Raw genomic sequence first — 72,089 nt, 5'->3', positions numbered from 1 at the left:
GAAGCAGATGATATATATTTAAAGATTTTGCTTTTATTATTTGTTACTGAAGATCCATTTTGCATTTAAACAGAAGCCCTAGAGCATGACATCATATCCTGTTCAATTCAATTCACCTTTATTTGTATAGCGCTTTTCACAATACACATCGTTGCAAAGCAGCTTCACAGAAAATGAAAGTTTCTACATTACACTTTGGAATAGTTTATCAGTGGTGACTGTCAAGGTGATGTTCATATGGCAGGGAATGTACAGTAAAAGTATGCAGTTAGTTAATGACATGTATTCAAACAGAAACGTTGAACACGATTAACAGCAATGATTATATGTTGTGACCAAACTTATTGTAATGTAAGGAAAATTTGGTAGTTTTGCATGTTGGTTCAGGGTTGGTGTCATCTCAGATCTTCATAAGAGGCTGGATCCAGACTGAAGCTTTAATCTTTAACACACTCTGTTAGCTTAGATAATTTAGAAGTTTCATCTGGTTTTGTTGAAATATATAGCTGAGTATCATCAGCATAACAATGGAAACAAATCCCATATTTTCTAATAATATTACCAAGGGGCAACATGCAAATTAAAAATAGCACAGGGCCTAAGACAGAGCCTTGGGGCACTCCATACTTTACGAGATGATTCCCCGTTTAAATAAACAAAGTGATAATGGTCGGACAGGTAGAATCTATACCATCTTAAAGCCTGCCCTTGAATAGTTTTGTAATCGATCTATGAGTATGTCATGATCTATAGTGTCAAACGCAGCGCTAAGATCAAGTAAAACTAGCAGTGAGATGCAGCCTTGGTCTGACGCAAGAAGCAAGTGATTTGCAATTTTAACAAGTGCAGTTTTTGTGCTGTGATGGGGCCTGAAACCTGACTGAAATTCTTCATAGATACCCGTTGTCTATTAAAAGGGACATCCGATTCTAAGTGGTCGCAGTCAGTGATTTTCTGTCTTGATGTGAGAGTGTATCCTCTCAGAAGTGTGAGTGAATGATCAGATGGGATTATTGGGATTGATGTTGTAGGTCAGTGGGTCATTGTGTCAGATTAACAGCTCATGTGTAGTTCATTTATCTCAGATGCTCTTCAGCTAAACGTCACAGATCGGCGATTGAGAATGTGAATTAATATACTTCTCTGAATCTGATTCAGGTGTGACACGTTTCATACGTTTTTAAAATACTTGTGAAATGTAGAGATTAAACGTTTTGTTAATGTGGAGAAGTGTGGGGAATGTGAAATGCATTGCTGTTATAGAGTGCTATTGGACGATTGCCAGGAAAACTACAGTCTGTCACTTTTCCTGCTTTCATCCTAGTCTCATTTTTCTCTTACGTCTGGCAGCGATGAAGCACAGACGCATGAGTGGAGGTTTCTCAGCACGATTGAGCATTCACAAGAGACCTGGGAAAGTGTGTCCACATCGCCACAGAGAGATGCTGAAGATCACGCCGTTTCTGTTCCTCTACAACACCAGCAATGAACTCACAAATATTTTTAGGGTGAGTTCATCACTCACTTGACCTTCTTTGCCTGTGGAACATGTTTATTTAAAATAAATTAATGAAAAAAATTCAAATAAATAATAATAATAATAAAAATAATAATAATAATATATATATATATATATATATTTTCCATGAAAAACCTTTGACATCCATGGAAAGTTTACATTGCACTAAAGGTTCTTTATCGTGAAAAAATAGTTCTTCAGCTTATTAAAATGTTCTTCACACTAAGAAAAAAATGATTCTTTTCACTGAAAGGTTGTTTTGGGAACCCAAAATGGTTCTTCTATGCCTGGCATAATAGTGAAAATCCACTTTTAGAACCTTTATTTGTCATTAAGAGTGTACAGTACCCTCAACATTTTAGATTCTCTCTTTTCGCTCATTATAGATGATTTTCTGTCCTGTGCTGATGTATTCTGGACTTACAGAACTGAGAAGCTCATCAATAGCCAATAGGCATTAGTTACGCCAGATACAAGAACACTGATTCACTTGTCATTTGAAGGTGGTTTGGGGGGAGGAACATACCATTACAGAGCATTTGATTGGACAAAAATAATCAATATTTTTAGTGTTTATTTCTTATGTGCTGCTATGTTAAAAGTTTGTTTCATATTTATATTTGCTTAATTTAGCCAAGCTTTAGGAGTGCATAAGCTTATGCATGACCTGAATGTTAACAGACATAGACTAAAAGCCACAACAACTCAATTAAAGACCTCATAAAATTAGTTTATGTAAGAAAACAGAGAGAAGTGTCCATGTGCACGTGTGCGTGGGGCCGGAGGTGATGGAAGAGAAATGAGTAATCAGAGAACTGCTGCTGTAGCAGAGCTGTGGTCGTGTGGACATTCAGAGCGAGATATATATCAAACGGGCAGTTCATTACCTCGAGTGCTTGGCTCCTATAGCAGAGACAGCAGCAAATACAGAGATATTGATTAAAGCCTGAGCAGGAAAATCCACTCGTACAGCACGTGATGGGATGAACACGCGACTGCAGCGGGGAATGCACTGTGTCTCTGTGTATTTATGAACTTAAAATAGATTATGTGATCAATAAAGACAATGTACATACTGTGTGTGTGATTACAGTAATGGATGTACAGCAGCAGTGATAATCATGCGAGGTGATGGCGACTCATTCAGCTGCAGATCAAGTAATGTATGGACTGATCGATATGTATTTGAGAAGTAAAGAGGTAATGCTTGCAAGCATGTTAATGATTTATTTCATTTATGAGCACAGATGAGCACCTTCTCCTTCCCAAACAGCCCTCAACATCTTTAACTGGCTTCCATTTATAGCTTAGATTTATAGCTGGATTGTTAAATTTACACTTTTTAAAGATGGAAATCATATTTGTTGGTTTTCTTTTATCACAATATCACATTTTCGTTTGAGTGGTTTAAAAAAAAATGTGTGAAAAAAATGACTAGTTTATTAAGAAACATGACATCATTTTTAAAAAGTATTTTTAATTTTTGGAGTAGGTTTTACAAGAAAATACTATTTCAGTCTTTTGACTTCAAAATTTCACATTCGGCTCAATGTTACTAGTTTCTGAGTGAAAATTGTTACAAGATGGTTAAAACGATCAATATTGACTTCAGTTAGATTTGAAAATGGCTAACTTTAGCTCTTTATCTCCATCTTGTTATGCATCCTGTTCATTTCTGTGTCATTGTGTAAAAAATGAAGAAAGTTAATGAAGTCTGGTGTTGCCTTTGATAGAAAAAAATGTCCTTAAATTACAACCCAACACTGTCAGAAAAAAGTGCAAAGATTGTGCTTTTAGACACCTTATTAACCCTTAAGGTGCATATAGGAAAGATTTTCACATGCATACTTTTATTTATTTATTTATTTAATGAGCCACAGAATTTGAAAAGTTCTACATAACCAGAAGATTCATATGGTGAAGATCCTAATTCTTGCTGTGATATTTTATAGTTTGTGTCTAGGGAACAGTCTTTGGAAACTGCATTTAAGGCGTAACCTGTTCCAGAGACACAAAGTAAATGAAGTGAGGTTGGTCTCTTAATAACTCTCTCTGAAAGTGAAAACACTGAAGTGCACTTCATATTTCTTAATGTCCAGCACTCTCTCCTCTATTATTGTGTTAATTTGCTCTCCCTTCTCACCTGTCTGATCGTGATTAAAGCTCTCATCTGCATCTGAGATGGATGGATCCATTAGGCCTTTAACAGGTTTTAAAGATTGCTGCTGAAACCCACTGATGGGCCGATCAGCGGCGCTCATGAAGAGCAGAGACTCCAAACGCTTCGTCAACCAAACCCTTAATGACGTATTCATTCACTTGCACCGCCTGCTGAAGTGCCTGCCTAGAAATACAATCAATTTCACAACATCTTTTCATTTGAAATAATTAAATCCTTTGCCTAAATGTAATCATGTTGCATATTCTCTTTTGATCAGTGTAATTGTAATTGCATTATCATTTTATTATTTGATATAATTGCACAATAAAACTGCATTTGTTTTATTATTTGTAATTTTCAGTAATATAATGTTTAATTAAAAATTATCAATTTTGTTTACTAATTTTTAAATTAATTATTTTTATATTTTAATGTCTTTTTATGTATTTGTGACATTCAAAAGAAACCATTTACCAGACCCATTTCATCCAGCATAATTGCAGGCACAGTCATGTTATGTGATATTTATGTTATGTGATACAGATCATTCATGAGAGTCTGTCTTACATTAACAGGCCTGTAAAGCAGATTCTGTTTGACATCAATTACTGACAGCTTTAGCTGTATCACACTGAGCCAGTCCCTCTCTCAGCCCTAAAATACGCACGCAAATACATTTACATGTGCAAATGCTGTTTGAAGATTAATGGAGTTCAACTAGCACTGAATTCCCACTGATTTTCATAATATGGACAAAAAATAAATAAAAAATACATTCTCCAAATATCTTAACTTGTAATTCCTTCACTGTAAAAAATGACCGTGATTTTACAAAAAACTGTGAAAAAGATACGGTAAAAACCTGTTAAATGGTTAACGGTAAGTTCACCTAATATATACGGTGAAAAACTGTAATAGACATTTCAGACAATTTTACAGTGAAATACCGCTTTTGGAAGTGAAAAAGAATGTGAAATTTACAGGGAAAAACCGTAAACTGACGTTCCCAGAATTCCCTGCATTGCATTTCAAATTTTGTTTGAATTTGATGTTTTTTCTTTGAAATAACTAGGTTTCTTAGTTTTTTTCTTATCAGTTATGTTTTTTAGGGTTGTGTGTTACATATAATGTTGTTAAATTAATGTTTATTGCATATTTCAGTTGAATGAGTCTCACCATGATGGTGTTTAGTGTTTGTGTGAATGACACTGTGCACCTTCTATATCTGTTATTATTTTAAAGCTGCTTGTGATGGGCTTTGGTTCATCATGTGACTTTCTCATCACCTTCTGCATTTGGTGGTTATCAGTGTATTTCAAAGGTACAAAACAGATTTCAGTACTTCGATAGGTTGATATATTAGCATTATATCAGTTAATGAAATTACGGTATTTGACTGTAAATTTAAGTTAAAACCGAAAAACCTAAAATTTTGCTACCGTATATTTTACACAGCTGCCAGTTTTTTACGGAATTTTTTACGGAAAGTCATATAGGCCTGAGAATGATATAAGTGTGAGAAAATGATTATTATTGAGTGAACTGTTCCTTTAACTGTTCCTGTTCCTTCCCTGTTTCTAGTTCCTTTTGTTCTAAATGAAGTTTTTATAGACCAAATCATATGTGGAAATGCCCCATAATGATAAAATCGTCCGTCATTAAGGATGTTCTGTAAGACTTCACAGAGTATTTTACAGCGTCTACTCTGAAGGCGAATGCAGCAGCGTTTTATATTCATACTGAACATGAGCGTCACACCAGGCTATTAGAAATTCTAATGCAACCAGTAAAAGTTTTACAAGTCCGCTGCATTGATGGAGAGCATTTATCTCTGTGGAAATGGTGACAGAATCACTATATGAGGCAGTTAGTGCTGTGAGTGCAGTTTTACTGCGGCACGAGGACAGAACAGAGCCTTCAGAACAACATCAGCGTGATCTGGAAGTGAGTTTAAGGGCAAATCACAAAACCACTGACACGAGGAATCCTTGTCCTTGAGTGAGTTGCGTTAAACAGAGACCGTCAATAATCACCTGGAATGTGAATAATGTTTATCTCAAAATATAAACCATATTTTTAAGTACTTTAAAATGTTCTCTCTGAAGCTCAAATGCTTTAATAGTGTTTGTTCCCACCTCAAGTCCAACAGAAGAGCAGCGGCTGATATTACAAAATGTTATATATGAGACTGAATTATACAATTGTAATTTAATCACATAACGCACAGTGCGTGCATAATTATTATGCAACTTGATATTCTGATCATATTTTTTTTCCCCCAAGCACATTTTACCAATTCCAGACCACAATTCCATAATAATTTTGAAGAATTGATCTTCCAGAATCTGGCAGTAAGTTTTGGGAGTTCATTTTAGTCAACCTCTGCAAGACAGACTTTTTTAAAATAGAAATGGACTAAAAACGAATCTTTCTGCCAGATTCTGGAAGATCAGTTCTTCAAACAGTGGTACAAGAGGATGTGATGCTGGTCCTTCAAGAGTCTTTCTCAACTTAAAAAGCCTATATGAATCAGTCTTTGTGTATTTCACAACACTTCAGCTTGTGATTCTTATTAAGTGAGGGTCATTTTTTAGGATTTTTATACCCAAGCAAAGTCTCTGAGAACCTGACACATTGCACAATTAGCATTTAATTGTCCAATGGTCTTAACTTTGCAAATTCTGGTACTGCATTAGTATTGCATCCTTCTCATGAGCATTTAATAATTTCTGACTTTCAGTCTGATTTAAATCTCTTTTTTTGGCTCATTTTATCTGTAAAAGAAAACCTGCCTAATAATTCTGCACACCTGAATATAAGGAGTTTTTCACTTCCAGCCTTCACGGACAATTATATATCACTTATAAATGATTAAATGCTAAATTAATAGTAGTTGATGTGGTGTGGAATTGGTAAAATGTGCTTGGAAAGAAATATGATCAGAATATCGACTTGCATAATAATTATGCACGCACTGTTCAACATTCACATGTGATTACAGGACAATATTTTAATCCAGATCTCAATCCCTGGGCTGGTTATGATCCTAGATGTGGATAAAGGAGCAAATAAAGGAAATAGGTTCAGGGATCAGTTTCTCCAGGCATTATTTCATGCACATATCACTGTCATCAGCTCTAAATCACTGATCTTAACCAGAAAACATTCACCCCAGAGGACACTAAAGCACTGCAAAAAAAAAAAAAAAAGATTTTCTTCCTTAGTATTTTTGCCTTGTTTTCTAATATAAATATCTAAAAATTCTTGACTCAAGATGCATTTACTTGACAAGTAAAATCACTTAAGATATTATGTCTTGTTTCCTGAAAAAAAAAATGCAAATTTTGTTAGTTTTTGCTTAAAACAAGCAAAAATATCTGCCAATGGGGGAAGAAAAAAAAGATCTTAATTCAAAGGCTAAACAAATTATTTTTTTCTTGCCCCATTGGCAGATATGTTTGCCTGTTTTAAGCAAAAACTAAGATTAGTTCACCTGAAAATCATCATTCTGTCCTCATTTAATCTCTCTCGTGTCACCCAAACCCGTATGACTTCATAATGTGGAACATTAAAGCAGATATTTTGAGAAATGTCTCTGTGTTTTACTCGTCTCTAGTTATGTCAAATTCAATTGCCATTTCAACCAATCAAAGCACAGAAATCACAGCATCAGTTATATATGCAACAACGCTATATTTCTCAAACTGCATGCAAACACAGAACTCAGTTGAAATCTTTCACTAGACTTTATGCACAAACTGAGATTCTTGGTGTCTTAATGATGGAACTGATGAGGTTCTTACAGTTTTTTTATGATCGCTATGACAATTTATTCAATACTTCTAACAATTTTCCTAAACTCTTAATGCAACAACACACCTACAACACACACTTGACAAAACAATTCATTTCATGCTCAAAATCACACATTGCAAACTAAACTCCAACACTAATTTTCAAACTACAATAATACACTAACACAATACACTATATCTACCAAAACACTGCAAACGTGTCACAAAGTCTAATTATTATTCCAAAACACTAACACATGTTCTCTTCCAACAGGAACATTTAGTCAACCATAGCACAACATCATAAAATACTAACATCAAATGGAATTACAGAAACTGCATTATTTTAGGTGTCAGGTCTGACCTTATACAATAGAGAGTATATTGCATTGATATATTACAGGTTCTTTTGAAGCCTCTCTACGTTTTTGTTTTGTTGGGTTTAGTAAATGCATGTATTTTGTCTTGCTGCAGAAAGGGGGGAAAGGCAGAGACAGAATTGCAATATAGCTGTCATTTATTACAGGTTTTGTTTTGGTTTTTTGCTAACAAGCATTGTTCAATACTGAAACCACATTTTCAAAACTGTTCACACATTCAGCGATACAGAAGTCTGTGTGGACCAAACTGTGAATCATTTTTCATTGCTTTCAGACAAAATGCATGCAATGACCACATTTTTCAAAATCCACAAACACTTGTCATATACTCCACAACCTGGCTTTTGTTTTTGGTATATAAAGAAATAGGGTGGAAATGCTGCTTTTCACATTAATTATTTGTGCTGTAATACAGTTAGTAAAATAAAAAGATGTTATTCTTATCCAAGAATGAAATACTTACAGTGAGGAAAATAAGTATTTGAACACCCTGCTATTTTGCAAGTTCTCCCACTTAGAAATCATGGAGGGGTCTGAAATTGTCATCGTAGGTGTCCACTGTGAGAGACATAATCTAAAAAAAAAAAAATCCAGAAATCACAATGTATGATTTTTTTACTATTTATTTGTATGATACAGCTGCAAATAAGTATTTGAACACCTGAGAAAATCAATGTTAATATTTGGTACAGTAGCCTTTGTTTGCAATTACAGAGGTCAAACGTTTCCTGTAGTTTTTCAGCAGGTTTGCACACACTGCAGGAGGGATTTTGGCCCACTCCTCCACACAGATCTTCTCTAGATCAGTCAGGTTTCTGGCCTGTCGCTGAGAAACACGGAGTTTGAGCTCCCTCCAAAGATTCTCTATTGGGTTTAGGTCTGGAGACTGGCTAGGCCACGCCAGAACCTTGATATGCTTCTTACAGAGCCACTCCTTGGTTATCCTGGCTGTGTGCTTGGTCATTGTCATGTTGGAAGACCCAGCCTCGACCCATCTTCAATGCTCTAACTGAGGGAAGGAGGTTGTTCCCCAAAATCTCGCAATACATGGCCCCGGTCATCCTCTCCTTAATACAGTGCAGTCGCCCTGTCCCATGTGCAGAAAAACACCCCCAAAGCATGATGCTACCACCCCCATGCTTCACAGTAGGGATGGTGTTCTTGGGATGGTACTCATCATTCTTCTTCCTCCAAACACGTTTAGTGGAATTATGACCAAAAAGTTCTATTTTGGTCTCATCTGACCACATGACTTTCTCCCATGACTCCTCTGGATCATCCAAATGGTCATTGGCAAACTTAAGTCGGGCTGGACATGTGCTGGTTTAAGCAGGGGAACCTTCCGTGCCATGCATGATTTCAAACCATGACGTCTTAGTGTATTACCAACAGTAACCTTGGAAACGGTGGTCCCAGCTCTTTTCAGGTCATTGACCAGCTCCTCCCGTGTAGTTCTGGGCTGATTTCTCACCTTTCTTAGGATCATTGAGACCCCACGAGGTGAGATCTTGCATGGAGCCCCAGTCCGAGGGAGATTGACAGTCATGTTTAGCTTCTTCCATTTTCTAATGATTGCTCCAACAGTGGACCTTTTTCACCAAGCTGCTTGGCAATTTCCCGTAGCCCTTTCCAGCCTTGTGGAGGTGTACAATTTTGTCTCTAGTGTCTTTGGACAGCTCTTTGGTCTTGGCCATGTTAGTAGTTGGATTCTTACTGATTGTATGGGGTGGACAGGTGTCTTTATGCAGCTAACGACCTCAAACAGGTGCATCTAATTTAGGATAATAAATGGAGTGGAGGTGGACATTTTAAAGGCAGACTAACAGGTCTTTGAGGGTCAGAATTCTAGCTGATAGACAGGTGTTCAAATACTTATTTGCAGCTGTATCATACAAATAAATAGTTAAAAAATCATACATTGTGATTTCTGGATTTTTTTTTTTAGATTATGTCTCTCACAGTGGACATGCACCTACGATGACAATTTCAGACCCCTCCATGATTTCTAAGTGGGAGAACTTGCAAAATAGCAGGGTGTTCAAATACTTATTTTCCTCACTGTGTGTGACAAAATCATTCAAACTTCAAAGATATAAGTTCATCGATTATGTAATGTTCCCTGTTTTTAGTGTTTTTTTTTAGATCAGTGTGTTATGAATGAAATGTATGTTTTCTGAATGAGAGTTGTTTGCGGTGTTATGATGAAACAAGCTTATTTTGAGACATATATGCAGTGTTTTATTGGTCTGAGTGAGTTTTGGAGGTTTGGTCAAGATTCGTGTTAGTAATGCAGACTGTGTGAACAGTTTTGAAAATCTGGTTTCAGTATTGAACAATGCTTGATAGCAATTGAAAAAAACAAAAACAAAAAACGGTATGTGAATATACAAGCAGAAAAACTCACAGAAGAATTCAAATGTAATCTAATTTGCCTGCTCTTTTGCGTTTGGCCACATGTTCTCATCCACATCACACCTGATATCTTCTCTGGCAAGGCATCTTGGGAAGAATCTTTTCTGACTTCAATCAGCTGTTTCTCATTAGCAATGGAATAAAATACAGAGGACATATTTGTGTTTCAATCCACAACATGAACAGCTGTTCACTTTGACTTTAGCCTATACGTTAGGTTTAGAACATGATGTTATCTGTTCTGACATACAGTGTGAAAGCATTTGTAAATTTGGCAGTAAAATAGTTTTGGTCTTGGTTGAGCTCGTGTGTAAAAGAAGTTCAAGCATTTTACATTTGTGTTAACTGTATGCATCGTATAGCCTACACAGACAGATGTTGTGCTAACTGTGTTAAGAGTTTAGGAAAATTATTAAAAGTTTTGAAAAAATTGTCATAGCGATCTTAAAAAAATGTAAGAAATAATGACTCAGACTGACATGAAGAAACAGGATTGTTAATGATTTTGTCTATCCTCGGAGATGTTAATGCGTGCTGCACGTTTCATGTCTTGCTCTTGACTTCGTTTTGAACTTATTGATCTCATTATGAGATGTAATAAAGCAGAGTCACTCAGGTCATGTCCTTCACTCCAGTCCGACTCGCTTTGACGCGTCTCGTCACTCGGACTGCTTTGTCTTGCCAATCTTGAGCTGAATTACCTGTTTGCTTGACTCCTGGACGCTGTCCAGTCTTAAAATGTGTCTGTCCTTATGCAGTCTGTCCATTAGTGCAGTGCTGAGTGAGGTCAGGTCTGTTAAACAGCAGCTCAAACTGCTGACTGATAGTCTGTGATTCACGTCCGTCTCATCAGTGTCTGTCTGCAATTTTTTTTATCATTTCAAAACTGACATTTCTGAAAGAAGTCTCTTCTGCTCATCAAAGCTGCATTCATTTGATCATATATATATATATTTTTTACTTGCTCCAAACTATGATTTCCACAAAGATATCAGCAGCACAACTGATAGTGATAATGAGCTGTCTGGCGGTCTGTGTGTGTTGTGTGTCTGTGTGTGTTGTGTGTGTTCTCCTGCGGTCTGTGTGTGTTGTGTGTGTTGTGTGTCTGTGTGTGTTGTGTGTTCTCCTGCGGTCTGTGTGTGTGTGTGTGTTGTGTGTGTGTGTGTTCTCCGCGGTCTGTGTGTGTGTTGTGTGTGTTCTCCTACGGTCTGTGTGTGTTGTGTGTGTTCTCCTGGTCTGTGTGTGTTGTGTGTCTGTGTGTGTTGTGTGTGTTCTCCTGCGGTCTGTGTGTGTTGTGTGTTGTCCTGCGGTCTGTGTGTGTTGTGTGTCTGTGTGTGTTGTGTGTGTTCTCCTGCGGTCTGTGTGTGTTGTGTGTGTTGTGTGTCTGTGTGTGTTGTGTGTGTTCTCCTGCGGTCTGTGTGTGTTGTGTGTGTTGTCCTGCGGTCTGTGTGTGTTGTGTGTGTTCTCCTGCGGTCTGTGTGTGTTGTGTGTGTTCTCCTGCGGTCTGTGTGTGTTGTGTGTGTTGTCCTCGGTCTGTGTGTGTTGTGTGTGTTCTCCTGCGGTCTGTGTGTGTTGTGTGTGTTCTCCTACGGTCTGTGTGTGTTGTGTGTTCTCCTGCGGTCTGTGTGTGTTGTGTGTGTTCTCCTGCGGTCTGTGTGTGTTGTGTGTGTTGTCCTGCGGTCTGTGTGTGTTGTGTGTGTTCTCCTGCGGTCTGTGTGTGTTGTGTGTGTTCTCCTGCGGTCTGTGTGTGTTGTGTGTGTTGTCCTGCGGTCTGTGTGTGTTGTGTGTGTTTTCCTGCGGTCTGTGTGTGTTGTGTGTGTTCTCCTGCGGTCTGTGTGTGTTGTGTGTGTTCTCCTGCGGTCTGTGTGTGTGTGTGTGTGTTGTCCTACGGTCTGTGTGTGTTGTGTGTGTTCTCCTGCGGTCTGTGTGTGTTGTGTGTGTTCTCCTGCGGTCTGTGTGTGTTGTGTGTGTTCTCCTGCGGTCTGTGTGTGTTGTGTGTGTTCTCCTGCGGTCTGTGTGTGTTGTGTGTGTTCTCCTGCGGTCTGTGTGTGTTGTGTGTGTTCTCCTGCGGTCTGTGTGTGTTGTGTGTGTTCTCCTGCGGTCTGTGTGTGTTGTCCTACGGTCTGTGTGTGTTGTGTGTGTTCTCCTGCGGTCTGTGTGTGTTGTGTGTGTTGTCCTGCGGTCTGTGTGTGTTGTGTGTGTTCTCCTGCGGTCTGTGTGTGTTGTGTGTGTTCTCCTGCGGTCTGTGTGTGTTGTCCTGCGGTCTGTGTGTGTTGTGTGTGTTCTCCTGCGGTCTGTGTGTGTTGTGTGTGTTCTCCTGCGGTCTGTGTGTGTTGTGTGTGTTGTCCTGCGGTCTGTGTGTGTTGTGTGTGTTCTCCTGCGGTCTGTGTGTGTTGTGTGTGTTCTCCTGCGGTCTGTGTGTGTTGTGTGTGTTCTCCTGCGGTCTGTGTGTGTTGTGTGTGTTGTCCTGGTCTGTGTGTGTTGTGTGTGTTCTCCTGCGGTCTGTGTGTGTTGTGTGTGTTCTCCTGCGGTCTGTGTGTGTTGTGTGTGTTCTCCTGCGGTCTGTGTGTGTTGTGTGTGTTGTGGACTGACTGCTGTCTGTGAGATTGGATCGGTCCGGCTCTCTCAGACTCTGATTACCAGCTGTGAAATGCTCTTTCTCTCCTCTCACCATATGTTCCTCCCGTTTCTCATTACTGCACCTGTGAAAACTCACAGAGAGAAACAGCTTTCATCTCAAAACTTCTTTACATTTATTTTCTTCCAGCTAGAAGCAAAAGGCACAGAGACGATGTCAGCAAAACAGAAAATAATTCATGAAACCACTGTAAAACATTTCCACCGATTTCAACTTTAACACCTCAACAGTTCAGTTCAGTTGCTGCTTTATTTTTTTTAAGTATAATCAACTTACTCATACAAGTTATTTCAACTTAAAATACATTTTACACACAAAATCTTTCCTTGTCACACAGTTTCTGAAAGCTGTCGCTCAAACAGCAGAACACACACCAGATCTGCAAAACATACACTGATTTTTGACTCAGATTTTGACAATTTCATAAAACACTTTTTGCAAAACACAACACACAATTCTCTATGTAACACACACAAATCTAACTAATTAATATTATGGCAAATGTTTGCTTTTGAGATGCGTTTGTGATATTTTGAATGCAGTGCTTCATTTAGCAAGAGATGCGAGGATTTTACATCGTGTGCGCAATTCTTGGATTTGTGTGTAAAGTAAAAAAAAAAAAAAAAAGAGGCAGAGTTTTGAAAATGTGTGCAACCAGTCGAATTTCATATTACTTATAAAAAGCTGAAATTGCTAAACTTATTTTGATGAGTTAAAGTAATGTGAAAACATGCTGTGAGTTACTGATTATATCATTTTTACAGTTAAGCAAATTTCTAGTTTCTTTATTATTTTCAAAGCTAGCCTCTGAAATCACATTAACATACAGAAGCAAGATTACTAACATTTATATTTTTGTAAATAAACAGCAAAAGCAATGATTTCACACACTTACGTTACATAAACTTCTAATTTCTCATCATTGACAGCAAATCTGCAGTAACTGCAGGCATATCAGTAAATCATTTCAGTCTTTTCATTGCTTTAATGGTGTTTTGTGTGTGTGTGTGTGTGTGTGTGTGTGTGTGTGTGTGTGTGTATCAGACATTTTTGGGGACTCTCACTCAGTCATGATGAACTGCAATTGTATGTCCAGAAACTGTTTGTGTTTCCCAAAAAAGCAATAAAAAAAGCATAGAGATTTGGACTGAATTTTCATCTTTCCATGAATTATTTCAGTAATACTTGTAGAGAAAACATTCAGCAGATGCTGTAAATACACTAGTGTGTAAGTGAGCCACGGAAACCTGTTTACCATCATTGGCCCCTATTTTAGAGTATAATGTGATTTAACGCAGACGCTTTGAGCGAGTCACGGGTCATTTGAAGGGAGCAGATGCTCTCAGCGTGAAGCTCCTGTTACTGAAAAACACACTTCTTCATCAGAGTCCAGCGTCTCTAGAGAGACTCACACCGACACACGGGTGTGTGTGTGTGCGTGTGTGTGTGTGTGTGTGTGTGCGTGTGTGTGTGTGTGTGTGTGTGTGTGTGTGTGTGTGTGTGTGTGCGTGTGTGTGTGTGTGTGTGTGTGTGTGCGTGTGTGTGTGTGGAGGATGAACGAGAACAAGAGCAAGAGCAAAAGAGACCAGAAAGAAGAGCCAGAGATCAAATGATCAAACTTTGCTGTTAATCTTATTTCACACAATCTCCTCCATCTCTTCTGTCTTCTGATAGTTTAGAGTTTATCCATCAAAAGCTGTTTTAGTGTATTTGTACAAACATCCAGTGTCTTTCTCATGTCAAATGTCACTGATTTTGATCAAGTAAGCGTCAGAATAACTGCAGTCATGTCTCCAGATGAACTCTTACTGGACTGAAGCAGCTCAGCTTTACTTGATTCTCCATCAATCACTTTTTAGTCTCAAATCTGATCTTCAGGATCTTCTGAGGAGCTTTACTCTCACTGTTCCTCAGCGCAGGAATGATCTTCATCTCACATCTTCTGAGGAGCGTTTATTTCTTCATCTCTCCATCAGCATTGCATTATATGTTTGAACCATTTACATCTCATCTTACTAAAACAGATTATTGGAGATATAGAGCGACGACTGCTATTTGTTACGGAAGGAGACTCAGACAGAGGATTAGAAGATACACAAGTAACTTTAGTTACAGTAATTGAGGCAGATGGTAATGGCAGGTGAGTATCAAGGGCAATGGAACAGTTCGTGGATTGATGGGGAGTATAACCTTGTTTCTTGTGTCGCAGGAGAATGGAGATAGCACAGACCTCTGACTGTGAGCAGTGACAAGATCCACAGGGAGAAGGCACCACACACACACACACACACACACACACACACACACACACACACACACACACACAGACACACAGACACACACACACACAGGTAAGTATTTCTGAATAGTGCTTGAAAGGCATATGAGCGAGTCCAAATGAGACCGGCCACTGCGTGACGTGAAGGAGTCCTGATGAGAGTGATGATTCCAAACAGGTGCGTGCAGGTAACGCTCAGGTGACGGTGAGCGCTGTGATTGGGTGATGGATGAGCCTGGCCGATCTGTGACGATATTTAGATCATTTTATGTCATTATCTGCTGCACTGTTATAAAGATCTCACTGATTTATATTCCAAACAGCAGAATTTCATCATATAAATATCAGCATCTCTGCCAAATTGCATAGTTTTACTCAATTTAAGTCTCTGAATAAAACTGAGCTGTTTTTCCTCCAATTCTCACTATATCAGGCTATATGAGTCATAAAAGCCTGACGCATCAAATATGATACAAAATATGAAACACAAAAGCAAACCTGTTTTTGTCTCTTCCATTTCACAAAAGTGGATGTTATTTTATATTTCAGGGTTGAAAGAGAGAATCAGTTTGTGGTGTTTTCTCTGACAGCAGATGAGGAGGTGTGTGTCGCTGGCACCGTCTCTGTTCTTTCCTTCATTGATGTCTCTGTCCTGTTCTCTCTGATCGCTCTGCTGTAAATCCTGACTAAGCTCTGATTTAAGCCAGGTCTGTGCTCTTAGCTAATTGGCTTAATCCAGGTCTGTGCAGCTCGTGGTGGTCTGACGGGCCGCTCCAGGCCTCATAAACTACATTAACTGTAGCGCTGATGGATTGCCAGAGCCGCTGATGTTCAGGACAGAACACACTTCTGTGCTGTGTTTAATGCACACGGCATGCTATTCTGAAGGAATGGTTAGTGAAACACTACAGTTATAAATTAAATTCAGAATTTTACAAAGAAATTTTAATTTAGTATTTTATTTTATAATAATATATACATTTGTTGTTTCTATATACTGTATACTGTGTGCTGTGTGTGTGTGTGTGTGTACACAAATACATATTCTTTTTCAGGGCATTATGATCATATCTTACAGTTTGATTATTTTATAATATTTTGAATTTATTATCAAATGCTCAAGGAATTAGGACAGTTTAATTGAGCAGTTTATTTTATAATCATTTTGTATACATTTGTATTGTTTGTTTAATTATTTATTTATTTTTTTGCATGCATACATTTTTATGTTTTGTTCCATTCATCATTGTCCCAGTCAGTTGATGGAGTCATTGTTTGTGTTCTGGACTGCGTTTCCCATCACCCTTTGCACTCATCATTGGTTTACTTCTGCCAGCTGTTTATCATTGACTCATTAGTCTCACCCTATATATACCTTGTTCACTTTGTCTTTAGTTGCGTCAGCATTGCTTTCTGTTCCTGTGTTGCAGTCTTTGTTCCTGTTTTTTTGCTCATGGATTGTTTTGGTCTCTGAGACTAAAACTGCAAATGGCTCTTTTGTGTGTGAGCATTCTGTGACGATCATCTAGAAATCATTATTCAAGGCATTATGATCATAGCTTCCAATTTAATATTTTTTTCATGCATTTATCCTTCAACTCATCACTTTATATATTATGATAGTATGCTGCTCCAAACAGATGAATCCCTGTCGTGGTTTACGCTCCGACTCTCATTACAGCAGCATGAGATTAGGTCTGACGGATGCAAACACGTGTCCATGTCATCCGTGAGCAAAGCAAACAGACTTTGGCACTGGATCTGATTATGGCTGTGTTTACTAGGTTAGAGAAGGACCCACTGGCCCACATTGATGCGCTGATAAACATTATTCAATCACAGCGTCCCAGTGCACTGCATTATTCCATTAGCCAGCTGCACTGCTCACATCCAGACGGAGAAGATCCACCGAGCCATCAGCGCTCCGCATCCTCACAACACAAGCATTACAGACTGGGTTTCGCATCACCTGAACGTTTGCAGAATAATCTGTGAGCCACATGAAGAGAGAGAGCTTCAGTCCAGCTGATGAGAAACTGTGGTCATCTGCGCAGCTCGTGTCTGATTTTGTTGTGGAGCAGCTGAACTTTTAGAAATTGCATTTACATATTAATGTCTCTCATGAGCGTCATAAAAGCACTTACATGTTGTTTTTCGTTAAACTAAATGATGGAGCACTTCCTGTCAACAAGCAATAACGTCTTTTAAAATCAAATGGGACTTTTGTGTCCAAGGGACTGATTTTTATTCAAATAAACAGATTTTTTTCTTGCAAACATTTTACAAGCGATTTTTTTTTTTTATTATTATTATTATCTCACTATTTATTATTTGTAAAAAGTAGAAAATGCATTTTTCATTGTCAAATGTTTTCAATTATTTTTGGGTTTTTTTATGCATGGATTTTACTGTTGTACTCTCATCCCAGACTCAAACTTTCAATCCTTAAATAAAAAAATAATTATTTAAAAAAAAATTAAGCTTATTACTTAAAACATGAAAAATAAAATTTCATAATTTTAAGCTGTGATTTTTTTTTTTTTTTTGGTGAAAATATTTTTCTATTTTGTGTGTTTAGGACATAATGTTTAGCACAACAAAAGCATGAGCCATTTTATTCCATTATTCCAAAAAATTATTTCCAATGTCATTTCCACCACAGAATGGTGAAAGGACTACATTTTCTTGTGATGTGTGTATATCCACCTTTGTACATGATATAACACAGTTATTATTAGACAAATTAGACTAGTGAGAGGTGCAAATGTGTTTATTTTAAAATGGCCATTATTGAAGAAACACTCAGAGATGTTCTGCAGCCCTTCTTTCTTCCTTCTTCTGTCTCAAGCTTTTCCCAGAATTGAGTAGAAAAACATGAACATTTATGCATCTGACAGACGCTTTTCTCCAAAGAGACTCTCACTGCATTGAAGACACATGTTTGATCAGTTCATGCCTTGCCTGGGAATCGAACCCTCGACCTGCGAGACTGAGCTGAAAAACACTCTGCTGCGATGCACATATTCACTGTGCAGCAAAGACACCTAAACTAAACCTGTTCAGAAGCAGCACATTTAATGCTCTCTATAACCTGTCTTCAATCAGGTAAGATGGATCTCCAGGGGTTGACAGAGAAAATTGGATCTCTCTTGTTGTGTTGTTGGGAACGGTTCTCTCCAGAATGACAAACGGCAATGAAAAATACTGAGTCAGCAAGAGAGGTTACTCAAAATATGACAAAGTACTGCACAATTCTACTTCCTCTCAGCTGCAAGATATTAGATGTTCATTGGACGGCAGAAACACTTCAATCACAGCGGAAAGCATTGAGATTTTGTGCGATTCAAGAGATTGTGTGTCTCAGCCGTAATTGAGCATTTGAATCGATTGCATTGATGGACTGAGATGTTAGCTGAGATACATGAAGACTGAAACACAAATACATCACGTCACTCGCTGATCAGTCTGTGATGGGGAACGATGAAAACACTGCATCAGGATGATCATTCAAAGATGATGATGATGGAAATACAACGAGAAAGAAATTGCAAAGCAAAATATTAAGAATATACTGTATACTGAGAAAAAAAAAACATAAATTTCACTAAGAAATTGCAAGTAAATAAAAAAAATAATTACAGAGAAATTGCAAATAACACATTGAATTGAAAGAGAAATTTTGCAGTAGACTGTATTTTACTGTAAAATGTACCTCAAAATCTGTTTTATTTACAAAAAATAAACTAAAACTAAAACAAACAAAAAAAAAATGGTGCAACAGAAATTGCTAGTAAATTTCACAAATAGTAATGCAATGAATGAAATTTTGAAGAAAAACCAATAAAACACATTCCAATAATCTCTCAAATTAAAAAAAAAAAAAAAAGAATATTTTGTTTCCAGTATCAGCGTGAGTTTGATCATCAAACGCCAGCACGTTCTGTTCTGGATGAATGAGGCTGTAAGGCCGTGTTTTAATTAACCCTGCTGTCTGAACGGTCAGAGGACGCCGTGCTCACATATAAATCACTGACGGCAATCCCAATCTGCCTCTTTATTAAAGCAGACGCCGTATATTCAGCTGACAAACTGCATGTCAGCGCTGACATCATAAAGAAGCGGCACGCACTCGTTCTGTACGCAGGCCGTGTCTCGTGAGGTGGATGGGATTTTCTCTCACACTGTCTGCGTTGCTTTAGTGCCTCGTTCACTTTGCTGCACTTCGGCCCAAATAACGAGAATAAATAAGCATGCAAAAGTGAACATTAATGTCATAATGACTGGGATCTTTTAACTGATGTGTGATTGTATTGTACAGTTGTCAGCTATGTGAAATGTCAAGTGTGTATGGAATTAAACTGCCTGTGTTCTTTTGAAGAGGTCATGACATCATTTCCTAAAGGTCACGGTCATACTGCTTTGAACATTTCACTCAAGAAGCCCATTTATGTATTTCTCTGCTAAATGATTTCTGTCAGTCTACTGACACACACACACACACACACACACACACACACACACACACACACACACACTCACTCACTCACACACACACACACACACACACACACACACACACACACACACTCTCACACACACACACACACACACACACACACACACACACACTCACACACACACTCACACACACACACACACACACACACACATGACAGCCGCGTCACTTATACTAAGGGCTAGTTTCACAGTTCATGTCAGTAGAAAAGACACTACGAGGGTGGAGTAAATTAGTTATAAATTAAGAATAAATCTACATTGCAATGCAAAAAAGATCAAATTGCAAAAAAGCTGCATTATGTGGTTTTCCACCAAAATATTATTTACAGTAATAAGGAAATTAAGATAAATAGTAATATTGTAATTTTACAGCTTTACTCTCAAATAAAATCATTATTATTATTATTATATAATTTTTCCCAAATACTTGCTTTTTCAAGTAATGGTAATATTTATTTATTTTTTTCTAGGAATAATCATTACATTAAAAAAATTATAATTATTAATATTTTATACTTTATATCAATAATATAATCTCAAAATGTTTGGCCACATTGCACAAACATGGAGTATAGATGAATGAATGAATGAATGAATGCATTTTAAATTGCAATTTTTATCTGAAAAATGTTTTGTTCAAAGTTGTGCATCCCTAGGGAAGATTTTTAAATAAATAAACAAATAAATAAATAAAGTAGAAGGCACTAATTTATTGCTGTTTTGTTAGATATCCACTTAACACAAGACACACAGATCTATATGTTCTTTAACACATTGATTGTGTAGCTACGAAGGATGAGCGAGGGAAAGCATCGAGTGTTTCTCTGAGCTGGGAGTTTGAGAGGATCCTCAGCATCTCTGCCGCTGCTCAGAACGGGAACCGAGACGTGTCGGTGGATCATGAACATAACATTAAAACGCACGGGGCTTGGTGTGAAAATCATTAGAAAACAGGTGAAAAAGAAACAGGTGACATTAGAACCACAACAGTCTATGAGTTTCTAGGAAGGTTATATAACTTATATACATACATAAAAGAGACGTGAGGTCAGTGAGAATGTTAATGCATTTGAAATGAACCTGCTGGAGAATAATATCAAAGAAGGTCAACCTTCATATTGTACTTCATTGAGCTCCGAAGAACCAATTTCATCACTGTCCCGCTCTCCGGCTGGTTTTGGCTCACTTAAATGTCACCTAAATGCACAACGTGTCAAAACCAAACACTAGAATATATGAATTAATATAGCAGCTCTTGTAGTCTGTGAAGTACAGCAATAATCTGTGTCTGATTTGCACTTATGCTCAAGAGTGAAGAGTTTCCACAAACATAAATGTGCAAATAATGCATATATGTATATATGTACATATTAATTAATTAATTAATTCCTTACATTTATATAGCATAGCTTTACATTGCAACCTAAATGCACCTAAATAACCTGCATGCATAAATACACTGAATAAAATTATAAACGCAACACTTTTGTTTTTGCCCCCAGTCTTCGTGAGCTGAACTCAAAGATCTAAGACTTTTTCTATGTACACAAAAGGCCTATTTCTCTCAAATATTGTTCACAAATCTGTCTAAATCTGTGTTAGTGAGCACTTCTCCTTTGCCGAGATACTCCATCCACCTCACAGGTGTGGCATATCAAGATGCTGATTAGACAGCATGATTATTGCACAGGTGTGCCTTAGGCTGGCCACAATAAAAGGCCACTCTAAAATGTGCAGTTTTACTGTATTGGGGGTCAGTATCTGGTGTGACCACCATTTGCCTCACGCAGTGCAACACATCTCCTTCACACAGAGTTGATCAGGTTGTTGATTGTGGACTGTGTAATGTTGGTCCACTCCTCTTCAATGGCTGTGCGGAGTTGCTGGATATTGGCAGGAACTGGACACGCTGTCGTATACGCCGATCCAGAGCATCCCAAACATGCTCAATGGGTGACATGTCCGGTGAGTATGCTGGCCATGCAAGAACTGGGATGTTTTCAGCTTCCAGGAATTGTGTACAGATCCTTGCAACATGGGGCCGTGCATTATCATGCTGCAACATGAGGTGATGGTCGTGGATGAACGGCACAACAATGGGCCTCAAGATCTCGTCACAGTATCTCTGTGCATTCAAAATGCCATCAATAAAATTCACCTGTGTTCGTTGTACCTAACATAAGCCTGCCCATACCATAACCCCACCGCCACCACAGGCCACTTGATCCACAACGCTGACATCAGCAAACCGCTCACCCACACAACGCCATACACGCTGTCTGCCATCTGCCCTGTACAGTGACAACCGGGATTCATCCATGAAGAGAACACCTGGTGTGAGCATTTTCCCACTCAAGTCGGTCACGACGACGAACTGCAGTCAGGTCGAGACCCCGATGAGGACGACGAGCATGCAGATGAGCTTCCCTGAGACAGTTTCTGACAGTTTGTGCAGAAATTGTTTGGTTATGCAAACCGATTGTTGCAGCAGCTGTCTGGGTGGCTGGTCTCAGACGATCTTGGAGGTGAAGATGCTGGATGTGGAGGTCCTGGGCTGGTGTGGTTACACGTGGTCTGCGGTTGTGAGGCCGGTTGGATGTACTGCCAAATTCTCTGAAACACCTTTGGAGACGGCTTATGATAGACAAATGAACATTCAATTCACGGGCAACAGCTCTGGTGGACATTCCTGCAGTCAGCATGCCAATTGCACACTCCCCCAAAACCTGCAACATCTGTGGCATTGTGCTGTGTGATGAAATTTTAGAGTGGCCTTTTATTGTGGCCAGCCTAAGGCACACCTGTGCAATAATCATGCTGTCTAATCAGCATCTTGATATGCCACACCTGTGAGGTGGATGGAGTATCTCGGCAAAGGAGAAGTGCTCACTAACACAGATTTAGACAGATTTGTGAACAATATTTGAGAGAAATAGGCCTTTTGTGTACATAGAAAAAGTCTTAGATCTTTGAGTTCAGCTCACGAAGACTGGGGGCAAAAACAAAAGTGTTGCGTTTATAATTTTGTTCAGTGTGTATATATATATATATATATATATACACCGGACGTCCTGCTGCATATGATGACAGCCCACGCTCTTCTCTCCTGTCTCTGATGGTTTCTTTAAGGAGTCTGTGAGGAAGAGTGTGTTTGCTCCTTCGTCCTCTCCACATGCAGCACAAATCACAGCCGTGGCCTTTACATCTGATTGCCTCTCGTCTCACATCTGTCACCAGCAGAGGCTCATAAAGGAGGTGAAAGGGTGTTTGCTCCACATGGAAGTGAATAGACGTTATTCTGTTTTACACAGCACACAGACAGACCTGCTATTGCTTTTCTGTTTATTATGTGAAATGAGCGTCACTCGCTGAAACCTTTTGCTGGACTACACTAATTCTACTTAAAAAGGTAAAAATGGATCAATTATCGATCTTCAGTTTGGTCCAAACCCACATCAGTTTCTGTCCTGTGTGGAACACAAAAGGAGAAGTTTAGCAGAAAGTTCAAGCTGTTCTTCCCATGAAATGAAAGCAGATGAGGACCAAAGACTGGTTTTCTCTGATATATTCTAGTTTTTGTTGCACATTCTGCTGATTTATCATTACTATAAAGTTATCTATCTGGCTAACATAGATAAGGTTTAGCCAGAACCGCCAAAAAAAAAAAAAAAAATCATGAAAGTGTTGGTAAAAATGTGTCACTAAAAGCTTCAAACCAATGATGATTTTTGCATCGTAAGCTAGCAATAATGTGTTTATGAGTTACATTATATCTTTATTATTTCCAGCTTAAGAAAAGATCATTTAAAAACTTTTAATACATTTGAAGTTAATATTTCTAGGAATTGGAAAAATAAAGATAAATAGTTATATATAGTTCAAAAGTAAGTCAAAATATGTTTTTAAAAAAGAAATGAATACATTTATTCATCAAACATGCATTAAATTAATCAAATATGACAGTAAAGACATTTATAATGTTACAAAGTTTTTCTATTATAAGTAAATGCTGTTCTTTCGAACTTGCATCATGTATCCAAAAATCTGCAAGAACGGTTTTCAACACTGATAATAAGAATGTTCCTTCAGATGCAAATCAGCATATTCAATTTATCTAAAATATATATTATATATTAAATATAATTAGTAATATTTTTACTGTTTTTTGATCAAATAAATGCAGGCTCTGTGAGCAGAAGAGACTTCTTTTAAACACATTATTACACCAATAAAAAAATCATACTGAGCCCAAACATTTGAAAAGTAGTGCATATAAATCTTTATTTTATTTAACATATGAAACGATATACGCACTTCAGTGCTGGTTTCTGTGAGCCGTCTCATTCCAGCATCGATCAGAGTGATGTGTGCTGTGTTTAATGCATGATGCATCCTCTCTCTCATTCATCTCATGTGCAGCTGTTGGAAAAGCCCGGATCTGTGAGTCTCAGCATGAGTCAGGCCAATGCACCGATCAGTTCAGGAAATTGCCGTTTCAATCAAGCCACATGCAGCAGGAGGAGAAGAGAAGAGAAGAGAAGAGAGGAGGCCGGAGTGTACATTATTCATGCGGATCCGAACGATAGCAGATAGCGGCAGTGATTTAGTGGCTTTGATTTCTGTCACTACAGCTGTAAAGCACTGCAGACACACACACAGGGGTGATGATGACCCATGTTTAAAGTCAATGTAAACCGATGAATGGCAATCAACGCTCTGCAGCAAACAGGATGGGGCATGTTGTCACACGGGCTGGTTTTGTATGTTGGTTTCAAACAACTGGTTCAGTACTGTCTTAAACTTATTAATGCATTTTCTATATTTTTATATTTCTTTCTTTTTTTTTAACTGCCAATGCATTGCATGTTTTTTTTTGTTTGTTTTCTTTAGTTATTACTGCAGTTATTTTCGTCAAAAACATGTGCAATACCCAAAACAGTAGGCTATTAAATGTCTATTTATTTAACACATCCTCTTTTCTATTCATGTTGCATTGCATATAGATTATATAGATTGTTTTGTGCATATTTTGACCTAATTTCACAATTTCTTTCAGGCAAAATAAGGATTTTATATTTGTATGTTTTCTTTTGTTTTTATTTTTTAATGTTAGTATGTGTTTTGCTGGAAAGCCTATAGCCTATATATATCATATATCATCATTTATTTTATATAATACAATATTACGGTTACACATTATTTTAAGATGTCCTTGTTACAAAGTAATTATACATTTACGTACTGTGTAATAATATAAATGTACTTACTATATGGGTAGGGTTAGGATTAGGGTTTGGATTGGGGTTATTTACGTGCATGTAATTATGCATAATTTAGTGTTATTATAATAGTAAGTACATGTAACGTGTAACAAGGACATCTTAAAATAAAGTGTTACCATTATTACATATTATTCAGATTCTGAAAGCTTATAAAATGCTTATGAATTGCAAATTCACATTGTGACAACTTACCCCATATATTGTGACAACATGCCCCGGTCTCTGTCATCCTCAGCAGCACCGGCTCTGTGAGTGTCTGAAGTCTGACTGATGCTTCAATAAGACTCGAGCTGTGAACGATGCTCTACATTCTCAGACAGAGACAGACTCATTCAGATGGAGGTGGATGTAGTAAAGCAAGCTGACACTGGGGATGTAGTTAACACACATAACAGCTATCTATCCATCTATCTATCTATCTATCTATCTATCTATCTATTCGTTTATGTGCGTGTGTGTGCGCGCTTTAATGCGTGTAGTTTTTCATCTGGTGTAGTCTCACCACCAGAGTTTGTTTTATTTTATTTTATTTTATATTTTTGCTATTTTAATTTAATGTATTGTAGTTTACTTCATTTATTTCTGAGTTTACACTATTTTTGCAGCTCACTGACTCAAACAAATCTGTAAATGGTTCATATGGTGTGTAGCACCAGCTAGTGGAACATTCTAGAACTGACATGAAATGATCTCCAAAATATCAGAGATAGACAGTGCTGTTCATATAAGATCATAGAGTTATTTATTATTATTTCATTGTAATTATTTATAAATTTAATCTCAGGTGAGCACCAGACAGTTTGGTGCTGCTCTTTAGATTTCACACACACACACACACACACACACACCTTTCACCTCTGGACATGTGTTGCTCTATGGCTCGCAGACCGGTTTGATTCACATTTACGTAACCTCACCTTTCGTACTAAATCAGCTGCAGATTTTAGCAGTAAAAAAGTTTCAAAACTTCCCATGCACGTCCTCTTGTGTTTTGCTAAATGCACTAATTTCTGCAAATGCACTCAACAAACTAGTATATGATTTAACCTGGATCTTTGATCTCTAAATGCATGAATAGTCAGTGCCGTTGGAATCAGTGAGACTCATGCACATGCTATTGTGCTTTATTTGTTTTAAAGCACTGCTAAACGCTGACCTAGAAACACAAGCGGTTTTGAATAGGCTTTGTGAAGAATGCATTCAGGAGTGAGCATTTCATGTACACCTACACCTTAATGTTAAAGCTGCAAACTGAAATCTAATCTGAATTAAAATATAATCCCTATGGGTAAATATATATGTACTTTATTAACATATATGATTATCAAACCTCACTGTGTTAATGTATAATGAACATGGAACAAAATTTCAAAAAATGTTTGTTTTTGTTTTTTTTCCCCCAAAGTGTTTTTGTTTTCATTTTGAATTATTATATTAATAATAATATAATTATGTTAATTAATTTAATAATAGTCATGGCCCAAAATATCGGCACCCTTGGTAAATATGATCAAAGAAATTTTTCTGCATTGTCAATCCTTAAAAGATCATATTTTGGGCCATGACTGTATGTATATATATAAAATTAGGCATCTCTTTAAGTTTAATTTAGTTTAAGTTTTATTTAAATGTTAATTTTGTGAATTTAAATAAAATATCAAAAGGATTAACAATGCAAATTAACTTTCCACAGCCTTCTTTGATCATATTTACAAGGGTGCCGATATTTTGGGCCATGACTAATATATATATATATATATATATATATATATAATAAAGGCTACAGATGGGAAAGGTGGGTCAATTTGAGGTACCAGCCATCACATATATATATATATATATATATAGAACAACAGCCAGTTCTGGAAGTAAAAATCCCATTCGTGTTTTCTATAAACGGATTAATTTTTCACAATAACCATTAAAGACAGACTTACTCTAAGCTCAGAGGTTGTTAACTTATGGTAAGTGCTTCAGTTAAAGCCATCATTCAGCATTATTTCAACTTATTTTAAATAATCATGTTTAATTACTGGTGAAGAACTACATCACCCGTGATTCTGCAGAGAAATCACCACTAATCAGAGAACAGAAACAAGCAAATCCTGCCAAACAAATCCCTGCGAACGACATGGTTTGTGTTTGGATTATTGTACGGTTGGAAAATCCAAACATGGCCCATTATAAGATTTCTAACAGAGTCAGTCACTTATTGATTTTTTTATCTGTTGGTATCTGATAGAATCCATGATGCCATGTGTCTAAACAAGATGTCCAGGACCTCCAGCAGAAATACAGCAGTATATTTCATTGTACACATGGGGTACTTTTTATCTGTGTTCACCAAACCCATCTTGGGGATTAGAAGCATGGAACTCAGCCAGGAGATTGGGATCTCTTGGGACCCATGATCTTTCCTCGGGGCCATACCCCTCCCAGACCACCAGATATTCCAATTTACCCCCACGACGTTGGGAACTCAGGATCTCCTTTACAGAGTAGACCGTTCCATCCTCCAGCACTATCGGGAGAGGGGGTTCGTCTACGGGACCAGGCTCTGTGGTAACAGGAGAAACTGGTGAGTGGTAGGGCTTGAGCAGAGAGACATGGAATGTAGGGTGAATTCTATACTGTGAAGGGAGCTTGAGTTCATACGTGACCGGATTGACTTGACGGATGATGGGAAGGGACCAATGAATCTGCGACTCAGCTTTTTGCAGGGAAGTCTTAGTCAGATGTCCCTGGTGGAGAGCCATACCTTCTGGAGATCCGCATGATGTTTGTGACGTCGTACTGCACGCTGGAGATGTTGATGTGCTGAGTCCCAGACCCTCTCACTCTCCTGCAACCAATGAGTGACTGATGGTACGTCCGAAGGTTCCCCAGACCAGGGGAACAGAGGTGGCTGGTAGCAGTGTACGCACTGGAAGGGGGTGAGATCCGTAGAGGGCTGACGAAGAGAGTTCTGTGCGTACTCGGCCCAGGCGATGAACCGGTTCCAGGAGTTCTGGTGGCTGTGGCAGAAGGTGGTAGCGCCCTATCTCCTGGATCTTTCTCTCTGTTTGACCGTTGCTCTGTGGGTGGTATCCAGAAGATAAGCTTACCGTCACACCTAGGAGCGAGAAGACCTCCAAACCCGTGAAACAAACTGAGGACCTCTATCTCATACCATGTCTTCGGGGATGCCAAAGTTTCGAAAGATGTTATTAAATAGTACCTCTGCAGTTTCCATGGCAGTTGGAAGTCCTTTCAGGGGTACCAGACGACAGGCCTTGGAAAAGCTATCCACGGTGACTAAGATGCAGGTATTACCATCTGATGCTGTTAAGTCCATGACAAAATTGACTCCTAGGTGTGACCATGGATGCCGAGGAATGGGGAGAGGAAGGAGTTTCCCAGACGGTAAGTGGCGGGGCGTCTTTGCCATGGTGCATTCCTGGCATCCCCTCACGTGCCTTCTGATGTTGTTGGCCAATCCCGGCCACCAGAAGAGATCTTGTAGCAGTGAGAGGGTTTGATTGGTCCCAGGATGACCAGTGCCCAGGGAAGTATGTGCTGTATGGATTAATGAGGTCCTTTGGCTGCGAGGGACATAGGTGTGGGTCGGGGGACACCCCGGCGGAGTAGGATCAGACACTGGCAGCCGTGATGTCCTCGTCCAGGAACCACTGTATCGGGCTGACAATAAAACTGGATGGGAGGATATGTTCAGGGTTTTCTGATAGATCATCTGGAGCATGGAGTCTTGAGAGAGCACCCGCTTTAGTGTTTTTGGTCCCCAGAGAACAGGGACTTGCCTTTCAGGAGATTGGTCAATGGTGCAGTGATGGAGCTGTAGTTGTGAATGAAGCGTCTGTAGAAATCCGAAAAACCTAGGAGTCGCTGCTGCTAGAGTTGAATTGAATTGAATTGAATATACTTTATTGTCCCATTTCTGGGAAATTCTTCTTGGACAATCATGACATGGCCAGTACATAACATTGACACAACTACACATAACAACTCATAATGATTTACCCATATCAAGTGTATTAAAACTACAATATGCCAGACTGGCGACACACGCATCGCCACACCCCCACTTATTTTTGCTCTTCTCTGTTAAATAATTTAACAGCAATAGGCACAAAAGAGTTTTTGATTTGATTTACACAAAAAATCCTCAGTCGTCTGCCTGATGGTAACATAGTAAAATAGTCATGTAAAATGTGTGTATCATCGGCAACAATTTTCTTTGCTTGTCTTAAAACAGAAACCTCATACATCTCCTGAATAGGTCTTTTCTCTTCCCAACCCACAATTTTTAAAGCAGTCTGTACAAGTCGGGCAAGTTTAGATTTAAATTGGACAGTCAGATTTCCATACCATGCTGTTATACCATATCTTATCAAACTCTCAAAAACAGACTGATAAAACAAAAATAGAATCCTCCGATTTACCCCAAATACCTTTAACCTTCGCAAAAAATGTAACCTCTGCTGCAATCTAGAACAAAGACCGTTGACATGAGAAGACCAACATAACAAATTGTCCATATAGACACCCAAGTATTTGTGTGATGATACCTGTTCGATAGAATTCCCGTTTATTATTACAGGACTGTGATCCCCCACAGATCTAGGGTCGAAACGCATTTCAACAGTCTTTGTTTAATTTAAAATCAAAGAATTCTCATCACACCATCTTACAAATCTATCAACTTCTGAAAAGTATTGCAAACAAGTAGTATTCCTATGCAATAAACTCAGTATTGCCGTATCATCGGAGAATTTAATAAAAAAGTTATTATCCTGACCTGAAACACACTCATTGGTATGTAACGTAAACAGAATGGGTGAACTAACACACCCCTGCGGTGCCCCCTTATTGGTGATTTTCACCTCAGAGAAACAATTATTTACCCTTACTTGTTGTGTACGATTAGTTAAAAATGTATAAAACCATTTAATACAGAAGGGGTTCACTTTCAATTCTATCAGTTTACTAATTAATATCCTAGGTTGGAGAGTATTAAACGCTGAACTAAAATCTATAAAAAGTAGACGTGCATATGCTTGGGTATCCTCTAGGTGTCTATTTACTAAATGAGAGATACAATTAATGGCATCCTCTGTCAGTTCTTTGATAGTAGTGGGTTTGGGCAAGGTCTTGATGGCTTCAACCTTCCTCTCGTCCATCTTGATCCATCTTGATACCTTGGGAGCTGATCTGATACCCGAGGAACTGGATTGAAGCCTGGTGGAACGTGCACTTCTCAGCTTTTAGATACAGCTGGTGTTCTCGGAGTCGTTGGAGGACCTCAGAGATGTGCAGGCGATGTTCGGCCTCATTCCGGGAGTACACAAGGATGTCATCAATGTAAACCAGCACGAAGCGATGTAGGTACTCCCGGAATACCTTATTCATATAACCCTGGAATAATAATAAATAATAATAATTCATTTTATTTGTGGGCGCCTTTCAAGACACTCAAGGACACCTTACAATAATAAAATACACAATTAAACAAAGGGAAGAAACAACAACACAAACAATAATACAAAAAAAATCAATACACAATAACCTAAATAAAATCACTCAGGATAGGCTAATCTAAAAAAATGAGTTTTAAGGCGTGATTTAAAAATTGAAAGACTAAGACTATTACGTATATCTTGAGGTAATGTATTCCAAAGTGTCGGAGCAATACAAGTAAAGGCTCTACTTCCCATGGTAGTTAAACGACAGATGGTACAACAAGAGTCACAGAAGCAGAAGACCTGAGGGATCGAGTAGGTACATACACACGAAGAAGTTCACTAAGATAAGAAGGTGCTAGATTATAAAGGGCCTTATAAGTAAAAAGTAAAATCTTGAATTGAATACGATATCTGATTGGAAGCCAATGAAGGTGCCCTAAAACTGGAGTAATATGCTCATTCAACGGTGTTCGTAATGATCCGAGCTGCTGAATTCTGAACCATCTGAAGTTTATGAATAAGTTTCTGTGAAACACCACTGAGCAGAGAGTTACAGTAGTCAATTTGAGAGGTAACCAATGCATGCACGAGAACAGCAGTACCATTAACAGAAAGAGATGGTCGAAGACGATTAATATTTCGCAGATAGTAATATGCGGACCGTGTAATATTATTTACATGTGCCTCGAAGACAGAGTACTGTCAAGGATGACACCCAAACTCTTGACCTGAGAAGAAGGAGAGATAACAGAGTTGTCGATAGTAAGTGTAAAACTTCCACAATTACGCAGTTTTGATTTAGTACCTACTAATAAAATTTCAGTTTTCGCACTATTAACTTTGAGAAAATTACATGCAAACCATGATTTAATTTCAGAAAGACAGAGCAAAAGAGAGGAAGACGGCAATACTGAACTGGGCTCAAGATATATAGAGCTGGGTGTCATCTGCGTAACAGTGAAAATTTATATTAAATTTACGAAAAATCTGTCCTAGAGGTAGTAAATACACTATAAACAGAAGAGGACCCAGGACTGAACCTTGAGGCACACCACTGGTTATCTGAGATATCCGCGATTTAAAATTTTTATTTGAACGAACTGAGTCCGACCAGATAAATATGATTTAAACCAATCAAGGGATATACCAGTGATCCCAATAGAAATCAACCTCTCCAATAAAATGCTATGTGAGATAGTGTCGAAAGCTGCAGTTAAATCAAGAAGAATGAGTATTGATAAAAGTCCCGAATCTGCAGCCATTAACAAATCATTTGTGACTTTAATAAGTGCTGTCTCCGTGCTATGATAGGGACGATAAGCAGACTGAAATGGCTCAAACAAGTTATTCTCCATTAAATGAGTATGTACCTGCTGAGCAACAATTTTTTCCAGTAATTTAGAAAGAAAAGGTAAATTAGATATGGGTCGAAAATTTTCAGGGTTATTACAATCCGCACCAGGTTTCTTAAGTATGGGACTTATGGCCGCTACTTTAAAGGATGAAGGAATAGTACCAGTAATAAGAGAAGAATGTATAATTTGAGTTATCAAGGGTAATAAAGAAGACAGACGAAACTTAACAAGATGTGTGGGAATAGGATCTAACTGACAGGTAGTAGATTTAGATTTTGAACACATTCAGCTATTTCATTCGCTGTAGGCAAATAAAAACTAGAAAAAGCAGTTAGAGCAGAAGCATCATAAAGAGAGAAGAATGAACCACATGCCCCATTATTGGGTGTTAAATTCTTATGAATAGTTTTGATTTTATCACTAAAATAGTTCATAAAAGTATCACATGTAGTATTAGAGTGCGGATGTAATGAGAAAGCATCTGGTGGTCGCAAAATATTATTCATTGTAGAGAACAGTATTTTTGTATTCCCACCACCAGAGTTGATCAAATTGGCATAATAATTTGTTTTAGCGGTAGAAAGGGCATCTTTGTAATCTCTGATGTGGTGATCATACATTTCCTTGTGCACAATTAAACCAGATCTCATATATAAACGCTCTAGTTGACGCCCCTTAGCTTTTAACAGACGTAACTCAGAAGTATACCATGGAGCCGTATGAGCAAATGAGACAATCCGAGTTCTAACAGGTGCAACGACATCTAAAACATTCTGCAACTGGTCGTTGTAATTAGAAGTCAACTCATCCAGGCTAAGTAATCCACCAGTGATCAACAAGTTATCAACTTCATTGGAAAACACAGACAAATCAATGTTCTTAATATTGCGAAATGTGATAGTACGGCTTTGAGCAATTTTTGATACAGTTAATTTGGCACTGAAACATACAAGTTTATGATCAGATATAGACAGGTCACGTGAACTACAATCAAAAGGTATTATTCCAGTACAACAAATAAGATCAAGTGTGTGACCTTTTGAATGAGTTGGAAAATCAATAAACTGTTTCAGTCCAAAGCTATCCAAACATGATAGAAAGTATTTTGTATCAGTAGCAGTAGCTTTATCAACATGGATATTAAAATCACCAACCATAATCACATTCGGAGAAACAGAACATAATAAAGTTAAAAAAGCAGAAAGTTCAGTTAAAAAATTTGTATTAAATTTAGGTGGACGATAAACAGTTGTTATGATGGTGGGTACTGGTCCATTAACTTGTAGCACCATAGATTCAAAAGTAGCGTAGGAAGGTACAGCTATAGTAGAGACCTTCCATTTCTTATTGTAAAGCATTGCTAGGCCACCTCCTCGACCCGAGACTCGGGTTGACAAGCATAAGAAAAACCTGGAGGAATGGACTGATTCAGCTCAGAGAAATCATTGTGTTGCTGCCATGTCTCAGTCAAACTTACAATCATTCAGTAGATCCCAAACCAATGGCGCTTTGTTGTTGATTGAACGAATGTTAAATAATCCAAACGTAAAAACGTTCGTTGTAGATTCCGTGATTGTTGACTTGCCTAGATGGGCTAGGACAGAGTGATCCGCGGTTCGGTCCGATTTCCTTGTCGAACGCGAAGATGATGACCAGAAGGACTTTATAGAGTTTGAGTCGTCATAATTGTAATTCCGTCTTGATCCGCGATGAATATATTTGCGACGAGGCTTAGGAATGTCAGTGAAAAAATTAAGATCCAGAGGAGATGGATAGTGATTGAAACAAAACTGTAGAAGTTCTTCGGCACTATATTGAAGTACCGACACAGCAGGCTGAAATAGTGTAAGTAAGATCATCCAGTTCAAGATGCTCCATGGAACCATCGCGTAGAGCCTCATTTTTCCGATCTTAAACAGCCGAAAATAACACAGAGAGCAACCAAACAATCCGTGTAACAGCAGAGTTTAAAAGAGTCGGACATGGATTTCTCCGGATATAGTGCTTATAGTTTAAAAACTTAAGCCAGACCGTTGCAGCATTAGAAACAATTCAATAAAAAGTTAAAAATTAAAACAATAAACACCTGGGAACAGCGGCAGCTAAGACGCGCCAGCGTTCGCCCCCATACAGAGGAGGCATTGACCAATACATATGGCATGACGAGATATTCATAATGACCAGGTGGTGTCACAAAGGCAGTCTTCCACTCATCTCCCTCACATATCCGAATGAGGTTATATGCACTTCTGAGGTCCAGCTTAGTGAAGATCCTGGCTCCGTGTAGCTGTTCTAGTGCCGATGGGACGAGGGGAAGTGGATACCTGTATTTGACGGTGATTTTGTTTAGAGGCCTTCTTGGCCACGAAGAAAAAGCTAGAAGCAGCAGGGGAAGTAGATGGACTGATGTAGCCTTGCTATAACGCCTCCTCGATGTACTCCTCCATGGCCTTCTGCTCGGGGGTGGAAAGGGAGTATATTTTACCTCTGGGCACTGGTTCATCGGGTAGGAGATCGATGGCACAGTCCCATGGTCTGTGAGGTGGTAACTTGGAGGCTCGTTTCGGGCAGAAAACAATCACTGAAGTGGGCATATTCCTTTGGAATGACGATGGAACGATTCTCAAGGGGGCTCTCTATGGACATGGAGTTGACTGGGATCGCTGGAACAGACAAGATGGGTTTTGGAAGGTCAGGAAAACATTCACTGCCCCACTTCAGGACTTCTCCAGTTGACCACGAGATGGAGGGATTGTGGGAAACGAGCCAGGGGCGCCCTAGGACGATCCCAGCGGTGGATACCTCCAGAACCAACAGACCAATGCTTTCCATGTGTAACTGGCCGACCCGTAGCTGAATTGGACCCACGCAGTGTCGGACCTGTCCTCGGCCGAGGGGACTCCCAGTTATTGACTGGATCTTATACGGGATGTCATTCAGTCTTTTCTTGAGCTGGAGTTGATGGTATAAGTCAGGGGATATGAAGTTGCCGGTTGACCCAGAGTCGAGGAGGGCATAATCCACAATGATTCTGCCCATTGGAGCGCTCGACCTGTTAGCAAGGACAGAATAAGTGAAATGTTAGCCCTCTCAGTTGGGAACTGATGCGGTTGCATCTCCAGGGCAAGCGAACACTGCAGGAGAAATCCGTTGCAATCATCCGCCGAACCAGAGTAGGGCGCCGGATTGACCATGGGACTGCCAGAATAGATCGGTCCGGGAGGAGAAGTGACTGGTGAGGAAACAGGTTCGGGTGCTGGTGTGGTGGTGACAGGAGGAGAGAGCACACGGCGAAGTGAATCCACCAGATCCTGGAATGGATCCACGTCCGTTTGATTCATGGTGGTATGGTCTGGTCTTCTGTAACATGCAGTCAGACTCAAGACACAGACAGGTTAGAATCAAACAGACGGGTTTATTGTATTGATGTAAGTGAACAGCGGAAGCAGGTGAGTAATGGCAGATATAGAATCTTTAACTTGAATGGAGATGATATTGATGGAGATATTCTCTGTTACCAGGTTTTGAGAGATCGTGGGATGACAGGAGTGTGTTTCCAGGAATCGGATGCAGGTAGGTAATGGTAGCAAATACACAGGAACACAAGGAGCAGACGAAGGAGATCAGGAAACTTGGAGCAGGAATTCAGGTAAGTAGCTTGACATACGAGTTGAGTCCTTTTCCACAATGGAGACCAGACAATTTGCTTTTTCTCATTGTGATGATGATTAAGGGAATTTGGGCTTTGGTTTACCTCCTATTTATATTTCTGTGAAACAGGAAGCCATGGCTGGATAATTTCATGTTCATAATCACCCTGGAGTGCTCAGAATTGTGAATATGAATGGAAATATACTTCAGAGATATTTTACTCATAAGAATTTCTAGGGGTGCCAATAATTGTGTCCAACGTGTATTTGAGAAAAACATTTATTTCATAATGATATTTCCCCCCATTTTAAATTCTTATTATTCAATGAAAGGTTAGATTTTTGTGAATTTTTTTAATATAAGATCAAAAGGATTAACAATGCAGATTAATTTTCACAGCCTTCTTTGATCATATTTACCAAGGGTGCCGATATTTTTGGCCATGACTGTATATATGTATATATATATATATATATATATATATAATATTAATAATATTTGTCATCTCTTTATATATATATATATATATATATATATATATATATATAATTTATTTATTTATTTTTAATATATATATTAGCGCTGTCAAACGATTAATTGCGATAAATCACATCCAAAATAAAAGTTTTTGTTTACATGTGTGTGTACTGTGCATATTTATTATGTATGTATAAATACACACACATTCATGTATATATTTCAGAAAAATGTTATATTTACATATTAACTACATTTATATATAATATAAATAATATTAATGTAAATATATACATGTAAATACATGTAAATATTTTCAAAATATATACTGTATGTGTGTGTATTTATATATACATAATAAATATACACATTACACACACATTATATAAACAAATTTTTATTTTGGATGCGATTAATTGTCATTAATCGTTTGACAGCACTAATATGTATGTATATGTATATATATTATAATCATTTCACAGAATTATCATAAACATAAATTATTAGGCTACATGATTATAGTTAATGGACATGTAACACATTTTTAAAGAATATTTTGAATATTTTCTACGGTGGCCGAAAACAACACGAGTTTGACAACACATGCACTGCAAATAGTCACAACACAACCAAATAAAGAAACGCGCTGCAAATAGGCACAGACCACATCAGAAATATTTAAGGGAACAGCTGAGACATGTTTATTAATGTTTGCTTTGAAAAGGGGAGATTTTTGTTTATGTTAACATCCTCATTATAGGATTCCTTAGCCTTATTTTTTATGTTATTATTAGCCTAATATACTGATGAAATACACATCTACTGTAACTGTGAAAGGTCAATATATATATATATATATATAAACAACAGTTAATTTTCATTTTGTTAAGGTAATTTTGTTGTGGTCTGTGCTACTTGTGTATTTCTTATTTATCTGTGTTGTGAGTATTTACAGCACATGTGTTTTCTGAAGTTGCAGTGCGTTGAGTTCTCTCGGACACCGTCATTTTGTCCCTAACGTTCCCATACATTTTCTGTTTTTTGGGGAACCAAAATAAAAAGGTTCTGGGAACGTTTTCTGTGTGCTCTTTTTGTTGTTGTTGTTTTGTTTTTTTTTGTAAACAAAACAAAAAACACTAACCTTCCCAGAACGTTCTGCAAGCCAAAATCGTCTACACAATTATTTTATATTATTGTTTTATTTTTCTTTGTTTAAATTTATTAATGTTATACCCATAATTCCTGTTTTTATGAGATATGCTATAGATACACTGCTATCAAAATAACGCCTCACCAAATGCCCTCAAATGTCATTTTTACAAATGTTCTGAATTTAATTTGAAAGCTCAGACAATAATAGGCTTATAAACCCAAAACCAACAGTAAATAAAGTTTCAGCTTCGCGTGTGATGCGATCTCGCGGACGCGGTGCATGCTGGGACAGCGGGTCCTCCAAGCGCGCCTCCATCTTTAAACCCCAGAGAAAAACAGCTTCCGCTCAGCCCTACACACACATCCTGCGCTCACATCCACATTTATGACACAATAACCTTAGATCTGCGCGTTGAATCGACATAAAGGAGCAGCAGAGACCCGAGGAGCTCATGGGAGCCGCGTTCGCTGCATTAAGTGCTTTATTTGTGCGTTGACATCCATAAAAACACAGGCGGAAAAGATCGCAAGTGCGCACCTCTTCTTCTTCTTTTGTCCATCTCTCTCTCCGTTTTCTCTTCTCTCCCTCCGGAGATGAGTAGTGGAAGATGTCGGTTTCGGGACTGAAGGCCGAGCTGAAGTTTCTGGAGTCCATTTTTGATCCGAACCACGAGCGCTTCAGGATCCTCGACTGGAAACCTGACGAGCTGAGCTGCCAGTTTAACGTTACCGGAGACCAGCTGCTCATCATTCACTGCAACATCACGGTAGGACGGAGAAAAGCAGCCACACACACCATTAGAGCCCCTCAAAACACAGGGCTGGCTGATAAACAGCCGAGCTTTGGCCGCGTTCCAATCCCTCGCTTTCGAGTCAACAGGAGCAGCGCTCACCTGATAACTAACGCTAGTCATCATAATCAGCTCTGTGCTAGCATTCGGGTAAACATCTCTGCGTTGACGTGATCGTCACGGTCTGTTTATTGAGTTATTGTCACTGATAGAGTCAGTCTGGGAGGGGGCGAGTAGGATAGAAAGTGCGCACTTTGGTGTCCATTATTGACCCAGTTCTGGCGTCTTGTTTCATGGCTTGTTTTCTTAATTTCCGGATGCCATTTTCTGTTGCGTGAGAGCGACACTGACGTCAAATTACTAGCCTAGTGTGCACACTATTGAGACCGCATACGATCCTCCTCCTGCCAGGGACCTTCATCCGAAAATGTGAAAGGCAGATGTATATTTGCCCATTTCATGCAGTGAAACTAATATTATAAATATGGGTGAAATATGATTTGGAAGATATTTCCAATATTTAATAAATATATAATTTTGTCTGTTAGATGTGGTGTTGTATGATTTTATTTTTTAAATCAGTTGCTTTATTTAATGAAATATTATAATTTTTATTTTTGTAGTTACTAGTTTAATATATATATAAACTTGGTTTTGAGTTCACATCACTTTCTGTCAAACAGCTGACTTGCTGCATGCTGTCAAATTTAACAACGAATAATATACAATAATTAAAGGAAAAGTTAACCCAGAAATTAAAATATGCTGAAAATGTGCTCACTCTCAGTTCATGCAAGATTAGGATGAGTGTTTCTTCATCAGGTTTGTAGAAATGTGTGTCTGCATCAGTGTCTCAGCAATGGATGCTCTGCAGTGAATGGGTGCCGTCAGAACGAGAGTCTGATAAAAACATCACAATAATCCATCAGTTAACATCTGGAGAAGACAAAAGCTGAGACATCCAGCATTAAGACGTTTTTAACTTCAAACCGCTGCTTTTGTCTAAAATGCGTAATACTGCTTTCTGACGGCACCCATTCACTGCAGAGCATTGGTGAGACGGTGGTGCATTTCTCCAAATCTGATTTGAGGGCGAGTACATTTTCATAAAACTGTTCCTTCCTTTAATGATGCAGGTGTTTATTTATTATTTTTTTTTTTTATGAATTATATTTACATTGTAATTGAACAGGTGCTATTGGGACAAACGAGTGCCAGCTATAAACGAGATCAGTGAATGTACATTCAAATTAAACCTCGTCTTAACTTAAATCCATATTTATTTCTATATGAATGCATACGACTAACTAACGGGCTACACATTAGACCCTTTTAAGCACTCTTATCTTATCTGCATGAAAATAAGCAACCCTTTCTGAACACATTCTTAAGCACCGAAGGCCTTTAAAGGCCGGAATCAGGCTGGAGCTTCTCCGTCGAGATCTGAATGTGTCAGTATGAGCATGCGTTACGGATACACCTCGATTCGTGGAAGTCCCTTCATTGCAGGTGTTTTTAAAGATGGGAATGTTGTAAGTATGTCACTGCCAGTCAAGCATTTGGACACACCTGTTCCTTTATTATTACTGTTGTGCAATTTACAGTAATAGGAAGCTATAAAAGAAATGGGAGAGTTATGTTGAATCTGAATTTATTTTGGTTTTGTAAATAAATCCACCATGATTACAAAACGAAGCATTAAGCAGGTGTTGAGGAAACTGGTCGTGCACGCCACCGTTTTACAGTATCGCTTTGCACTATGGGTAACGAGGGCTCATCTCACTGAATTCTTGCTCATTCCCTGTCCACTGCTGTTTCAGGAATCCTACCCGACGACGCCGCCGATATGGTTTGTGGACTCCGATGACCCGAGCCTGACTCAAGTGCTGGAGCGTCTGGAGGAGGTCAGGAGGGGCAGCACGCTGGTAACAACGCTTCTGTCATCCGTACAGCAGAACAGAGCTTTCACAGCCCTTCCATATCACCATGCATCACGATTATATCAGATGTATTTTGTGCATTTTTATTAAATTATATAAGCAGGCTACTCTTTAAAATAATTACAAATTAAACAAAATTAAGAATTTAACTAAATATAGCTTCAAAACACACAAGCGAATATAAAGTAATAAAGCGGGAGCAAGACGATTAGAAGTGATCAAAAAGCACGTTCTGGAAGTTTACAGACGATCGTAGTTCTGGGTTTTTCTGCTTTGCTCAGCATTACTGCTGCTTGATTATTACTGATGAGATCACACAGCGCGTCACACTAATGCACAGATCTGTTTCCACACATCAGATGTTGTGTCCTGCTCTGAAAACAGCTTCGGGACAAACACACGCGCGGCGCTGTGGAAGTCTGTCGGTGCACGAGTGCCGTGAATCTGAGACGTACCGCGCTCCACGCGGCAGAAACGGAAGTAAAACACTGAAATGACAGCGAATGGAAGCACATTCAAGCAATGCACACGTCTCTCGGTATATTCTGTGATGGAGCCCGGCGCAGCTCTCTCTAGCGCACGCACCTGCTGCTATAAGCTTGTTTTTTTTTTTTTTTTAAATGTGCCCAGATCTCGAATTTAAAAATAGTGTGCGTGTTTTTTGTTTTTTTTAAGACTGGCGTCAAACACACACTGAAACTCACTCTTCAACATAAACCGACTACATAAATGATCAGTTTAGCCTGAAGAAATGATTAGAGATGTTTATAGTATTGAATACTAAAATGTAGTTCTCAAAATGATAATGTAATTTAAGGAAAATCACAATATTTTAATGCGTGTTTTAATTTATACAGTTCTGTTGTTCAGTGTCTTATTTGACAAAAAATAAAAATGCAATGTTTTGTTGTAGGCGATTGTTACATTTTAATTTGATTCACAACCTTTTCAATTGTAAAGTTTTTCATTAGACACCATTTTGATGGTAAATTTGCATAAAATCGTAAAACGCAGAATTTAGGGAAAATTAAGATGCATTTCATGGGGTCCTAAATTAAAAGGCATCTACTCGTTGGAGTAGAGCAACAAGATATTCTTACATTTGTTCTCCAGGTTTAACAAACATGCATCTCTACCTCCAGTAATGCTGAATATTGTATTATAAGGTAAGAAACAGCGGAATAATATCATCCAGCACTTTTATCGCAGATCCTTCCTTGCTTTAAGTCATATTTAACTTCTCCTTTGAAGGTTGTGTGTGACGGCAAATCAAGTCATTTGTAATATCTTCCGTGTGTGTGTGATCTCAATGACCGCGGCTGGTTCAGAGCAGAGCAGGTGTTGTAATCGCGATGCTTTGGTGATTACAAGCCTAGCTACACTGTAATCGAGTAGAGCGTTACACAACAAACTAATTGGTGTAATGCGAGCGTGCACTACTGCGTGGTCTCGGACCGAGGCTCAGACCCGACAGAGCGACGAGTCTCTTTGAGCTGGGCTTTTTTTAAACTAAAGCTTTGCTTCTGTCTGCTCTATTTGTTGTCTATAATAGATTAACTGGGACACGCAGCACACTTTTAGACCGACTGCATGACTGATTAAAACAGGACGGTGGACCTCCACCAGATCATCTGCATCTAAACTGCGTGTGGATTGAAGGATTAGTTTATCAAGAGATCATTTATTTACTCTCATGGCAAACCTTCTGTGAAACACAAAACATGACGTTTAGCAGAAAGTTAATGCAGATGTTTTTAATACAAATTGTGTTAATTATATTGTTTGTTCTCTCAATCTTCGCATGTATCAGGTTTGACATCAAACATGGTATCATGAGAATTATGATTGTGGCTTCTGAAGATTAATATAGTGCACGATCAGTGTTTTTCTTTTTAGTTGGACAGTGTTCGGTTATCTTAAGCTGTCGTTGTATGGAAAAGAGCTGCATTAACGTTCTGCTTAACTTCTCCATGTGTTCATGGAATGGGTTGAAGAAATGATGACGGGATATTAATTTTGACAGCCAGATGTTTTCTGATCATGTGGAGCTCCATTTACATGCAGGCATTTTATATAGGGACAACACAAAAGCATGTAAACAATATGCATTTACACAAGAAGTGCCCTGTTGGGCATTTAAGTTTCTGTTATTTAATAAGAGATTTTATGCATGCAATATAATGGACCTATTTCACATTTGCGTGTTTGTCAGCAGCAGAAGTCGTCATAGCTGGGTTATCTTGAAGAGCAGTGAATGGGAGAGCACCACAAATATATTTTTTGCATTCCCATTTGCTAGAATAGCAAAAGAAAAAACTCCATGATGGTGTTTTCATGACTTTCCAAAAAGGAAACCAATATTGAGAGAGGCTGATAGCGGCGGTCAGAAGAGAGAACGATGTCAAATTTAGCGTCATTAGAACCACCCTCGCATTAGCCTTAACTAGTTTTTTTTTTTAAATGTTTTATTTGATGCAAATGTGATATAATACAAAGTATAGTGTTATAAATGTACATGCAGTAAAAAAAAATATTTTTCAGGATTCACAGATGAAAGAACTTTTTTTTTTTTTAATCTTTTGTATCATTCTGAATGTCTTTACTAGCACTTTTGATCAATTTAATGCGTCCTTGATGGATAAAAGTATATAAATTCTTTAAGAACTTTTGCACAGCAGTGTATTTTTAAGTTGAGATGTCAGGGAACCCGTCAAAGCCACTGATCTGGCTGCTCTCTTTATTTTCTGTCAGATATTCATTACACGCGAGTGAAATTTTCATCAGCTCTTGTTGTAGTGTTCTGTCCAAGACTCGCCTCACCTGCACCGATGACTTAAAGAGGATCATGTGCACATTACCCATCGAGTCCTCTTATTCTAACCTGACTGATGCAAACAAATCTTGATATGTATGTTATTAACTGTTCGTAACACTGGTTGGGGCCTGTTCTTAGCAAGATAGTCAGATCAGAAATGAACTTTTCCACTAAGGGTCAATATTTGACCCACATTTTCAACTTCAGGGATGTTTCTGCCACGTTGGGTGTAGTTTTTGCCCCAAGCTAGCCTTTCTGCCCCTGCTCTGTGTAATGGTCTTGTGTGTTTGTGGTTTCAGCTCTTGCAGCAGCTGAAGAGGCTGATCTGTGATCTGTGCCGCCTCTATAATCTTCCCCAGCACCCGGATGTGGAGATGCTGGACCAGCCTCTTCCTGCAGGACCTGTCAACCAGGACAGAAAGGTCAGCCGCTGAGCTCGAGTCACGCTTGCTTGCTTAAGTGCTCATTTAGGCAAAATCCTCAGGCCAAACCAGGCACGAGGGCTGGGTGAAGTGGCAAAAAATGTAAATGTCGATTTAGTTTTTTCTCCAGAATGTTTGACCAATTCTTGAAGGTTTTTTTTTTTTTTTTTTTTTAACTAGTCAACTTGAAAATGTAACTACAACATGATTCAAGTAACTTTTTCTTTAGTAACCCTCTAGTTAAAGAAAATTCAGTATTTTTAGGTATAAAATCCTTCACTCACGCTTTTGGATCGTTCTCTTTACTGTTATCACTGGCATATTGTCAAAGTGTCTCATTCTAACGTTTGGTAATATTTCTATTCAAAATCGCGATTCCTCGATTTCTAAAATATAAAATCATGGCAAAACATTAAATTCAAATTAATCGATAAAATTGGGAAAATCGCCCAGCCCTACCAGGCACACTATCAAATGTGGGTTAGCTTTTAGTCCAGGCTCATTAAACCATTACCAACCACACTAGGACTCGCATGACTCCTCAGTTTTACTCACCGGCTGGTCAGCGTGCCGGTGTTTAGCTGATGTTAGTCACTCACCGTGTCACTCAGAACACAGATAAATCAGACGAGAAACCGTTTAGTTTTAGTTTATCGCACTCCAAAACCAATTCTTTAAGTTCAACTGTATTCAGAACAAAACCGGAATGAAAAATGTAAATATGATGCAAACATAAATTATAGTGGCATTCATTATAAACAACAGTTATTATAAACGCCACGCCTAAATGATTTTATTTAAAGGAAAACTGAGACTAGCAGTGTGTGAAATGCACTAAACTAATTAACTGAATCTTTCTCATTCTGCACTAATCCAAACGTGTGCACTCTGTGCGTGCTTAATGCATTATATAAGTCTCTTCCAGGACATTTCAGATTACAAAAAATACTTGCATTGCAGAATATATGATGGGTTAAAGTTTGACCATTAAAACCTCTAACTAGTTGCTGCGGCTACTAAAACACACACAAATAATATGTTCCTTGCAGCCGACATGAAACTGGTGCTTGCAGTGCATTCTGTGAAGTGACACATTTCTAAATGTTTAGCATGAATTAATGTCGTGCAGGATCAGGATGTCAGGTTTCGATATGTGCATCCTTCATGTTGCCACAACAGTACATAAAGTTATTATATTTTGAAGTAGGGTTATGAAAATGTCATACAACATTGTTCTATATTAGCAGTGCATAGGGTCAGCTTGTGTTCTCTGCTGTGCTTTAACACGAATGTTTTCTCCCGTAGCTTGGGACGACAGATGAGGTCACATCAGAGGAGGAAGAGGAAGAAGAGATGGGAGAGGTTTATGTCTGTCATTAATTGTCTTCTGTGAGGTCGTGAGCGTGTCGCTGTCTCTTTATATATGTGTGCGTCTGTGTGTGTCAGCAGGACATTGATCTGGAACACTACGAGATGAAAGAGGAGCCGGTGGATGGGAAGAAGTCTGAGGATGATGGCATCGAGAAGGAGAACCTGGCCATCCTGGAGAAGATCCGCAAGAACCAGCGGCAGGACCACTTGAATGTAAGTGCTCACTCGGTAAGGTGACTTTCCTTGTGTTTGGGGGCTGATGGGGGTCAAATACATGTGATGATTATGCAGAAGTTTGGTTTGATGTCGGAGTGAATTGTTCATTTTGAAATGAAATGTTCATGACGTGTTCAGGCATGCAAACTTCTTGCCTTCTGGTGGATTTTACTGTTTTCGATCTGAAATGTGTGTATATACTGTGCCCTCCACTAATATTAGCACCCTTGATTTAAATATGAACAAAGGCGGCTGTGAAAATAAATCTGCATTGTTTATCCTTTTTATCTTTCATTCAAAGAATTCACAAAATTGTAACCTATCATTGAAGTAAAACAATTGAAAGTGGGGAGAAAATCTCATTGTGAAATAAATGCTTTCTCTAGTTCATGTTGGCCATTTTCTGTAGGGTTCAGGTCAGAGGACAGGGACAGGTAAAAGATTCATTTTGTGCTCAGCGACCCATTTTAGTGTTGATTTTGATGTTTGTTTTGGGTTACTGTCCTGGTGGAAGATCCAAACACGGCCCGTTATAAGATTTCTAACAGAAGCAGTCGGGTTTAGATTTATCATCTGTTGGTATTTGATAGAATCCATGATGCCATGCATCTGAACAAGACGTCCAGGACCTCCAGCAGAAAAACAGGCCACAACATTAAAGATCCAGCAGTATATTTAACCGTGGACATGGGGTACTTTTTATCCCTGTTTGTACTAAACTCATCTGGTGGGTTTGCTGCCAAAAGCTCATTTTTTTAGTTTCATCTGACCATAGAAGCCAGTGCCATTTGAAGCTCCAGTCGTGTCTGATAACTGAATATGCTGGAGTGTGTTTTTGGATGAGCGAGGGGAATTTTCTTTGAAACCCTCCCGAACAACATGTGGTGATGTAGCTGCTGTTTGATATATATTTTAAGGTTTTCTGACCCCGAGACTCAGCTATGTTCTGCAATTCTTCAGCTGTGGTGCTTGGAGAGTCTTTAGCCGCTCAAACTCTTCTCACCGTGCATTAGGACGATATAGACACACGTCCTCTTCCAGGCAGATTTGTAACATCTTTAGTTGATTGGAACACCTTAATTATTACCCTGATGGTGGAAATGGGGTTTTAACACTTCAGCTCTTTTCTTACAGCCACTTTCTGTTTTGTGAAGCTCAACAATCAGAACTATTTTCTTTGGTTTTACTCCTTGTGATGGATGATTAGGGGAATTTGGTCTTTGTGTTCCTCATATTTATAAACCTGTGAAACAGGAAGTCATGGCTGGATAATTTCATGCTCCTAGTCACCCTGGAGTGCTAAAAAATGTAAATATGAATGGGAATATACTTCAGAGATATTTTACTCATAAGAATTTCTAGGGGTGCCAATAATTGTGTCCGACATTCATTGGAGAAAAACCATAGACTATAAAAAAAAAAAAAAAAATGGACGTAGTGTCCGTGATGTCACCCGTAGGTTTCTAAAGAGCATTTTTGAAGCTCAAAGTGGGCGGAGACGGCCGTCGCCATCTTGGCAGCGCGTCACTCCCGGATAATCGAAAATGGGCAAAAAGGCGGGATGTGGGTGGAGCTGGTTGCTGAAACCATGCCCACCAAGCGCGACAGTGGTGACAGCAGCGGCAATCCACCTGTCACTCAAGTGGCCACGCCCTTAATTATGCAGAACTTTAAGGCTTGACATAATTGGTTATATAAAGTTGGGCATTTTAACATGAGGAGTCTATGGGACTGACTCCCTTTTGGAGCAGCCTCTAGCGGCCAGTCGATGAACTGCAGTTTTAGTCACTTCCGTGTTGGTTTCAAGAGAGGGAGCGGGAGGTTGCCGCTTGAGCAAAACATTTTATTTCATCATGAGATTTTCTCCCCACTTTCAGTTGTTTTACTTCAATGATAGGTTAGAATTTTATGATTTTTTTTTTTTTAAATTAAAGATCAAAAGGATAAACAATGCAGATTTATTTTCACAGCCTCTTTGCTCATATTTATCAAGGGTGCTAATATTAGTGGAGGGCACTGTATATATATATATATGTGTGTGTGTGTGTCTTTTTCCAAAAAAATTGTATGTATACAAGTTGTATTATATCCAAGGTACACATTTCTAGTAATTGCAGTTAATTGTTATATTGCATTTTTAGAAAGTTTTGGAATATTTGTCCTCTCCCCAAATTTGTCACTACCGAAACACAGTAATAATAATTTAATTAGAAGTGTTATATTGACCTATTAAGATTTTGCTTGCGTCTACATTGTAAATATTTTTTTGCTATTTCAATTTTCAGAGGTAAATCAATAATTTCATTTCAACTGTAATTTGAGATTTGTTGTATTTTGAATCCAATTTGAAAGGCACAGGAAACTTATTTGTAAAAGTTAAGGATTCATGATCAACTGTTTGCCTTTCACAAAGAAAAATTGGATTCAAAATACAGCAAATCTCATAAATTACACTTGATCCAAAAACTATCAATAACATCTTCGTTGATAATTCAGTATACTTTATTTTTGACAAAACATCCCATGTTTCGGTAGTGACTGCACATTTTCGGTAGTGATCACATCACAGAATTTTAATTTGCATACTAAAACACTTGAATACTTAAATGCTTTTTAAAAGTGTTTTTTGTTTGTGGGGCAGCAGTTTGCATAAATTCTGTAGAATGGGGTGTAATGGTACACAAACATGACGGTTCACTACGTACCTCGGTTTTAAAGTCATGGTTCGGTGTGGTTTTGGTACAGCAGTGGGAAAAAACTAAACACAAAATTGCTTCTTTTTTTTTTTCAATTTAATTAAACAGTGGTTTACTGAACGCATTGCTCTTTCTTTAAATGCATTCAGTTATAACTCAAATTGTAGACTTTTATCCTAGGGATACAAATCTACCTTAGCTTATGCTCTAACTATAGGGAACTCTTTAACATTACTATAAGGTTACTATTTATTTTTAAATATAATAATTAACACTCAACTTAAAAAAAAAAAAAATTTGTATGCAATCATGTAAATTTGAATTAACTACTAAATTAATACCTTTCAATTTGTTGTTGAAATATATTCATTTAGACCTTGGCTTTCATGACTTGCTTCATAACAGATGTATTTTAAAACATACATTAAATAGGTTAAGACATCACTAACAGGTAAAGAAAAACATGAGTATATAGTCTAATATTTCGTTAAATGCTCTTCTCTAGACTAAATTTCTCTAGCGCACTAACGAGTTGTGGACACTGATGACTTGCCTGAGGTAAATGATAAATGCTACGTGACATTTGTTTACAAGCTGTTTTATTGACGTCTTTCCGCTGTTGAAACATAGATTGAGTGATTACATGATGTTCATTCATGTTTGTTTCGTGTTATAACTAGTAGTAAAGAGGAAGCGATGATCGCTCTGAACTGAGGCGTTTAGTCAAGTCACCATTATTTATATAGCACTTTTTACAATACAGATTGTCAAAGCAGCCTTACAGTATGTGTGTATATATATATATATATATATGGTAACACTTTACAATAAGGTTCATTAGTTAACTACATTAGTGAATGTACTGCACTTATACAGCATTTATTAATCTTTGTTAATGTTCATTTCAACATTTAATAATACATTATTAAAATATTGTTAACATTAGGTAATGCACTGTGAACTAACATGAACTAACAATGAACATCTGTATTTTTATTAACTAACGTTAGCGAAGATTAGTAAATACAGTAACAAATGTATTTCTCATGGTTAGTTCATGTTAGTTAATACATTAACTAATGAACTTTATTGTAAAGTGTTACCATATATATATATGGTATAATAAGGACATTAATGACCTGTACTGAAAGTGTTCGGTACGAATAGGTGTACTGTTACACCCCTAAATATATATGTAAATGGCACACATTTGTTTATGCTGCCTGATAATGCTACAATCCAGAAGAATTATCAATTATTTGCTTCTGTAAGACGTTGTTAACTGTAATCATGACTGCAAAGTTTTCAAACATTAAACCACTTTTGTCGAGCGTCCTGTTACTGCCTTTAACCTTCATGTTGTGTTCAGTCATTTTGACCAGGAGATGATTCTTTTTCCTGAAAATGCTAGTTAATGTTATCGCTTTGGGCTAAAACCTACTAACTGTGCTCAGACATGCTATAACAACTACACAGAAAAATGTGGATCATTTGTGTACCTTTTTAGAGTTCTTTCCCCCACCTTATGTGTTTGTTGTTCACATCTGTGACGACGTTTAACACTTTTCTGTGCTGAAAATCCTCTGCCTAATTTGGCATTTCCAGTCAAAAATGACCGGCCTACAAAAAAATTGCTTGTAAATCTCTGATTATGCCATATTATCACCAAATATTGGATTTGATCTTTTTTATCAATTGCTTTCTTTCAATTAGCACAGGTTATGTCTTTCTTTTTAGAGCTGATTGATCGTAGGCCTCATGCACCTGAGTTTTTGAGTGAGCATTGCTAAATTCATTCACAAATAATGTTTTTTCGCTCATAACTGAAGTGCATAAGCTCAGATCAAAGTTGATAAGATTAAATCCAATATTTGGTGATTATATGGCATAATGAGAGATTTATGAGCTGTTTTTAAAAGGACAGTCATTTTTGATGGGGAACACACAATTATGCAGAGGATTTTCAAGTTTTGAAACAATGTTGCAGACGTGAATAAGGAACATATAATTATAAATCTGAAATGTAAAAAACAAGTGAAATGTTTCTTGAACATCACAGTATTTCTCAAGGAGACTGTTTTGAAAAGGTTTGTAACCAAGTCAGTCCAGAATCCATGTGAGATGTTTTATTAAAATGCATGTTAAACATTCTGGGTTTTTAATTATTTTCACTATTTTGTATTTTAATCTTGATTTCACCATATAAGCTAGCATGCATTAAAGGACGTTTGCCTATCAAAAGATTGAAGATATAATTCAATAATGACTATCATAATCAATAGTGCTACACATTTCCCTTAATGTAATTTGACAGAATTTCAGGATTAAGTTTTTATTAATAAAAAACATTTGATTGAGGTCATAAGAAGCTTATGTTACAAGTGTCTCTCCTGACTTTCAGTGAGGCCTTTTTTTTCCTCATTAGCTGAAATGACTCGGTCATTGACCTGAGCTGGGGTTGTGTGGATTGATTTGAGTTCATTTGTACGTTGTCTGTGTTCTGACTGATGGGTGTGTTCTGTCGGGTCCTGTAGGGCGCCGTGTCTGGATCTGTTCAAGCGTCAGATCGCCTCATGAAGGAGCTCAGGGAGATCTACCGATCTCAGAGTTATAAAAACGGTAAGGTAGCTGTGACTGTGACTGACAGAATGACCGGTGCGACTCTCTGATCGGGTGTGTTCTCTTCTCCAGGCATCTACTCCGTGGAGCTGGTCAACGACAGCCTGTACGAGTGGCACGTCAAACTGAGAACGTAAGAACACGGTTCCTCTGGGTTTTCACCTTATTGCTGAAGTTTTAGGGTTGGTAAAGTTAGCAGAAAGCTGAAGGTGTTTGTGCTGCTCTTGTGCTCAGCGTGGATCCGGACAGTCCTTTACACAGTGACCTTCAAGTGCTGAAAGAAAAGGAAGGGATGGACTACATCCTCCTCAACTTCTCATACAAAGTGAGTGAGACCAGACCAGGGAAAATCACACAATTATGTCTGCAATTATTATATATATATTTTCTTTTCATATATGGTGCGTGCAAAATTATTATACAAGTCGATATTCTGATCATATTTCTTTCCAAGCGCATTTTACCAATTCCAAACTACGTCAATCTTAATAACTACTATTCATTTTGTATTTCATAATTTAAAAGTGATATATAATTGTCCATGAAGGCTGGACGTGAAAAACTCCTTATATTCAGGTGTGCAGAATTATTAGGCAGGTTTTCTTTTACAGATCAAATTAGCCAAAAAAGAGATTTAACTATTATTCAATCCCCATGAGAAATATTCAAAACTAATGCAATACAGAATTAGACTCGGTCAGAAAAAAACAGGTGGTGAAGAAAAGACACGTTAACTGCAAAATGATTAAGAATTAAGGTGTTTTTTTCTGACTGCTGACGCAGTGAGCGTTTCACTGGCCAATGGTCGTTTCTTAACTTTGCAAATTCTGTATTGCATTAGTTTTGAATATTTCTCATGAGGATTGAATAATTTTTGACTTTTCAGTCGGAGTTAAATCTCTTTTTTGGTTCATTTTATCTGTAAAAGAAAACCTGCTTAATTATGCACACCTGAATGACCTGAATAAGATATTTCACATAAAAGATGTTTACATATTTTTTTGTTGTTGTTTAGTGATAGTTGTTCATGAGTCCCTTGTTTGTCCTGAACTGCCTGCTGGTCTTCAGAAAAATCCTTCAGCTCCCACAAATTCTTTGGTTTTCAGCATTTTTGTGTATTTGAACCCTTTCCAACAATGACCGTATGATTTTGAGATCCATCTTTTCACACCGAGGACAACTAAGAGACTCCTATGCAACTATTACAGAAGGTTCAAACGCTCACTGATGCTCCAGAAGGAACCATGCATTAAGAGCCGGGGCGTGAACACTTTTGAACAGAATGGAGATGTGTGCATGTTTCTTATTTTGCCTGAATATCATATTTTCTCATTTAGTTCTGCCCTTCAGAGGCTACAGAAGATACTTGCATGTTTCCCAGAAGACAAAATAAATTAAATTTACCCTGATCTTCAAATTTAAAAAGTTTTCAAAAAGTGTTCATTTTATTTATTCTTAATACCTTTTTTATTTTATTATTTTGGGTTTTATTTTTATTTAGTTTTTTAAGGTTTAGTTCATGGTAACATGGCAACATAACCATAGAAGCTGGCATGGCATTAGAAAGGAATAAGAAGGGGAAAAAACAAGTACTTCTCTGCACAATGTAAATGTAGATTTATTTATTTTTTTCTCCCCCATAATAAAGAATCTGTTCTTGTCTGTCTGCAGGATAATTTTCCCTTTGACCCTCCGTTTGCACGTGTGGTTTCTCCTGTCCTGTCTGGAGGGTAAGACACTTGAGGCTTTTCTTTTTGTTGTTTGCTTTTGGTTTTAGTCCTTATGTTAGTGGGATTGTATTCACACTAATGCATTACCTCCTCATATATATATATATATATATATATATTTATATTTATTCATGCATTGTATATCTGTTACACATCCAGTGTACTAGCCAAACTCATTGGGTGTATCATTAAGAATGGTTGGACTGGAGTTTGTTTAATTCAAGTCTGAGATGTTGTATGCTGATTACACAGATGTAAAGGAAACCCGGTTAACCGGTTGTTGTGTTATTTTAGGTATGTTCTTGGCGGAGGAGCTCTGTGTATGGAGCTACTCACTAAACAGGTGTGTTTGCGTCTGTGGCACGTCTGCAACTTCCTTCTGTACTAAAGACGCATTTAATGATCCTCAACCCAAATAAAACGGTCATATCAATCATATTGTTTATATATGCATTTGTCCCTAATATCCACTTTTATAATGTTATGCAAGATTTTAAGACGTTAAATATTCAGTGTTTTCATATTGCATCAAACTCCTGTATTTAAGCGGATGTCCAGCTGCTAGTTACTGCGGTGTGTACTGTTGAAGCTCATGTGCTGGAGTGTGTGTTTGTTGACGGATGCTCGTGTGTTTTCTCTCAGGGCTGGAGCAGTGCCTATTCCATAGAGTCTGTCATCATGCAGATAAACGCCACTTTAGTCAAAGGAAAAGCAAGAGTGCAGTTCGGAGCCAATAAGGTAACGCTCTGCCTGTGTTTGTCTGATGATGTCTGGTGGAGTTGCTTTTGTTTTTCGGATGCAAGTAGCTGATAACTTCGCACAGTAGAGACTAGAATGAACGTTTTTCTGTAAATACTGTGTTATGACACACTTGTCTTAATTGTTTTGGTTTGTCTGCTGTTTTCAGAATCAGTACAATCTTGCCAGAGCGCAGCAGTCGTATAAATCACTGGTGCAGATCCATGAAAAGAATGGTAAGATCTTCACAGTTGACAAATGAAATTAATATTCATATCTGGAGATGGAAAACACATCATGTTTAGAGATTTCCATTTTAAAATCATCAAAACTGTTCTTGTATCATTGTTGTAACTAAAGGTTTACCAAAGAGTCGTTTGTGAGATTTAAAGACCATGAAATTATTTGAGGAGTGTAGTTTTATTTCCTATTGACCTTTCTGCTGAAACAAGTATTTATTTATGAAAAGCCTTTAGTTCATGATACATTTTAAATAAGGTGACTCGCCAATTTTTGTGGTCTATTTCTTAACCCCTCATAATGCATTTGGGTCTGTTCTGACCGAGAAAAGATGCATAAAAATGTGTAGGTTTTATTAATGCTTTAAGTGCCTCAAAATGCAGAATACAGTTTATTTTTATTTTTTAAGACATATAACCATAAAAAAAATATATATATATATATAATTTTTTTTTGACCCGGGTATGTATGTAAAATACTTTTAGTAAAATTAATTTTTTGTATTATTCATTTATTATTATTATTATTTGTTTTTCAATTATATTAGTGTCAAAAACTTATTCTGTAAAATATATTTTGTTGATAAACATGAATGTCACCTACTGATGAGTCATTGCGGCATCAAAAATCACTTTTTTTACTGAAAGTGAAAGTTTATGCAAGTAAAATGAATTTATTTTATTTGGAAATAAACATGTAGGTTTCATACATTTGGACATCAAGTGTACATTAAATAGTAGCTTTAGAAATAAATATTTTATTTGATTCAACATTAAATTTATTACACACAAACGTTTAGGCTACCACGACCCGACATAAACTATGGAACATAGAAGATAATTTCAGAAACTCATTTGATTCGTTCAAACGGCTGATTCATTCAGTAATGAAGTAAACGGCTCTCTCTATGAATGGCTCTTTGAATCATTGATTCATACGATTCGTTCAAGATGCGAATTCATTCAGAAACTAAACACCGCTGTGTTGCTTCGAGACACACAACAATGCTTTGGCTTTATAGATAATGTTTGTGTTGGCAAAACTGAGCAAAAACAGACTATATTGTTATATTTTAAACACAGTATTAACTTATTTACTAAACTGTTCTATAAAATCACATTTGCATATGCTATTCGAAAACAAATCGACAGTCGTCTGCTGATATAAATATAAGACAAACCCATAAAGGGGCTGTTTTTTCCCCCAATATCTTGAATTTTAGGGCATAAGTGCATTTATGGAGTTGTTTCCCTGCATCATATTTGTCAGCAGTCAACTGTCTGAAATGCTAGATGATGTACAGGTCTGGGGGCGGGGCCAGTGCGCTAACTGCGTTAAAATATTTGAATCACGTTATTTTTCATAAAATATTTTTGTCTTGTGGACTACATGAAAAAATATTTTATGTAAAATATCTTACTCAGGACAGTACTAAAAAAAAAAAATAACATGCATTTTGTATGATCTCTTATTTTATTAAAATTATTCACATTTTCACAGATTCTGCAAGGGGTTCACAAACTTCCGCATGCCTGTGTCTGTGTGTATATATATATATATATATATATATATATATTAGTATCAGTTTTTTGTGCTTTATGCATAATATGAAATTAAGAAAATTCTAAATGCTGTAACATGGAAATAACATTCAAATATTAGTATTTTTGTCATTCATTAATAACAAGTTGCTGATCAAATACAATATGGTTTTAGATGGAAAAATATAAAGTTGTAGAATAACATTTTATTACATAACAGGTCCAAACAGACCCAGAATACAAAAATAGAGAGAACAGATTGTGAATGCGTTATGAGGGGTAAGAAGTGAAGTGCTGTGTGTTTTGTCAGCGGGCAGCTTGTGATCTGAAGCTTCTTCAGGAACGTGTGTTTTATTTGGGGATCTGAGCTCGTGCCGTCTGTGACTCTGCTTTGACGTGGATTGGTTTTGTCAGTCTCTTTGTGGATGAAGTTTCCAGAGCGAGTGTTTGCTGTATAAATGTGTGTGTGTGTGGTTTTCACAGGCTGGTACACACCGCCCAAAGAGGACGGCTAGAGCCCAACATCCAAACATGGACAGAGTATCTTCAGATGGACATCTTTCTGTCACTGCTTTTCTCCTCTCATCCCTCGTTTTAACCGGAGCCGCTCCTTCTGACACTTTTCTTTCCCTGCGAGTTAAAAAGGCTCAAAGTTTGACCCTCTGAAGTTCCTTCATCTCAGACGATGCCATGATTCCAGCAGAGCGATGCCAAGATCTGCGAAAGAGCCCACGCACAGCCTGATTTTCTGCAACGTTCCTCCATTTGTTTTGGTTGCGTACTGAAAAAAAAAAACAAAGTTTTTCCCATGGCCAGACTTCACTGTTGTAAATGAACTCCACGATCAAGTACAGATGCGTTTGGATGAATGAAAGAGCAGCAGGAGCTTCCTTCTGTCTTCTGGTTCTTCACGCCTGCGGGTTTGATGTGCTCATGCCATTGCAAAGCATTTCTATCAGTCTTGTAAACAGCTTCTTCCTCTCAGTGTGGCCAACAGAACTGTCTGGATTTGTAGAATTGTATTTACCGTGTTCATTGAAGCCCCTGCAGTCTCTGGGTGAAGCTGAGTGAGCAATAATGCCTTAAAAAGGAGGTAAAAGGAAGCGAATGAGCTGAAGTTAGTGTTCCTCGCAGTTGTCTCCAGTATTTCTGTTCAAACTGACATCTTTAGAGGTGGATCTGATGGCTGTGAACACAAGAAAACAGCCCTTCTTTTGTGTTAATATCCTTCAGAAGCAGTTTGATCGCTCGACTCTGTTCTTGTTCCGCTTCTTTTTCTCCATTGTATCAGTTTTACTCTAAAAAGCACTGGGATTGATCAGCTGTTTTCTTCCGAATCATACGGGCCGATGTGAACCGCTTCACTGTTTAATTTAGCTGAATTACAGAAATAAATGACACCACTCTGACATCAAGCCATAGTTTGAATCCATAGATGTTCTTCCGGCTCTGAGTGTCTGGAATGAGAAGTGAATGGTAACTGATTCCAGATCTGTTTCTCTTCGTTCGTTCGTTCGTTCGTTCGTTCGTTCGTTCGTTCAGACGGTGGAGTGTTTGATGGAGAGGGTGGGAGGCTTCAATGTGTTACGCACTGTCAGCATGCTTCAGTTTTATTGCATTTTTTTCCCCATTGTAAGTGTAATTTTGACCATGTACAGTACAATTTGTAAACTTGCATCAAGTTTATGAATAAAGAATTTTAAGAAATACATGCGTGTCATAAGTGTTTAATCACAAGTGAGAACAAGTTTTACACAATGGAAAATTCGACTGCATTGCTTTGCTTTAATTTTTTTAATTCATTTTTAGTCATCATTGTGAGCAATGGGAACATTTTTGTTGTGCAGAAAGACAATAGAATGTTGAAAAAATTAGGTAAGATTTTATATTCAGGCATTTGTGTGGAAAGGTAAATGCTAAACCTAAAATAAATGCATATTCCTAATGCTTAGATTGATTTGATGTAATAATACTTGAAATTTTACATTATATTTATTATTATTATTATTTAATATTTTGAATTAGATGTTCCAAAATATTTTCTGCTTTATTTGAATTAAGTTTTGAGATTATTTTTCATTTTTATTTGTCTACTACATGTATATGCAGTTTTATTTTTTAGTTCTTATATTTACATTAAATTTATAAGTTGTGTTAGTAGTTCAACTTAAAAGAAAAATGAGAAAAATTACCTTGGCAACCAGATTTAATTTATTTTTTATTTTTTTAAATATATTATTTGTAACGCTTTATATTAGGTGGCCTTAACTACTATGTACTTATTTTTGATGCAAGTACAATGTATTTGTGGTCATACTGTATTGCAAAACACTCCTGCTGCTATTGCGGTGGGGTACGGGTAGGTTAGGGGCAGGTTTGGTGGTCTGGGTCGGTTTAAGGGTGGGTTAAGGTGTAAGGGATGGGTCAACCGTGTAATTATAAATATAATTACAGAAATTAATTACAGATGTACTTACATAAAGGTATTTTTAAAAATATAAGTACAATGTAAAAACATGTACACAATAAGTGCATTGTACCAAATGATTAGGCCACTTAATATAAAGTGGGACCGTATTTAGTTTTAGTTGACATTTATAATTAATGGTAATAACTGTTTTTGCATGTCTTGTTTTCCTGCTTTAAAGGAGCCAGAACCATCCTAGACTCGTCTGCATGCGTCCTTGTTTCTCTATTATGAAGCAGCTTGATTTACTGTTTCTTGTTAAAGATCAAAATTGCATTTTTGTCACACGACTGGTGAGACTAGATTAGTTCTTGTGCTTCTAATGTGCATCAGTTGTTTGTGTCCAAAAGGTGGCGCCATCAGCCCATGAAAATGACCGAGGCTTTAGTTGCATGCATGATATTCCCTGATATTTAATAGCTGAAATTTTTATATATATATATATATATATATATATATATATTTTTATTGATGTTCCAGCCGTTCAGTACGATGCTTTTAGGAGATCTTCTGAGAACAGTAATCAGTCTCAGTCTAAATTCCTCTTTTATCTGAGAGCTTTATTGCAGTCGACTGTGTTTCTGTCTCGTCATTGTGCTTGAAATGCTTTCAGCTGCTCTCAGGACGCAAACGCTCTGCTCTTATGCTCCAGAAATGATTTTTTTTTTGATCTGATGAAGCATCGACTGGTTTCGAGACTGCAGAGATGCTCCAGGAGGTTAATATGCGATTGTTGAAATAACTCCAATTATATGTGTTTGGTGTGGTTTAGTGTCCATCGCTGACCTCTACAGCCAGAGAAGACCTCACACTAGATGATTTTAAGGGTAAAGCTTTGAAAGTCTTTGGCTAGCTGTTGATTGACGAGAGGATTTGGTGACAGAGAAACCTGAAGGATATGAAGTGATCTGGTTTGACCGGAGGTCAGATCTTCATCTACATGACCCCGAGCAGCTCGGAGTCTGATAATGAGCTGTCATTCTTCAGTCTGTGTCTGTGTGATAGCAGGAGTACAGATATCATCACAGCTGATTCATTCATATTGAATATTGGGAAATTGAATTTCTGTCTCTGATATAAACTTATGATGGCCATCATCTCTGGACAGGTCATCCTGCACTTCATATCAGTCTGACAGTCTCTATATATATATATATATAGAGAGAGAGAGAGAGAGGCTACATACAGCGGGTAAAATAAGTATTGAACATGTCACCATTTTTTCTCAGTTAATATATTTCTAAAGGTGCTGCTGACATGAAATGCTGTAGTTCATATAATAGAAAATCTTTTCAGGCTTTTTTTAGAAGAAGAATCATTAGATTCATTAAAATACTATTTAAGGATCACTGTTCAGGCTGCAAAAAATATAAATTATTGTCATGTTAAATCTTAACCCATCTTTGCCGCTATCCTACTACCCATTTGTCAGCAAGAGGTTTTCAATGATTTAAAATATAATACAATTCAGGATGATCACTTAATCTTTTGTATTTTTTAATGTTTTGTTTCATATTTGCATAAATATATCTGTTACCGCTGAATGATGATGGAACATTATTTCACCCATACTTTGACATTTTTATTCTCACAGAAGTTATTTGAAGCATTACTTCACTTGCATGCTTTCGGTGTATATAAAATCACTTGTAATTTGATGCTCAAACTAAATGTTCTCAAAATGTTAGTTTGGGTTCATTAAAACAGAATAGTATTTAAATAAAACAGTTTTTCTCTATTTTTTAGGCTTAGTATTTATAACTAGCTGACTATAAATCCAGTCTTATAGTCTTAGGGGATCACAGTCTTATAGATATCATAAATTGAAATAAAAGTAAAAGTTTGACGAGCCCTGTTTTCCCCTGATATTACATTAACATTTAATCTGTAAATGTCATTTCTGAGCATTTGTGCTTAAACAGAGAACCTGTTTTTCTCCTCAAATACACAATGTTTACCGTTTTCAATATTTAATTTTCCTCTGAGGATTGTTGCATTGGCATGTATTATTTCAGTCAGAATCGCTTTAGAGTTTATATGCTGACAGAAACAAGACAAGGCAATGAATTAGTGAAAATCAACATGAATTCATTAAAACCTGTCACAACACTGACGGCACTGAAGCCAGTAAACACTGGAACAGACAGAGGTTTTCCCTCCACGACAGCAGCTGGGTACTGAACTACTTTAGATGTTTCTGACCTATGCGTTCATTATTTGAGCCCTAATTTGACACAACATCGATATTGAAATGCTGAACTGTTGGATAATCGATAGACTCATCACACCAGAGGGAACTCGTGCATCCTCATATATCCGGCTGTGTAAGTGATGAATCCCTTCAGTAGAAGCTGTATATTGTGTATATTTATCTAATGATAGTGAAGCATGAGTACAGCGGTTCATCTACAGATTCTCATGCAGATCTTCACATCTCTGAGCTTCAACAGTGACATGTTCCCCTCCAGGATTGAATCTCCTTCCGCTCCATTATAAATGAGCGAATCAGCGTTTCCACAGTGAGACGATGACCTTCTGAGGCGTTTCATTCACGAGTCTGCGATGTGTTGGTCAAGCTGAGAGGGTCAGAACGGTAAAACACCAGAGCACTGATTCAGTTGGACTCGCTGGAAGTCAGCGTGGATGTTAATGGCACATCCATCTGTAATTCTGTTTGCGTTCAGAGAGTTTTTCCCGGGATCCCTTGAGCTAAAGCGCTCTCTCAGAGGTCTGACGCTGTTCAGATCATTTAAAAAGCTTTTTATTACCGTTATAAATGGGTTAGTGGATTTGTAAATGCCTGCAAATGTTATGAATGCAGACGTTCGAGTGCGCAGTGGAGTATAAGACGCTGGAAACAGTATGGATATCACCTGATGTTTTCTTACATTTAGTTTTTGTGAATGTATTGAGTTACAGCATGCGATGAAAACTTACTTTGGCCGTCCTCACCTTAATACTTAAGCTTTAAGAAAACATGCCCTGATCTCTAGAAAAACAGCAAATTAATATACAATCATCCAATAAATGTACAATGCAGTAAGCGTCTAAAACAAAACTAGCCATGTTTATAATTACAAAATTTACAATAAAAGCTAAATCAGAAGCAGAATAATAAAAAAAAAAAATCAATATGCCCTTGTTTAAAAATAAGTGTATTACAGTGTTTAACCCCTTCTGAAACACGCTTTTAAAAGACATACTATACTTCTGAATATTATATAATACACTTTATGCATAGACAGGCAATGTATAATATTGCAGTTCAGACTCTGTTATTTACAATTATTATCAATTAAATAAGTGTATTCTAGTTTAAATGTATAATAAATACAATTAGCTGAACGTTAGAGTATTTTGACTCACTTCAGTACATCTTTATTTATATCTTCGGTTACACTTTATTTTAAGGTGTCCTTGTTACAGTGTAATTATACATTTAAGAACTGAGTGTTATTAATTAGCTACATGTACTTACTATATGGTTAGGTTTAGGATTACAGTTTGGCTTTGGGTTACTTGCATGTTATTATGCATAAATTATTGTTATTATAATAGTAAGTGCATGTCATGTGTAACAAGGACACATTAAAATAAAGTGTTACCACATCTTCTATTGTCACTTTATTTTATTGTCTTTGAAATATGGTTAAAGTTACTGCTGAATGCACTGACAGGCATTAATGGTCAACTAAAATATACTTTTAAGTCAAGTCACAGTTATTTATATAGCGCTTTTAACAATACAGATTGTGTCAAAACAGTTTTACAGTATTAAATAGGAAAATAGTGCCAATAATGAAAAAGGACAATAGTAAACACTCAATTTTCAGTTAAAAGCAGTTCATTAAATTCAGAGATGTCACCGTCCAGCTCAGCTCAGTTTAAACAGTATCTGTGCGATGAAGTCGACGATATCGCTGGAGATGAAGTGTCCCCAACTAAGCAAACCAGAGGCGACAGCGGCAAGCAACCAATTCTTCTCACGATGTAACGAGTACTTCGTGTGTTATGGGAAGTGTTCCCGGTTCCGGTTGATCTAATTAATGCAGCCTAACAATCCTTTAACGGGGTGGTTTATTGCAATTTCACTTTTTTAACGTTAGTTAGTGTGTAATGTTGCTGTTTGAGCATAAACAACATCTGCAAAGTTGCGGCGCTGAAAGTTCAATGCAAACAGAGATATCGTCTTTTAAAATTCTGGAAGTTTAATGCCTACAAAAACGGCTGGTAAGGGACTACAACGAACTACTTCCCGGGTCTGATACGTCACGGACCCAGATAAACCCCGCCCTCGGGAACATGTAAGGAAGGGGGCGGGGCCATGCTGTGCTGCTTTAGAGAAGAGGAAGAGAAAACTAGGGGTGCACGTCAAAATCTATTCATATATGAATCGCGATTCTGTCTTCTAACGATTCTAATGGATTCACAAGCTTCAAAATTAATGTTATAAAACAGCCTCTTAATCCTGTTCCTCATGTCCCCTGCTCTGCATCTCTCTCTCTCTCTCTCGCGCTCTCTCTCTCTCATTCAGATCGTCAGATCAGCTCCAACAAACTGTTCCAATTATACATTTTCACATAGCAATGAGAAGCCTTATACACGGACGCGTGTGCGGTTGCCGTACTGTATTAAAGCTTTAATCAGAATAAAAACGTATATTAAAAGCTAACATAAGCAGTAGCATAATAACAGCGTATCTAAATGTATGAGACAACAAACAAACATACCAGTGGGGATTTCTTTAAGACTGCAAGGGAAGCTCGGCTTCCCCTATAATGTCAAAATATGTATTACATTTAATAACATTTTATTGACTAAAAATGCGTTAGAACACGTTCATCTCGAAGACGAGTTCGTTCAGAATCAGCTACATACAGCAGGTCGGACTCGATTTCCTTCTCATATATTCCATTAATCAGTGTATGTCCCTGTTGAAGCCCAGCGTCCACTGACTTCAAACTTCTGCCCCCTGCTGGCCGTTTTTAAGTTTCCAGTCTAAAAGTAGGCATATTACATTATTTTCCAACATATTTCTATATTCAGAATTTAGTATTTAAAACATTAAATATGCAATGATAAATACAGTCTAAATGAATAAATGGCACATCTAAATGTCACTTCATGCAGCTTTTGTGCAGTGCTGAGATGAGTTGTGTTTAGATCATTTCATGGATAACAATAGCCAGTCATTCATTCACATTAATTAAGTGTTCAGAGAATAATATTGTCTGTTTTTACTTACATCTATTTATTTATTTAATTTTGATTCATTTTGTAGAATTGAATTATAAATTAAGCTGCTATAGTATCGTAAGACATTTTTATGGTATCGTGACAACCCTATTATACCACATTCCTTGTTTCAGTTTAACCTAATTCCCACATTTCCTCCGTCGAGTTTAATATCTTTTTTTTAGATTGTTTGTTCATTCATTCATTCATTCATTCATTCATTCATACAGTAGGCGTCACTGGAAAAGACGCCTAGTTGGTACGACAGGGTCACAGAGCATTTTCTTGAAAAGGAACGTAGGGCAGAATTTATGTATAAATAAATGGACAATTTTTATGATGTAGGCCGAAAATGAGCTTCACCTCTTTGAAAGACCAGCAGCCGCCACTGAAACAAACATACCATTAAGAGTGCTTGCACAGGTTCTGCGCGATCCTCTTCACTAATATCCTCTGCGTCTCAATCAGGCTCAAATTGATAAGCAATATAGACATTTCTATATTGTTATAAATCATTGTTTACAATACAACCGGAGCACATGCCGTTGAGCTGAGGGGCGGGACATTTAGACGCACGCTCGGCGGTTTAGTGAATCGCAACACACTGAGCCAGCTAACCAATCAGAGCCCATCACGTATTTCTGAGGGAGGGGCTTCATAAAAACAGGAAGTAATCGAGGCGTTTGTCAGAGAAGGGACAGAGCGGTGTGGAATAAAGGTAAATTATATGAAAACTAATGTTTTTTTAAAAAAAAATGAAGCATGAACACGTTAGACTGCACCCCATAAACACAATCAAGCCTAGAAAAAAAACAGTAAACCACCCCTTTAACGGATTTGAATAATAGAAGCGTATTAATGTGTTATGTGTACGCCAGGATAAAGAGATGGGTCTTTAATCTAGATTTAAACTGACAGAGTGTGTCTGCCTCCCGAACAGTGTTAGGTAGATTGTTCCAGAGTTTGGGTGCTAAATAGGAAAAGGATCTGCCGCCCGCAGTTGATTTTGATATTCTAGGTATTATCAAACGGCCAGAGTTTTGAGAACGCAGCGGACGTGGAGGACTATAGTGTGATAAGAGCTCGCTCAAGTACTGAGGAGCTAAACCATTCAGGGCTTTATAAGTAATTAACAAGATTTTAAAATCTATCCGATGCTTGATAGGGAGCCAGTGCAGTGTTGACAGAACCTGGCTAATATGGTCATACTTCCTGGTTCTAGTAAGGACTCTAGCTGCTGCATTTTAAACCAACTAGAGTTTGTTTATTAAGCATGCAGAGCAACCACCCAATAAAGCATTACAATAATTTAACCTTGAGGTCATGAACACATTCATTAACATTTTTGCATTTGACATTGAGAGCATTGGTCGAATTTAGATACATTTTTGAGATGAATAAATGCAGTTTTACAAATTGCTAGAAACATGGCTTTCAAATGACAGATTGCTATCAAACAGCACACCTAGGTTCCTGACTGATGAAGAAGAATTTTCAGAGCAGCCATCAAGTGTTAGACAGTGTTCTAAGTTATTACATGCAGAGGTTTTAGGTCCGATAATTAACACCTGTTTTTTTTTTTTTTTTCAGAATTTACCAGTAAGAAATTACTCGTCATCCAGTTTTTTATATCAACTATGCATTACGTTAGTTTTTCAAATTGATATGTTTCGCCGGGCCTCGAAGTAATATAGAACTGAGTATCATCAGCATAACGGTGAAAGCTAACACCATGTCTCCTGATAATATCTCCCAAGGGTAACGTGAAGCATGAAAAGCAACGGTCCTAGTACTGAGCCTTGAGGTACTCCATACTGCACTTGTGATTAATATGATACCTCTTCATTCACTGCCAGGAACTGATGGTGGTCAGATAAGTACGATTTGAACCATGCCAATGCACTTCCACTAATGCCAACAACGTTTTCTGGTCTATTCAAAAGAATGTTGTGGTCAGCGCCAACAGCCTCGTGGTTAGTGCGTCGACATACAGTGCAACTGCGCTCATGGCGACCCGAGTTTGATTCCTGTCTCAAGGTCATATGCCGATCCTGCCCCCTCTCTCCTCCCAGTGCTTTCCTGTCATCTCTCTCTACTGTCCTATCTATAAAAAAATAAAAATTAAAAAAAGTCCACAAAAGAATTTTGTGGTCAATGGTGTGGTTGATAGACTTTAATGACATTTCTGTTCTAAAACTTCTTGTATACACTGTAATTAATTTGTGATTACACATTTTCAATATATTTAAAATATATTAACTTTAAATGTAATATCAAATAACACTAGAGTTAAAATAATAATCAAGTGCTTTTCATGTGCTAGTAGTTAGTCAACACATCAAAATAAATGATCTTCTTTAAAACACAACAAAAGATTATTAAAACATGGTGATTTAAAATGTGGTTTAAGTAAAACCTTTAATTCGACAGCTTGACATCTATTACAAAGGTCACTTTTTAAAAGAGTACTTAAGTGTGTAAAGAAACCGTCATGAAAGCGTCTCTCTTTAAGCAGTGGTGGTCAGTAACAAAGTAGCTTTACTTCATTACTGTACTTAAGTAAATTTTTCAAGTATCTGTACTTTACTGGAGTAGTTTTATTTTGAGTAACTTTTACTTTTACTTCGGTTTGCAAATCGCAACAAACGATTCATTCACTAATTGGACTGATCCGTTCTCGAGTCGACAACTCACTGATTCAACTGATGCTGCGGAAAGTAAGTTACTAATGTCGAATTTTAGGATTAATTATTGTAACTGAAAATCATATTTAGGTCAAAACTGTCAGTTGTTTGGGAACTAAATCTGCTGCAAAGGGTGATCTTTTTAAGCCCACTAAAATGCTTGAATGCAGACTGATCAATGTCAGTGTCTCTATGTTTTAGGCCAAAAAACGAAACATTAAAATAACACAGATTAAATAAAATAACTCATGCACGTTCATATTCCCCGCTGCTGTAACGTTAGCAGTTTCATTAAAATGCTACGCATTTAGCCATATATGACGTCTGTTTTTATATTGTTTATCAACAGTATAAATTGTTTTATTGTTTAGATCAATTAGCCGAGTAGACAGATATGAATGTTTATTCATAACCATACTGAAAATAAGTGAATATTGTTAGCCGATGCTAACTGTCTAGCTAACAAGCTTGCTGGTGCTAAGTTGAGGAATTTTTAGATATAAAGTCCAAATATTTTATTCAACCACCTTGATAGATTACATCTGAAGGAAAAAGAAAGGATGTGATGTTCAGAACATGGTAACTACAGTAATGATAAAAGTAGGAAGTGATGCCCTCTGGGGGCATTTGGCCAGGGGTGTTTTAACACCACAGACAAGGTTTGAGAAGAAAAAAAAATCATTATGAAAATATAATTATATTTTCCTAATCCCAGGTATTTTGAGCAGTAGGATTATAAAAATATGTGCTAATATAAAATTAAATTAAGTAGTCTAAATAAAATTGCAAAATAAATCTATCTATCAGTACTTTTTTACTTAAGTACATAAAAAATTGAGTACTTTTGTACTTTCACTCGAGTAAAATTTTACTGGAGTACTTCTACTTTAATATCTGTACTTTTACTCAAGTACTTGATTTGTGTACTTCATCCACCACTGTCTTTAAGGCACTTAAGTATCCTTTTATTTCAGTAATATTATATCATCTACACGTGCAGTATTTTAAATGCAATACAAGCAAAATTATTTTTCAGGAGGATGTACAAATAGCCAGAGGTCTTGGTCAAAGTGTGGTCTTTGGCTCTACAGTCGTGTAATTGGCCAGTTTGGCTGTCTGGGTTGGTAATTACCCAGCGTCCCCTGCAGGTTATGCTAATGAGCGGCCGCTCTCATAAGTAGGCTATCTATATGCAGAGGCTCCTGTAATGGATTTGCTCATTTATTACTGTTAATGTGTTAATGTTCACTGATGAGGAGGGGAAAGAGATATGATGACAGCGCTTAGAAGAGCCAGATACAGAGATATTTCTACAGATTAGCAGAGCTTTTAGACGTGCAGCAGATTTCATGACGGATTGTTGTCATTCTCGTTCAATATCTGCGGTCGGCTGCATCTCATTCCTCATCCGCACACACACACACAACATCCAACAGGCCGTTTCTGAGCACTTAGCTGCGTTTCTGCGGTTCCTTCACCTCGCTGTTGATCCCGGAAATCAGCCCATTTCCCCTGAAACCAGAGATGCATTGTGGGTAATAAAGGGCTGTGGAGTGCAAAAGTGCAAACCTGATCCAGTGATTCGGGTCAGAGCCTCTCAAATGACTCTGATTGATGGAATGAGCCGCATTAATAAAGTTACAGCAGAGGATTCACGATCCACTCACACCCAATGAGGACAGAGGAGAAGTCGACTCTGGATGTCCAGCGGGAAATAAGAACAGAGAATCCAGGGTACATCTGTCTGACCTTTAGTGATACGGAGATTTTCTAATATACACAGATAAAGAAATCTGTTTCCACTGTCGTCTCAGTGATGACATTCAGCAGCAGCGGCACAGAACACAACCAGACCCGTTTAGATTCATCACCTACACTCAATAAACAAGAAGATAAGAGTTACATTTTAGACAAATAATTGAGAGTTACTTAAATGAACATAAATAGAGACACTTACATGAATGTTTCCTACAGTTTTATCAAATATTTTTTGCACTAATAACAGAACCTTCATGTCATTTTTCAAAACTCTAGACACATAATTCACAACTGATGATCAAAGTGCACATTTTTCAAAACACTTAACACTTTTTCCAAATGCTTGGATACAATACACATAAACCAAAGATCTTTTGTTCATTGAACTAAAATCACTGGTTCAAAATGACACAGTTTAACATCAAAGTATCACTATTTCAAAATGCAACTCACGCATTACATCTGAATTGAGTGTTTATTCATTTCATTACAATGATCTAACTATCAGTTGATACAACTGCTCAAAATGCCACGTAACTGTTGCATAACTCTTGAAGCATAGTTTTTATGGAAAATGATGAACAATATTAAATGTTTAGATTATGAAAGCAACTGAGGACTGAGTATGTTCAGGTGTGATCAGTTTCAAGATGCCTGTTGTTGGGAGGAAAAAAAATCCCCAAAAATTCTATATCATTGTTATCAGTATTTGTTTTTCCTACAGTAAATGTCTTGGGGTGATAGAGCTGGAAACTGATGAAAACCATTCATATTTTTGGATGAGGCAGGCTTTAACCTGGCCATGACGTGGAGGAGAGGTTGAGAGTCCAGCAGCTGAGAGCCCAGAATAATGTTCACTGGGGGCCTGACCACCCCCCACTGAATGTGATTTTGAGGGGACCCCATAGCAAAAGCAGTGCAAAGGGCCCAGAATTCCTAGGAACGGCCCTGAGTGCAATCATGGTTTCAGGCCCTTCAGTTGATCACCTTGTATCTACACCTATACTCTCCTTTCCTTACTGTAACCTGACTGAGGAGTTTTTCTCCACGTGGAGGTGGAAGGTTCACAATAGGCTCCTCACAAACAAGTCCTTCTTCTTCAGGCCATAGATGATGCGTGCAATGACATCACAGGAGACCGATGTCAGGCCTGTATTTGCCATGCCAGAAGATTTTTTTTCCCAAGATGTTTAACTAATGAAAACATCCATTATGATGTGGATGAGAACCTGTGGCCAAACCCACAAGACAGGGTCGAAAAACAACAACATAGAAGAGCAGTGAGGAACTGTGACTTTTCTAATCTATTTCTTCTTATTTAAAGGTGTTTTTTTATTTTTATTTTTATTTTTTACCTGTTGTGAGTTGATTGTTTCATCAATAATTTTAAAATGTTTAATGATTCCAGTGTCTGTACTGTTCTCTCTAGTCTATTACAATGATGTATGAATGTGTAGAAGCATAATGAAAGCTGCATCTTGTGTTTTGAACAACTATATTTAATGATTGTACATAATAACTGCACAGTGAAACTATGGGTATCTTGTGTGTGGGTGATCTAAAGTAATGTTCCTATGATATTTCATAATAAATGAGTATTTTGAACCAATGCTTCTGCAAATGCAAAGCTACTTTAAAGATATGAACGCAATATGCAAAGTTTTGAACATTGGACAGCCTGTGTTACAAATAATGACTGTTTTGAGTTTTGTGTCTAGAGTTTTGAAAAATGACATGAAGGTTCTGTTATTACAGTAGGACAGATGAAACAAAGTCATCTTAAGGTAACATTTTGAAAACAAGTAAGTTTTGAGCAGCAATTTAAATTTAGACGAGTGATCTGGGAAGATAATTGTCACAGTCAGTTGTTGGAGTGCCCAGCTTAGCCACCAGAGGGCACTTTCTTTGAGTCATTGTTTGTTTTCTGGACTGCGTTTCCCATCACCCTTTGCACTCATTATTGGTTCATTTCTGCCAGCTGTTTATCATTGACTCATTAGCCTCACCCTATATATAGTGTACCTTGTTAATTTTGTCTTTAGTTGTGTCATTATTAGGTTCTGTTGCTGTTTTTGTTTCCTGTTTGGGCTCCTGTGGATTATGTTTTTTGGACTCTGAAAATAAAACTGCAAACGGATCTTTTTGTGTGAGAATCCCTGACAGAATACGGACACCATTTTTTAGATCCAGCAGTTCCTTTATTTTTTGAACATGGGCATTCATATTCTTCCTCCAGCCATTAGGAAGGAGCGGGTGGCTCAGCATCATTCCTCGTTGGCTTTGTGCCAGCAGGGAATGGAGGTAGGAGGCTTTGTCCAGTTATTTTGGATTTTGGCTGTGAGACTGGATTATAATGATGCGGCGCTCAAGGATTTTTAAATGTTTGCCTGTATGAACCTTTGCCCCAGTGTAAAATGGAGGGACTTCAGATTCTGAATTATTGGTGTTTCGTTAACTATCAGAGTTACAGCAGTTTAATGATGTTATGTTGATCTGAGCCCACTGCAGTGCTCCCGAAGACACCCGAATCCGCCATAACATCTCCAGAAGATAGTGAAGCTTCCCTATCTCTGATCCGCAGGCAAAGGTTGAAAAGGAGGAGGGCAGCTAAGTCCGCTATGGTGGTCCCAAGTCCGGAGGTCCTGGAAGACCCGAATCAGGAGGTCTCAGGTCCGGTGGTCCTGGAGGACCTGACTCTAGGAATCTCAAGTTCAGTGGTCCTGGAGGACCTGATGTGGGTGGTCCCAGAGATTGCCACAGAAACTACTCTAGTTGTGGAGCGGTTAGAATCCAACTCGGTGCTCGCTCTGGTCCAGGAGCGATCGGAGTCCACTGCAGAGCCTACCCCAGTCTGTGAGTCCACAGAGTTCACTCCAGAGTCTGTTCCAGTCCGGGAGCCCTCTGAGCTCGTTCCAGTCTACAAGTTCACTCCCGAGCCTGCACCAGACTATGTGTCCTCTCCAGAGTCCACTCAAATTTATGAGGCCGCTCTTGAACTTATTGTCTGCCCTGTCTTGGTCAAGGAGGCCATTATTATCTGCCCGTCCTGTTGCAGCCGTTGAGACCGTTATTAACCTCTTTGTGCTTTTCTTTGCAGTCATGATGGTGTCGTTAGGAGGTCTATTGGTTCTGTTGGCCCCAATGAGGTGGTTATCGGCCCCCCACCTTGGCCCACCTCCTGCACTGCCACCATCTCTAATCCCTCTTCCATTACATGGACCTGGCCCTCCATCCTTCCCCCTGATCCACCTCCGTTTCCACCTCCATCCTGAAATTTCTTGACTTTTTATGGAGCATCTGGACGCCGCTCTTTAGAGGGAGGGTGATGTCGCAGTCAGTTGTTGGAGTGCCCAGCTGAGCCACCAGAGGGCACCCTCTTTGAGTCATTTTTTTGTGTTCTGGACTGCGTTTCCCATCATTATATCATTGACTCATTAGCCTCACCCTATATATACCTTGTTCATTTTGTCTTTAGTTGTGTCAGTATTAGATTCTGTTGCTGTTTTTGTTTCCTGTTTTGGCTCCTGTGGATTGTTTTTTTTTTTTTGGACTCTGAAAATAAAACTGCAACTGGATCTTTTTGTGTGAGCATCCCTGACAAGAATTCCTTTAATTTAGGAGCAACAACGCTGAATGATCTGCCCCCCATGGAAGAGAGGCCGAGGGACTGCGAGAAGGCCAGAATCAGAAGACCGTAATGAATGAGGTGGAGTATAGGGATTGAGCAAATCAAGAAGATGACAAGGAGCCATGCAGAGCTTCACAAGTAAGTAAGATAATTTTAAACTTAATACAATAGGCCAGAGGTAGCCAATGGAAATCAGCTACGAACTGGGCCGAACGCTTAGTGCAGGTGAGAATGCGAGTGGCTGAGTATTGAATATACTGTAATTTAGCAATGGAGGTAACTGGTAAGCCAGTGAAGAGGGCATGATTGAGAGCTTCTGCATCTTTGGCACTAATGACTAATGGAGTTAGACAATTCGTCGTAAATGAAAGAATGCTGATTTGGTAAGAGTTAATATATGAGACTGAAAAGAAAGAGAGGAGTGAAACATAACCGCAAGGTTTTTGACGATTATTAGATGGGAGAAATTAATCTTTTTGAAGCTTCGAATCAATTGCTTCGCAAAATTCGAAGCGCTTCAAAACCCCACATGCTAGTGACGCCTGCTGGTCAAAAGTGTGTAAATGCAACAAAAACTCGGCCTAAAGCATGCATAAAAACAGCTTTTAAAAACCCATTGCAAATGTTTTATTGAAAGTATGATGCATTGAACGCAATAAAAAAAAATAAAATGCCATTAAGTGTCTGTATAAAATGTGATTTTTAAAAAATATTTTATATTAATTTTTATATCACCCCCCAGCGGTGAACCATTGAAATTTCGCTCTGAACCACTGTTTCGAAAAAATTGATTCTCAAAAAGTTTCGGAGCTTCACGAAGCAGTGCTTCGAAAGCGCCCATCACTACTAGATGGTGTGATGAGAGTACCAGTGATATCGCAGGTAAAGTCAGCAGGAACCGGTAGTGAGTGAAGGGGTTCCAATAATTATTTCCGTTTTATCCATATTAAGAAAATGTTATCCATATTAAGAAACTTTTAAGCTTTCCTGTAGCTCAAATAGTAGAGCATGGCGCTAGCAATGCCAAGATCATGGGTTCGATTTCCCAGGGAAAGCAAGAGCTGATAAAATGTATAAACTGTAACTCTCAAAGAGACTTAGACTTTTAAAAGGAGACCTTTTGTAATGTCTATTTAAAAGTTTTATTTTAAAGTGCATTTTAAGTCATTGTTTTAATAATCTTTTGTCGTGTTTTAAAGAAGTTCACTTATTTTGATGTTGACTAACATACTAAAGCACATGTGGCGTACTTGTAAACCATAAAAGTGGTAAATGTCAACATGCTTTTCCATTACAATTCATCAAATTAAGTTTACCAATTTTTTAGCTTTACAAGATTCAACTCAATTTTTTTTAAAGCCAGTTTAATTTAAGTCAGTTTAAGTTGAAATAACTTGTACAGCCAATCTGATTATACTTTAAAAAAATAAGGCAGCAAATGAACTGAAGTAAAAAATAAGGCAGCAATTAGTAATAGCAACTTAACATTTGTTGAAATAACTTAAATATCCAACTCAAGTAAACTAAAGCTAAATGGACTCAAGTCAAGCATAAACATTTGCTTTAAGTTAAAACAACACATTACTTATTCTAATGTTGAACTTTAAGCTGTGATAACTAATCAGAAGAAGTCGTCGATTAGTCACCAGAAGAGACGGACGGCAGCGAGTAAGTGTTTTAATACTTGTTCGTAGTTCTGTTGTTTAAATTAATTACTTGCTGCTAGGAAAGAATACTTCGTTTCCTACCTATTTCTATTCTGCTTTTCGTTGTGGTTTATATTTTTGATTGCACTTACTGGTAATTATAATAATTGCCCCTTTAACTTAGCTCCTTTCGTGCACTTAAGTGCGAAGTGTTAGTTTCGATTTGAGCCATTGGCCCTGCTATAGGCTGGTGGCTGTGCTAATTAAAGGCGGCCACAGCTCTTTTTTTTCACTCTAGACTGTGTATTTGTTTGAGGTCTGCGGAAGCGTTCAGCCGTCATGTTCAGCCTCCTCCTGTAAAGTATCTTCCCTCACGCTCTCCTTTCCTATCCTCTTTCCTTCCACCTCTATCATGTGTCTCCAAAACATTTCGGTTCTCTCTCAGCCACGCTCTAACATCACACGCAGACGGCAAT

The 72,089-nt window shown here is 37.8% G+C and overlaps 1 protein-coding gene across 4 annotated transcripts; it reads left to right on the top strand.

The window, feature by feature from the left end:
- The first annotated feature begins 37,352 nt into the window (after nucleotides 1-37,352).
- On the top strand, nucleotides 37,353-55,904 carry ube2q1 (ubiquitin-conjugating enzyme E2Q family member 1). Of its 4 annotated transcripts, none has more exons than XM_058751337.1 (13): nucleotides 37,353-37,843; nucleotides 39,688-39,792; nucleotides 42,922-43,044; nucleotides 44,350-44,406; nucleotides 44,491-44,643; nucleotides 49,862-49,946; nucleotides 50,019-50,079; nucleotides 50,181-50,271; nucleotides 51,618-51,676; nucleotides 51,971-52,019; nucleotides 52,319-52,414; nucleotides 52,584-52,650; nucleotides 54,679-55,904. In XM_058751337.1, exons 1-13 carry the CDS (start codon nucleotides 37,685-37,687, stop codon nucleotides 54,708-54,710), a joined length of 1,137 nt encoding a protein of 378 aa, XP_058607320.1. In that variant the 5' UTR covers nucleotides 37,353-37,684; the 3' UTR covers nucleotides 54,711-55,904. The 4 variants fall into 4 exon arrangements, with proteins under 4 accessions (XP_058607320.1, XP_058607321.1, XP_058607322.1 ...); XM_058751338.1 differs by having other exon boundaries at nucleotides 37,355-37,843; nucleotides 44,494-44,643; XM_058751339.1 differs by having other exon boundaries at nucleotides 37,356-37,843; nucleotides 44,491-44,628.
- The last annotated feature ends 16,185 nt before the right edge of the window (nucleotides 55,905-72,089 follow it).

This window comes from Onychostoma macrolepis, chromosome 18 (genome assembly GCF_012432095.1).
Source record: "Onychostoma macrolepis isolate SWU-2019 chromosome 18, ASM1243209v1, whole genome shotgun sequence".
In the NCBI taxonomy this organism is placed as follows: domain Eukaryota; kingdom Metazoa; phylum Chordata; class Actinopteri; order Cypriniformes; family Cyprinidae; genus Onychostoma; species Onychostoma macrolepis.
Note: the sequence above shows the minus strand (reverse complement) of the source record. Positions and strands in the feature narration are given on the sequence as shown.

Excerpts from the sequence above, each read along its gene's own strand:
- ube2q1 (XM_058751337.1), top strand. The coding sequence starts at position 37,685 with ATGTCGGTTTCGGGACTGAAGGCCGAGCTGAAGTTTCTGGAGTCCATT. Across the intron at positions 50,272-51,617 it reads TCCTCAACTTCTCATACAAA|GATAATTTTCCCTTTGACCC; the intron begins GTGAGTGAGACC and ends GTCTGTCTGCAG. Across the intron at positions 52,651-54,678 it reads GCAGATCCATGAAAAGAATG|GCTGGTACACACCGCCCAAA; the intron begins GTAAGATCTTCA and ends TGGTTTTCACAG.